This window comes from Salvia splendens, chromosome 20 (genome assembly GCF_004379255.2).
Source record: "Salvia splendens isolate huo1 chromosome 20, SspV2, whole genome shotgun sequence".
Lineage (NCBI taxonomy): Eukaryota > Viridiplantae > Streptophyta > Magnoliopsida > Lamiales > Lamiaceae > Salvia > Salvia splendens.
In genome coordinates, this window is record NC_056051.1 from 1,352,521 (window position 1) to 1,415,223 (window position 62,703).

General features: G+C 39.2%; 3 protein-coding genes across 10 annotated transcripts; all 3 read left to right on the forward strand.

The window, feature by feature from the left end:
• Nucleotides 1-913: 913 nt before the first annotated feature.
• On the forward strand, nucleotides 914-20,066 carry LOC121782321 (ABC transporter C family member 13-like). Of its 5 annotated transcripts, none has more exons than XM_042180117.1 (36): nucleotides 914-1,019; nucleotides 1,305-1,345; nucleotides 1,463-1,550; nucleotides 1,896-2,051; nucleotides 2,132-2,263; nucleotides 2,656-2,756; nucleotides 2,931-3,012; nucleotides 3,280-3,531; nucleotides 4,157-4,226; nucleotides 4,466-4,526; nucleotides 5,401-5,488; nucleotides 5,787-5,905; nucleotides 11,566-11,663; nucleotides 12,911-12,977; nucleotides 13,565-13,682; nucleotides 13,760-13,876; nucleotides 13,959-14,039; nucleotides 14,116-14,352; nucleotides 15,094-15,195; nucleotides 15,274-15,341; nucleotides 15,440-15,571; nucleotides 15,656-15,803; nucleotides 15,933-16,210; nucleotides 16,288-16,444; nucleotides 16,756-16,931; nucleotides 17,004-17,115; nucleotides 17,226-17,279; nucleotides 17,574-17,696; nucleotides 18,100-18,198; nucleotides 18,266-18,358; nucleotides 18,432-18,542; nucleotides 18,617-18,778; nucleotides 19,068-19,255; nucleotides 19,330-19,519; nucleotides 19,583-19,750; nucleotides 19,842-20,066. In XM_042180117.1, exons 1-36 carry the CDS (start codon nucleotides 978-980, stop codon nucleotides 19,920-19,922), a joined length of 4,392 nt encoding a protein of 1,463 aa, XP_042036051.1. In that variant the 5' UTR covers nucleotides 914-977; the 3' UTR covers nucleotides 19,923-20,066. The 5 variants fall into 5 exon arrangements, with proteins under 5 accessions (XP_042036051.1, XP_042036052.1, XP_042036055.1 ...); XM_042180118.1 differs by having other exon boundaries at nucleotides 2,949-3,012; XM_042180121.1 differs by lacking the exons at nucleotides 914-1,019; nucleotides 1,305-1,345; nucleotides 1,463-1,550; nucleotides 1,896-2,051; nucleotides 2,132-2,263 and having other exon boundaries at nucleotides 2,949-3,012; nucleotides 3,417-3,531.
• Nucleotides 20,067-22,044: 1,978 nt separating this feature from the next.
• Nucleotides 22,045-29,028, forward strand: LOC121782322 (putative E3 ubiquitin-protein ligase LIN-1). 3 transcript variants are annotated; one of them, XM_042180123.1, is made up of 17 exons: nucleotides 22,045-22,126; nucleotides 22,260-23,247; nucleotides 23,328-23,385; nucleotides 23,466-23,804; nucleotides 23,884-23,942; nucleotides 24,039-25,280; nucleotides 25,353-25,497; nucleotides 25,578-25,832; nucleotides 25,905-26,214; nucleotides 26,292-26,416; nucleotides 26,487-26,606; nucleotides 26,680-26,811; nucleotides 26,896-27,018; nucleotides 27,194-27,304; nucleotides 27,772-27,915; nucleotides 27,996-28,244; nucleotides 28,904-29,028. In XM_042180123.1, exons 2-17 carry the CDS (start codon nucleotides 22,328-22,330, stop codon nucleotides 28,919-28,921), a joined length of 4,350 nt encoding a protein of 1,449 aa, XP_042036057.1. In that variant the 5' UTR covers nucleotides 22,045-22,126; nucleotides 22,260-22,327; the 3' UTR covers nucleotides 28,922-29,028. The 3 variants fall into 3 exon arrangements, with proteins under 3 accessions (XP_042036057.1, XP_042036059.1, XP_042036058.1); XM_042180125.1 differs by having other exon boundaries at nucleotides 22,053-22,126; nucleotides 22,345-23,247; XM_042180124.1 differs by lacking the exon at nucleotides 22,045-22,126 and having other exon boundaries at nucleotides 22,192-23,247.
• A 7,074-nt stretch (nucleotides 29,029-36,102) lies between these two features.
• Nucleotides 36,103-41,214, forward strand: LOC121781244 (BRISC and BRCA1-A complex member 2-like). Of its 2 annotated transcripts, XM_042178968.1 has the most exons (13): nucleotides 36,106-36,315; nucleotides 36,456-36,543; nucleotides 36,646-36,820; nucleotides 36,928-37,018; nucleotides 38,143-38,178; nucleotides 38,309-38,407; nucleotides 38,943-39,073; nucleotides 39,233-39,281; nucleotides 39,371-39,460; nucleotides 39,573-39,626; nucleotides 40,492-40,557; nucleotides 40,749-40,846; nucleotides 40,945-41,214. In XM_042178968.1, the coding sequence occupies exons 1-13, from the start codon at nucleotides 36,238-36,240 to the stop codon at nucleotides 41,006-41,008; spliced, it is 1,119 nt and encodes a 372-aa protein (XP_042034902.1). In that variant the 5' UTR covers nucleotides 36,106-36,237; the 3' UTR covers nucleotides 41,009-41,214. The 2 variants fall into 2 exon arrangements, with proteins under 2 accessions (XP_042034903.1, XP_042034902.1); XM_042178969.1 differs by lacking the exon at nucleotides 40,945-41,214 and having other exon boundaries at nucleotides 36,103-36,315; nucleotides 40,680-40,767.
• The last annotated feature ends 21,489 nt before the right edge of the window (nucleotides 41,215-62,703 follow it).

Sequence of the window (62,703 nt, forward strand, 5' to 3'; positions counted from 1 at the left end):
ACCACCATACCGTATACCTTACCGTAAATACGGTATGCGAAAAAATCATACCTTTACCTTACCAAAGTTTTCGGTATACCGAACTTCGGTATACCTTATTTTCGGTATGATGAATTTCCATACAGATACCGTACTTCATTTTCTGTATACCATACCGAAGTTCGGTATACCTGACTTTCAACATCAATTAAAATAGAAAATTAGAGTTTTTAGAATATTATTTATATTTTATAATTTTAAAAATAAATTAAATATAATTTATTTATAATTATATTTATATTTCATAATAGATTTTATAATTTAAAAATATATAAAATATATTTTATATATAATTTTGTTTATATTTTTGTGGTATATACCTTAGTTTACGGTATATACCTTAATTTACGGTATATACCGAATTTCGGTATGCAGCGGTATACTGCGGTATTTGAAAATCCATACCGTTACCTTACCGAAATTTTTTGGTAAGGTATCATACCGTACCGAAAGTCACGGTATACCAAAAATTCGGTATTTTCGATATTTTTTCGGTACGATAAGTCCGGTATTTCGGTATTTTTCCCCAGCCCTAGTCACAGGCAAAGACGCATAAGCGTCATGCGTCTTTCACTTTTTTATTTTTATTTTTTTTTTAATAAAATAAAATAAAAAATAAAAAAAGTGAAAGACGCATGACGCTTATGCGTCTTTGCCTGTGACGCATAACGCTCATGCGTCTTTAAAAAAATAAAGAAAAAAAATTAAAAATTTAACGACGCATGTCCATCATGCGTCGCTATGAAAGACGCGTCTCCGTAATGCGTTTCATTAAAAGAAGACGCATGAGAGTCATGCGTCTCTCCCAAACACGGAATAAAAAAAAGTTCAGTAAAAACACGGAATCTAAGTTTCATTCTAGAAAAAAAAAAAGAAAAAACCCCATATAATTCAGAGTGATTTCCGCCTTTCAACTAATTTCTTCACACTTCACTTCAATGGCGGACTTGCCGAGCTTCATCTGTCCCGATTCTCCATATGTAAGCTACGAAACTGTTCATTTTCGTGTTCGCAACAAACATTGATCGATTTCACACTGTTTTTTCTCAAATGCGACAAATATGTTTGAGTAAATGTTTCATCGAGATTTTTGTTATCAATTTTCATTTTGTTTGGCTTCAAACTCCCTAATTCACCGAGCGTGTTTCGCTTTCAAGCGTTAATCTAGTCAGAGAACGTAGAGGAAACAGAGATGGCTTTTTGTCTTCAAAATGTGGAGAAAATGCTAATAATGAGAAATCAATTCAATTGTTTTTTGTGTACAGGTGTGGAATCGCAATGGAGTTTCAGAGTGTTTCGACAATTTATATCCTTCAATTATATGTTTCTGATTTCATTCATCATTCATCAACTTAATGAAACCAGAAATTTTAAAAATTAAAGAAATTCTTCTTGTTATCTGTTTCCCCTTAATATTATTCACAGTACTTGGCTTTGGAGCAAACATGCTTACTGTGGTTATGATTCTTGTTCTTTGGATCATCCATAGGCGTGGGAGGCAATTGAGGAGGGTATGCCATCAACCATGTTTGCTTGGGAGTTTATATTAGTTTTTTTCGTTCTACTTCTTTTTTAAGAACATGTTATTCTGATGAGACATAGGAAGAGGTCAGTCATTCTCGATATATGTTTCACGAGGTTTTGGTGATTTGGGGTTCTAATTTTTGGTGATTTGGGGTTCTAATTATGAATTGCTTAATTGCTTAAGGTTTAAAACTTTTTGAATGCTTCCTTGAACGATATTTTCACTGCCGTTGGGGATTTTCAGAACTAGAGGACTTTATGTTGAATTGCTTAATCTGTATTTCTATTATTAGTTGTTGTTCATCACTCTAATTCTTCATGAATGACCTCAGGTGCATCTTTCAGCATACAATGCATTCCCTGTTCTGGCTGCTTTGGGTTTGTGTTTTGCGTTGTTTGATGTGGTTATGCTTTTTTGGGCAAGCATGAGTGCTCGAACCATTCTGTATCATGAATGGCTGTATGCATGCTCAGAGTTCTTGGTTTGGGTAAGCCTACAGGTTCTAGGAAACATAACTTCCTTCTTATTTTCACAGTGATATTTGAAATTCTCAATTTTTACTTTCAGATGGCTGTTATGGTCGTGTCAAGATGTGACACTCAAATGGATTTCTTATGCCATGACGTCCTGTGTGTTTGGTGGATTATAAAACTCCTCTTGTTGATGCCACGACTACAGATAGTTTTTACTTCACCTCAGGTGATCTCTCCTAAGAATATATGGAAATATAGAAATATTAATATTGTGCATCCCATTTTTTCTTAAAATATGAGTACAAATGCAAAGGTTAAGGCAGCTTGAGTGATTGAAATATTAATCAATAAAAGTTGGTCTTTTCATAAACATCACCTTTCTTCCATCAGTTCTTTGTTGTCTACCTTTTTTGCTTTCCTAAGTTTTTTGGAATGAATAAAAATTGATAAAATGAAAGATATTATGCATTCTATGGCTAATCCACTTGTATGAGGTTGGTACAAAAAATAAGATGCATATGGAAACTCATGGTTTTGAGTAAAAGTAGCAGTTTTGAGTCTTGTCTTTTTAGTCCTCAATTCAGTGCTTACTTGTGTTCACATTATCATTTGTCACAGGTTATAAGATGGTTTAGGGAAATCTTTGGGGCTATTCTCGATATCACATTCGCAACATTAATTAACATTATCAGAGTAAGGATTGTGTCCTATAGAAACAGGTAACATAAACTACATTTGTTTTTCTTGAAGTCGTTCTTCATTTTTTCCTTATTCGATTTGGTTTTTTCATATTGCAGTTTTGGGATTTATTCTACTATAATGTACTTGTCAAATTAGCCAAACATCACAGAATTTGTAACTGGGCCTTTGTTCTTTTATTTGTCTTTCTAAAGTTATCTGCAATTATGTAGCTCAGTAGTCGACCCGCTCCTCCCCTACCAAAGGCAAGATAAAGATGGTCCTCTTACGGATGTGGTAAGTGCACAATGCATGCATTGGTAACTTCGTTATTAGTTTTAACTTATTGGTTAAACCTTTATCTAGTTGAGTATAAAACTTTAGTGAGCTGTTGGCAATTTCCACTTTTATCTTTTCCAAACTCTTACAGTTTAACAAGGCTTAACATGTGTTGGTTTGTGTTATGGGTCAATATAATGAAACTATTTCGGTTCATCCTATTCACTGTTTCATTTCTTCACTTTTACATATAGATAAGTTGACAACTGTTTTCAATTGTTGAAGGGAATTGTATGGAAAGTTTGGAATCTGCTAACATTCAAAATAATTGATCCTGTGATACGACATGGTTCAATCAAACAACTTGATTTTGAAGATTTGCTTCAGCTACCTATTGATATGGATCCTTCGTCTTGCCATAGTTTGCTATTGAGAATGTGGGATGCTCAATATAGAAACAATCATAGACACCCTTCTTTATTCAAGGCGATATGCTCAGCATATGGGTGGCCGTATTTCTGCATAGGTTTATTGAAGGTAATACTTATATTTGTGTTAGTATTGCAACAGGTTTGTGAGTTGTGCTTCCAGTCATGATTATTACAAAAATAAAATTAAATAGATCTAATTAGAGAAAGATCTTTCGAATAAGGGACAGAATTTCATACATCGAATGATGATCAACATAATATATGAGAAAATAAAGCGTACTAGTTTGCTGTGGTGATTGTCACGAGCTAAACAAATCGAGCTATCCCAACCAATTTCTTATTAAATGCTTAATGACATTGGTCTAGTTGCTCCTACCAGCCTTTAAAGTGTAGAATCTATTGCTTGTTATATATTCTGCCAAGGTTGCTTCAGCTTCATAGATTCTTGAAGGTGTATCAACATACTTGATGTATGTATATCTAGGAAAATGATCGGTGAGAACGATAAATATTGGTGAGAAATGAATAATTTACTTATAATGATCGACTTGATCATATTTGACAAAATCCAGTTCCAGTGAACTATAGAGGATTAAAATGGCAGTTCGGCAAACTTCTTCAGTTTTTGGATCTGAACTGATTCCTTTTAGATTGGATTGGAATAAGGCTCATATAGAATTACACTATTACTCCTTAAATTCATATTAACTTGCTTACAACCTTCCTTGCAGGTGCTTAATGACTGCCTGGGTTTTGCAGGACCTCTACTGCTCAATATGCTAATTCGTTTTCTCCAGAAAGGTAAGCGTGTAGGGTAAAACAAAAAGACAGACAATTTTCAAGAAGTAAAATGTTATCTGATACTCTAGAGTATTAGTTATTTATCCAGTTAACTCAAGTTGTGAGCATAAAAGTTTAGTATATTGTAGAGGTTTATATCAATTAGGAACTAAAGTTCTGAAGATTCTCACCCATTTGAACTGCTAATGATTTGATTGATGAGGTGCAAAATATTAACAGATTTATGTTTCATTTGACAGGTGCCAGAAAAGTTGATGGTTATGTTCTTGCAATATCCTTGGGTTTGGTATCGATTGTAAAGTAATTTTCCTTCTCAAGCATGTCCATGAAATATATTCTTCTCTACCTCTTACACCAAAATTCCTCACACTTCTATAGTTCTATTTGTATTTATCATTCTTTTACTTTGTAGCCCATTGTAGTCTTCTACCATAAGTCAAAATATTGATGGTTAATATGATGAAAGAGATTATGGCAATTTCTTTGCATGTTATTTGCTTTCATAACCTCTTCAAGTAGAAAGCAATTGAAGAACTTATGCCCAGGGCCTTTACAATTTTGGTTGATTTTAAAATTAACTCTACCCACACAAAAGAAAGGAAAAAAGAGAAGAATGGCTCTGTCATTCATGGATATTTTATTACGAGTGGAATACATACTAATGTCCCTTGTCCCATTCAGATTTTTCTAGGTTACGATTGGTTGAAAATAGGCAGCAGCCTTGATTTCTGATTGAGTTGTCAGTGAGAGCAAACATGAACTCAAAACAGTAACTGGGAAATTTTCTCGTTTGTCAATGAAACAGCATCACACAGATAACTATACATTGTGTATACAATGACATGGAATTATCTTGATGGTGTAGTCTAACTGGTCAGGAGTTTATACTCAAGCTTGGTGTATTCAGAGTGTCAGCCCACATCCTTTCTCCTTTACGTTTTATTTCCTTTTATGTAGAACTATCAATTCGCTGGCTTTGTATTAGACAGCGGACCATGCACACATGCATGTTCTTGTCTTCAACACGATTGTGCCCCATTACTTGATTGATTGATTCGTATGTGATTTTATGTTAATAATGTAAATTTTTGCATTCATGTATACTGACTGTAGCAAAAGTTAATTCTTTTTGTTTGAGTAAAGAATTTCTTAGTATTATACCTCAATGGTGCAGATCATTTCTTGACACACAATATTCATTTCGTCTTGCACAACTCAGACTGAAGTTGAGATCTGGTATTATGACGATTATCTATCGGAAGGTATTTTTCGCAGAGTAGCTGCACTAAAAATGCAATTCATAGCATTCATGTAATGGTGTGTGCATGCATGAGTATATTTATTTCCTTGTACAGTCATCAGTTGTATCGTATTCCATGCAAATTTTGTTTATTTGTCCAGTGAGGATTCACATATGTGCCCCACAGAATGTTAAATTTGCTCCCTCTGCAGTTTGGACCCTTTTTATTGTCATATAATGTGCAGTCTTCTGTAACTATATGATTCAAACACAAGATCATGTTATACAGTTTACGGAATGTCTCTCTCTATCTCTCTCAGTGTCTTCATGTAAGCTTAGCAGAGAGATCTAAATTTTCTGAAGGAGAAATTCAGACATTCATGTCGGTGGATGCAGATCGAATTGTAAACCTGAGCAACAGTGTTCATGATATGTGGAGGTTATAATTCTTAACATTTTTAAATCGCTCGAATGAAATGATTTGTCTGTACTAGATCGAATACTTTGGGGTCAGTTTCATTTCATAATTGCAGTGAATGGAAACTTCTTTCATGAAAGAACATTTAAACTAGTTGTTTCGCAGTTCTAGTGATATCACATCTACTGGCACTATAACTGATAGGAGTGAAAGGCGAGAGGAAGGGAGGGAGCACGAGTTATGCTCTGTTTTATGATATGTATATTGTAAGGATAGTAATGCTAGGAATCCGATCACTTGTATTGCCAGACGAATAAAGAAGAACACTCCTCCGCAGAGGCCTACGACTCAAGTCGTCCAATTACAATGATCTATTCAAGATGATTTCCACTCCCTAGCTTACATTTATTTATACTCGAAAGTCAATAACTAAAAGCATAAAAATAGGAACTGGACTGCCGCTTCTTCCTTTTTCCTTCCAGCTACTTCTCTGCTGCCTCCTTATTCTTCTCCACCGGTTTCTGCTTCAGTTTGGCCTGTCCCCTTATTCTTCTCCAACGGCCAAACAACTCTCCTATTTCCTCGGTGGTAGACCTTCCAAGATCGGTCCGTATCAACTGCCCCATCCGTCGTAACAGCCTTGTCCACAAGGCTGAAGAAAGGGAATTGGCCCTGAACATCCGCCACGTCCATCCACGTGGCTTCATCCTCGTCCATCCCGAGCCACTTGATGAGGACTTGGTCGACTGCCCCACCCTCGCGCTGGCCAATTCGAGTCGCCAATACCTTTTCAGGTAGGAAGGAAAGAGCAGCTCCTCCGAGCTCGTCGAGAAGAGTGGCCTCCGATGTGGCCTCGCCTATGGCCCGTTTTAGAAGCGAAACGTGGAACACCGGGTGGATCCGGGTGGATGCGGGGAGCTGTAGACGATAAGCCGTTGCGCCAATGCGAGCCTCTATCCGAAACGGGCCGAAGAAACGTGGGGCCATCTTCCTGTTGCGGGAGGAAAACAGGGTGGATTGCCGATGGGGTCGAAACTTCACATAAACCATGTCCCCCACGGCAAACTCCACCTCTCGTCGTTTCTTGTTGGCCGAGGCCGCCATCCGGTCCTGCGCACGTTGGAGGTGGTGGCGCAGCAACTCCAGCACCTCATCGCGAGAACGCAGCGTGTCGATGACCGCTTGGGCTCGAATTTCCCCCGGGAGAAACGCGTGCAAGGTAGGAGGGGGGCGACCGTAGACCACTTCGAAGGGAGTCATCCCCGAGGCGGAGTGAATGCTGGTGTTGTAGCAGTACTCCGCCCAAGCCAGCCACTTATGCCATTGTTTTGGGCGGTCCGACGAGAAGCAACGCAGATAGGTTTGCAAACAACGGTTCAAAACCTCCGTCTGGCCGTCCGTTTCTGGATGATAAGCCGAGCTCATCTTCAGCTTAGTTCCCGTGGCACGAAAAAGCTCTTTCCAGAACGAGCTTAGGAATATAGGGTCGCGATCGGACACAATTGATCGAGGTATACCGTGGAGGCGAACCACCTCGTTGGTAAATAAATCAGCCACTTGTCGAGCTGTGAAGGGGTGGCGTAATCCAATGAAATGTCCATACTTGGATAGGCGATCTATGACAACGAAAATGCAGTCGAATCCTCCGGCTCGGGGTAAGCCGGAAATGAAGTCCATGCTAATGTCCTCCCAAACCCGGGATGGAATTGGAAGTGGCTGCAAGAGGCCGGCTGGAGATTTGGTGTCGGCCTTGTGTTTCTGGCATGTCGCGCAAGCTGCGACGAATTGGGAGACCCGCCGCATCATCCCTGGCCAGTAGACATTGGAAGCTAACCGGCGATAGGTGCGGTATGCGCCTGAGTGACCCCCCGTGGGTGTGACGTGGAACTCAGCGAGGAGCTTGGGTATCCACGGGGAGTGGGGAGGGACGACGATCCTCCCTTTGTAGAAGAGGATGCCGTGCACCATCTCGTAATGTGGGGCGGTTGGCTGGCCTGCCTCCAGAGCTGACTTGATTTTTAGCAGCGCCGGGTCCGACGGTAATTCGGTCTGAATGGTCGACCACTCTGGCCAAGCTGGAAGGGATATGGCCGAAAACTCTATTGGTTCCTCATCTCGGCGGGAAAGGGCATCAGCTGCCTTATTTAGCTTCCCTTCCTTGTAGACGATGGTGAAGTCGTAGCCCAACAACTTTGCTGCCCAATTTTGTTGTGCCGGGGTCGCCAGAGGGTGAGCCAAAAGCTGACGCAAGCTGCGTTGGTCGGTATGGACCACAAACCGGCGGCCCAGCAAGTATGGCCGCCAGTGATGGATGGCGAGGACGAGGGCCATGAGCTCTTTCTCGTAAGCGGACTTGGCCAACCAACGCGCTGCCAGGTTCTTGCTAAAGTATGCAATCGGTTGGCGTTCTTGCATTAGTACCGCTCCTAGCCCTCGGCCTGAGGCGTCACACTCAATTACAAACTCCTTGGCGAAATCCGGCATTTTGAGGAGGGGAGCCGAAGTTAAAGCCGCCTTGAGTGCGTCAAACGCCGAGGCTGCTGCAGGAGGCCAGACCCACGGTTGTTTAGGAGAATTGGGCAGTGACTTCTTCAAGAGTTCCGTGAGTGGCGCCGCTATTTTGCCGTAGTTGCGGATGAAACGGCGGTAGTAACCGGTCAGGCCCAGGAACCCGCGCACTCCCTTCAATGAGGATGGAGTAGGCCAACGGAGGACTGCTGATATCTTGGCCGGGTCCATTTTAACTCCCTCAAAAGATACGATGTGGCCCAAATATTCGACGTTGTCCCGCCCTAGGAAGCATTTCTTGGAGTTGACGACGAGGGAATGAGCGCGCAACGCCTCAAAGACTTGGTGAAGGTGGCGTAGATGGTCGGGCCAGGATGTACTGTAGACCAGTATATCGTCGAAAAACACCAAAACGAACTTCCGCAACGCCGGTCGGAAAATGTCGTTCATGAGGCTCTGGAAGGTAGCTGGGGCGTTGGTGAGACCAAAAGGCATCACTAAGAACTCGTAATGACCGGAGTGGGTTCGGAACGCGGTCTTTGGCACGTCCTCGGCTGCCACGCGGATTTGATGGTAACCGGCCTTCAGATCAATCTTGCTAAACCACTTTGCTCCGTGTAGTTCATCCAACAGTTCTTGTATCACCGGAATTGGGTATTTGTCAGGAACCGTCCTCTTGTTTAATTCCCGGTAGTCCACGCAGAACCTCCAAGAGCCATCTTTCTTGCGAACTAGGAGTACCGGGCTGGAGAACGGGCTCGTGCTAGGCTGGATCACGCCCGAACCCAGCATCTCTGCTACGAGCTTTTCCATTTCGTCCTTCTGTAGATGATTATATCGATACGGACGAACGGAGACAGGTTCCGTACCTGGTAGCAGCGGAATGCGGTGGTCAATTTGCCGGCGGGGGGTAGCCCGGTTGCGGATTCCATGAGGGAGGGAAATCCCCCGATCAGTTGCAGTAGCTGGTTCTTGGCGTCGGGCGAGAGGGCCGGATCGATGCCGAAAGGAGCCGTTACTGCTTCTGTGTCCATTGAATGAAGGATCCACCCGCAGTCGCCCTCCTCAAGGCGACGGAGGTCCCGGGTAGAGCAGGCCCGACGCATGAGGGTCGGGTTCCCCTTGAGTGCTACCGGTCTGCCGTCAATGGAGAAATCCATGGATGAATGTTGCCAATTGACCATTACATAACCAAGGGAGGCGAGCCACGAGACCCTAAAATTATGTCGATGTTTCGGAGGGGAAACACATAGCAAGATATTGTGAAGTCTTCGTTGGCCATTGTGACAGTGACCCCCTTGCAGATTCCAGACGCCCGTCGCGTGGACCCGTCACCGAGGACGACCGAATAGGGTGATGTGGGGGTAATCGGCAGTTTCAGCTGCTGTGCGCACTGCTCGGAGATGAAGCAATAGTTCGCACCGCTGTCCACCATTATCTTGACCTGCTGTGTTCCTACATGTCCAAACAACTTCATGGTATTTGCCGTATCCAGCCCATTTAAGGATAAAACGGAGAGCTCCGGCTTGCTCATGTCGTCCAGCTCCATGGTCTCTTCGAGGTCAGAGTCATCCCCTGGTACATCGTCTTCCTCGCAGATGAGGACATTTAAGAGTCTTGGGAGGGCACTTGTGAGTCGGGCTGAACTTGAGGCCGCACTTGACGCAGGTGCCAGCCGCGATGTGCCTCCTGTACTCCTCCGGGGAAATATTCCGGAATCGTTTGGACCCTGGCCGGGACGATCCCGTGGACGAGAATTGAGAGGGGGGGTTCGAGTACCCTGTGGACGACGGGCGTCGCTGCTGCCCTGTGTAGGTCTGCGACACGCTGTGGGAGGGGGCAGGGGCTATCCGCGGGGGTTGCTGGGATGCGAGCATGTTGATGTCCAAGGCTAATTCGACGGCATCTTCATAGGTGGTGATTTTGGAGGCCTTCATCTGCATGCGGACCTCCGGACGGAGGGCAGACATAAAAAATCCTAAATATTGCTGGCACGGGATGTCTGGAACTTGGGCGAGGCGTGCCTCAAAAGCCGCCACGAATTCAGTGAGGGAGCCCGTGTGGCGGACAGCTGCGAACGCTTCATACTCGTTCAGTGCCCCAGTGCCTCCAAAGCATTTCATCAACTCTCTCGCGAAGCGAGCCCACGTCAGATCCGGGACTCGAAGTCGCAGCAACTGGTACCAAGGGAGGGCCGTTCCTGCCAAAGCCACCATTGCGACGCCCACCCGGTCCTCGGGGGCGGTTCCCGAGATCAAGAAGTATTGTTCTGCCCGTGCAAGCCAAGCGAGGGCGTCCGAGCCATCGAATGTGGGCATGGGCGACGCCGAGGCACCCCCGGTGGCTGGTTGTTTTGCGATGTGATTCGCTGAAGTGGATCCATCGTCTTGGTTGGTCGTGTCTTTGAGTTTCAGCGATGCGAAGCCCTCGCGCATCTCCTGAAGCATGGCTGCGACCTGCTCCTCCGTGTGGCGGAACTGAGCATTTAGTTCTTTTACAGCCGCGTCCAACGAGAGGTTGCTCTGGTGCAAATCACCCGTCGCCTTCTCCAAATCATCCAGTCGCGTGTCCGCCCTAGAGCTCACCATTGTTCACCGCACCAATTGATAGGAGTGAAAGGCGAGAGGAAGGGAGGGAGCACGAGTTATGCTCTGTTTTATGATATGTATATTGTAAGGATAGTAATGCTAGGAATCCGATCACTTGTATTGCCAGACGAATAAAGAAGAACACTCCTCCGCAGAGGCCTACGACTCAAGTCGTCCAATTACAATGATCTATTCAAGATGATTTCCACTCCCTAGCTTACATTTATTTATACTCGAAAGTCAATAACTAAAAGCATAAAAATAGGAACTGGACTGCCGCTTCTTCCTTTTTCCTTCCAGCTACTTCTCTGCTGCCTCCTTATTCTTCTCCACCGGTTTCTGCTTCAGTTTGGCCTGTCCCCTTATTCTTCTCCAACGGCCAAACAACTCTCCTATTTCCTCGGTGGTAGACCTTCCAAGATCGGTCCGTATCAATAACATTTGACATAAAAAAAACCTCTTAGAACAATCTTTCTACAATCAGCTTAGAAACATATGATGGGAAAAATATGCTTAAGATTATGACAAGTAATCCATCATTTACTAATAAATTCATGGATCTTTTTTCTTGTGTTATTGTGTCAGCTTGCCTTTGCAAATAGGGATCGCTCTCTACCTGTTATACATACAAGTGAAATTTGCCTTTGTTTCTGGGATAGCTATAACTATTTTGCTCATACCAGGTATGTAAGGTTGATTGTCATGCATTCACATTAAACCATTCTTAAATATGTTGGCATGAAACTTCATGCAAGCAACATAAACTCTTCTATTTAAAGTTACCATTCTACGTATCATTATGCAGTCAAGTTGCTCTTTGCTGAGGTTGATGCTACCTTCACCTTGCTTTTGTTTGGCTTATTTGAGCATTATATTGGCAGACACAGATGTCCTTTTGATATATGTCGTCGCCTTTGATTTTTTTGTTGCTATGACATTTTTGGGTTTAATCTTAGGAATTTTCTGAGTGTGAATTTTTTTTTTGGCATTTTCCTTGGACAATTATCAAGCCAAAGTTAGTCAAGTAAACCTGCCTTTGTGTTTTCTTCATGAGTGATTTTAAAAGGATTGTACCTCTGGGATCAAGTATAATCTTGTCCTTGATTTCCTCTTTTATCACTTCAGCAGAGAACTCTTCAATATGAGGTAGTGTTGGATTCCATCTACCACGACCTTATCTAGCCGTTCCAGAAAATCATTTCTAAACACCGAGCATACTGTCATTTGACTTAAAAAGATCCAACTTGTTGTGCTTTATCCTGGTAAGGCTTGTAAACTGCTTTGAGACGTCCGTACTCCTACACTGAGGCAACTTCCACCTCGTTTCAAATGTCTTTGTAGTGAAGTGGACAAGGTATTAATGCACCCATGAGTTCTTCCAAATGATTTTTGACGAGCCATGATATCAACAAGGGGATGTGTCCCATGTGTATGTAAGATTTGGTGACCTACCCTCGAACTGAAATTTGTTGCAAGAAACATAATGTCATTACTGATTCTTTTATGATATTTTCTGAACTACATACACACAAACTTTGTTACTACAATATCTATCCACAAACCACATGTTCTAAATTGCCTTGTTAGTATGCCTTGAATCTGTATTGTTTGCCTCTAGCCAAACGGGGGTCCTAATTGTTATATTCGGCCTAGCCCGTTTCGTTTGCCTATTTATATAAAAGTAGGACACATAACTCTGCAATCTGAATACAATATGTTGTCCTTTCCTACCCATGGACGTAGCCAACACAACGTTGGTGAATCACATAAATATGTGTCTCTTTACGTTCTGTTTGTCTCGATTACACAATTACTCTATTTTGTTACAACATGCCTTTTAAACAAAAACAGGAGATATTACTATATAACTTCAGTTGCAGGGTTTTACATTGATATGTTTTTAATTGGGTAATGATAATTAAATATACAGTTAACAAATGGATTGCAAATCTGATTGCACATGCAACAAAAAATATGATGGAGCAGAAGGATGAAAGGTATCTATTCTTTCCTTTTGAGAGGCTACTAGGCATTCATAGAATTTTTTGTACTAATGTTTCAAAAGATTTTAAGATTATCTTATTATCATACTGAAATTACTATAGTTGTCCCATCATCATATGACGACGAAAAATCCAAATTCTATTTCATCATGTACTTGGTTGACTTCAGAGGTTTCAAAAGCCATGAAATGGCTGTGGGCATTGGCCCCCAAAGCTTTTGTGTGTGCTCTCATGCACAGACACATGTGCTGAACAACATATGCAACAACATATGCATATACATAATCGTCATCTTCAAGATCTCTTATTTTTTTATATTTCTGCTTTCCTTCGACTTATCAGATCCAGTCTTTATTCAGGAAATTCCAAAAGCTTAGGAAGACAAACATAACAAGATATATTCTCAAATAAGGTTAAACTCAATAAGTTTCTAAAATTATGTGATAGTAAGTATACTACAAGCATGAGATGTCGAAGAATGCTACTGAGTCTACCATGTGGATAGCCTGACATTATGAGACTCAGTTGTACGAGTTATATATGTATAGAATATCAAAAATATGATATGTCCCATTTTCCAGGATTAGAAAGACGGCGGAGTTACTAACATATATACGCACATTAAAAATGTATGGTTGGGAGCTTCTGTTCGCGAGCTGGTTGATGAAGACAAGATCCTCTGAAGTCCAACATTTATCGGTAAAAATGCAGACATTTTATTGCAGACTTCAAAAAGGCTACCCATTCTTCATCTGATACAGAATTTCATGTCTTAGACTAGGAAATATTTGGATGCATGGTGTGTGTTCTTTTGGGCGACAACACCCACACTTTTCTCTTTGTTCACCTTTGGACTCTACTCTTTGATGGGTCACCATCTTGATGCTGCAACGGTATTGCAACTATTTAAACACTTTTTGATGAAATATGTTGATAATTCTAAATTCCTTACTTGCACTTGTGTTAACTTTTCAGGTTTTCACCTGCCTAGCTCTGTTTAATAATTTGATCTCTCCTCTAAATTCATTCCCATGGGTCATCAATGGTCTGATAGACGTAAGTTTCTTTTCCGTAGCTCCGCACTTTATTCATTCGTGTGTCAAAATATATGAGTTATTTATGATTTTCACAGGCACTTATATCACTTAGACGATTGAACAAGTATCTCTCTTGTAAAGAAATTGATACCAGACTGAATAAATCGTCCCCTACCTTCTGTGATGAGAAATTTGATTCGAAAGAGCTGGCTGTTGCTGTTGATGAGGCATCTTGTACATGGTCAAGCTATGATGAGAAGGAATTTGACCTGGTTCTGGAAAATGTAAATCTTCGTGTCCCAAAGGGTTTCATGGTTGCGATTATTGGTGAGGTAAATCGTCGATGTATTAGCGTTTGCTTATATGCTAAGTAAATTGTTAGATGCTTCAAATATTTGACAAAGTTACAAAATAAATATCTTGGATTATACATGGTGAAAAAGAAGCTAACCTGATGTTTTGGCTAGTGTCTACTTTTATGTTTCTTCGCATATCACAAATACTGTTAGAGAAGTTTTTCGTCTAAAAGTTTATTATTCTATTGTTTCAGTTCCACTGATTTCATCAAATCTGTAAGTTTGACAAAGTTTTACCGTGGTAGCAAGCTTTTAATTAGTTAAGTGAAGGATATTCCATAACAAGTTGAGAGTAAGCTAGCTGAATTTGTTCTACAGCTATTAGAATTTAACAATTCGAAACTTTAGTTTTTCTCTAGAAGTATCTTATATCCTTTTTCTTCTTATTTTTTCTTAGCCTTTCTATATTGCTGTCGAACTTGGTGATATAGGGTATTAGTTAGCAATTTTCTTTTTGAAGCAGTTTACGTTAGCATTATAAAGCGTTTTTCTTGAAATTCCAGGTAACTGAACGGCTTGGTGTACTTTTTATGATTATATTTTAATTGGATGGCTATAGATAAAGTTAGGATTGTAAGAGATGAACAAATTTCAGAACATCAATCTTTGTATTCTGGTAAAACAAGTTAAGTGAATTAAGTGATGATCTGCAGTTGCATACCACTTTAATAATATCGCATGCCTTAATTTAAGTGTTTGATTTCCACTGGGTTACAGGTTGGATCAGGTAAATCATCCCTTTTGAACTTGATTCTGGGTGAAACTAGACTCATCAATGGAACGATATATCTAGTTGGATCAAAAGCATACGTACCACAGGTCAATTATCTTTCCTATTACCATCTAAGTGCAAATCAGAAATTAAAAACTAAATAATCTTACTTGTATACCTTTCAGATCCCATGGATAATGTCTGGAACAATCCGCGATAATATTTTGCTTGGAAAGGACTATGATCAGAACAGGTATTACTTTTGTCAGTTTTGTGAATGGCAGAATAGCAAAGATGAATATTATGGTAAAGGTTGTAATAAAAACATCCTTATCCCTTGTAATTAAGCAGATATTCAGAAGTGTTAGAGGCTTGCACCCTGGATCTTGATATTTCTCTAATGAATGGAGGTGATATGGCTCGTATTGGTGAGAAAGGTCTTAATTTGTCTGGAGGTCAAAGAGCCCGCCTTGCCCTTGCTAGGTAGTACTTTGTTTCGACAATAATTCATGATCGAACATGCTTATGTTCTCTAATAACTTTTTTTTTCCTCATCGGCATGGTCAGGGCCATTTATCATGGGTCTGACACATACATGCTTGATGACGTTCTGAGTGCAGTTGACGCTCATGTTGCTCGGTCCATAATACAACATGCAATTATGGGTCCTCTTATGAGCAAGGAAACATGCATTCTCTGTACACATAATATTCAGGTTCGTCTTTTTCTATGGGTTTTAAGTTCAATAGGTTGTGTGGTGATGCAGCATCGGGCTCATTTATTATTTATGTCCACTTCTATCGTTGTATATTGTTCAACATTTATACGCCAGTAATGATTGCAGGCAATTCATCTGGCAGATATGATAGTTGTGATGGATAATGGGCATGTGAAATGGATAGGAAGTCCAACTGACTCTTCTGTCACTTCCTACATATCATTTCTATCACTAAATGAGTTTGACACATTTACTGAGGTGCAAAGGAACGAAAAGTTGCCAAATCTTGATGGTAAAATGGAGAAACCCCGTGAACTTGACTCAATAAGCACTATAAATGAAGCCCAAGACATCATTGAGGTTGAGGCAAGAAAAGAAGGGAGGGTTGAATCAGAAGTATACAAGTGAGTTAACCGATGTTTAAATTCATTGCATAACACATGATATCAATACCGTTAACCTAACTTATTATCTTCTGCAGAAACTATGCTGCATTTTCTGGTTGGTCCATTGCTGTTATATCATGTCTCTCAGCAATCTTAATGCAAGCTTCGCGTAATGGAAATGATCTCTGGCTGTCATTTTGGGTCGACACAACGGGTGCCAACCAAAGCAAGTTTTCCACCACCTTTTATCTGGTTAGCACTTTCTCCTGTAAATGATCAGATGTATGGTTGGTGTCTTTGGCTTCATTCAGCTTGTTATTAAAATTACTAAAAAATCACTAGTAAGAGAACTCAATAATCAATATGGTTGGATTATGTTTTTGGAACTCGCAGAAAATGTCAGCCAATACTATGTACAAAAGTCCACTAGGAAGTATATAATTTTTAGTTAAAAGATATTTGAGATTGTGCAGTGGATGGAATTTGAATATTCTTTGCAAAAGAAATGTATGGCTTCAGTTGCCGGATACATTAAACTGGGTTGGTATCATTTGCTCTTGCAGGTCATTCTCTGCTTGTTTTGTTTGGTTAATTCACTCTTGACGTTAGTGAGGGCATTTTCATTTGCATATGGTGGTTTACGAGCTGCTATTAAAGTGCATGACCAATTGCTCCACAAAATAATTGATTCACCCGTTAGTTTCTTTGATCGAACACCAAGTGGAAGAATATTAAACAGGTAGCATGCTCTGCGCCTTTTATGATGGATAATTTTCCAGTTTTACTTTTCTATGCTAACCGGATTCTACAGATTTTCTTCAGATCTCTACACAATTGATGACTCACTTCCATTTATTCTCAACATTCTCCTTGCCAATTTTGTTGGCCTCCTTGGGATTGCCGTTGTTTTATCGATTGTGCAGGTATCTATACCCTCGTTCTAGTTGAGCTTGTATGATATTCTCTAACGATTGAAATAATTTGTATATGCTGAATGTATTCATAACTGAATGTTTTATCATTTACTATGCAGGTCACATTTTTGTTATTACTAATACCATTTTGGTTTATCTACAAAAAGTTGCAGGTTTGTACCACATCTTTATCCAACTTTGGAAACTTTGTCAAGTGGTGTAAAAGAAACATATGTTAATTATATCAAAACAATTCTCCGGTATTCGGTGAACTAAACATTGATCTTGCTAGACTGTCCTATAAAAGCAAATTCTGCAAGTTTCATAATAGATACATAGAAAACAATATTGATCTTTGTCAATCATTATGTTTAATATAGTATATTGTTTAAGTAAATTATAATGGTTAGTGAGTTTTCAATATGATGAAGTTTATTGATCAAGTTACTAAAAGTGAGAAGCTATAGTTCTACTACAGATCAACATCACGGGAATTGCGGAGACTGGACAGTGTCTCCCGTTCACCCATTTATGCATCATTTACGGAGATCTTGGAAGGTTCCTCAACTATTAGAGCTTTCAACTGTGAGGTAAGATTCCACAGCTGTTAATGACAGAACCTTGCAAATTGTTTCTGCATCACTTATAATGGTAACTAAATTCCAAAACTATACAGGGTTATATGAACTTAACTTGTATATAATCATGAGTTGATAAAGAAGGTTGATTATCTTACTTTCTGTTTTTACAAGCTTCTGATCAACATTATCAGGGCATATTGGCTGTACAAAAAAGTTTATTTCTGATGCATGATAGTAGATGAGTTCACCAGACATTATTTGATTAGATCTGTGAAGCTTAAAAATTCTTATTCTTTGCTGAAGATAATTACTTAGTTTTTGTCTTGCTTTGTGCTTTTATGGCCTTCTTTACTTACTATTCTTGTCACAAATATTCTTTTCGACAAATAAATCTCGAAATGGTCTTGTGCAGGACTTTCTCCTTATCAGATTCATGCAGCACGTGCAAATGTACCAGCGGACTTCCTACACAGAAGTCATCGCAAGTTTATGGCTCTCCCTTCGCCTTCAGGTGATGTTGGTTTAACTGCATCTCTTTATTCAATCATGTGTGATACTCATTTCAAACTTGATACCAGTTGTTGGCAGCCTTTGTGGTGTCATTTGTGGCTGTTATGGCAATTGTTGGAACCGATGAACATCTTCCTATCAGTTTGGGTACACCAGGACTGGTAAAAAATTATCCTCAAGCATTTGCTAAATAAATTAGCCTAGCGTGACCTAAGATGCATTTCATTTCTGCAGGTTGGACTGGCTCTTTCGTATGCTTCCCCGATTGTATCATTGCTGGGAAGCTTCTTGACAAGCTTCACTGAAACAGAGAAGGAGATGGTTTCTGTTGAGAGGGTACTTCAGGTGAGACAACTGAACTCAGACGTGCAATATAGCATCTTCGGAAAGTGGTCTTAACTCATTAACTTCCACTCCAGTACATGGATATTTCTCCTGAAAAACTGACTGGAGAAAGTCTACTTGATACAAACTGGCCTTCAAAAGGAAAAATACAGTTTCAAAATGTGACCCTTCGTTATATGCCCTCGCTGCCTCCCGCACTCGTGGATGTTTCTCTTATTATCCCTGAAGGATCTCGCGTGAGTTAATTATATGCCTCCTCTATCTCTCTCTCGGCCTTGTTTATTTTGAATTTTTTGTGTGACTAATGTATATTATTTTCATCCTAGACAATGACTATGTTATTATACATGGAGTTTCCCTATACAAGTTTCAATGTCCATTATCAGATTTCAATGCAAATGTTGATAAATATTTTATAATTCATTTACTCATACTATCATGTCTTAGTGTGAGCTTTTACCATCTTCATTCTTTTCAAAATACATCTAGAAAAATTTATTACATGATGTTTGTTCATATGGCTAGGTTGGAATTGTTGGAAGAACGGGTGCTGGAAAATCGAGCATCTTGAATGTGTTATTCCGTCTCAACCCAATTTGCAGTGGATGTGTTTTAGTGGACGACTTAGATATTGCTTTGCTTCCTGTTAGAGATCTCCGCTCTAGAATTGCTATTGTTCCTCAGAGTCCCTTTCTGTTTGAAGGATCATTGAGGTAATTTGAGGCGACTTTTGCTGATTGATCATTGATTTTCGATTTCATGTGTCTTACCTTCCTCGGTTTCACAGAGACAATTTAGATCCATACGAGATGATTAGTGACAGAAAAATATGGGATACTCTTGAAAAGTGCTGTCTCAAGGAGGAAATAGAAACAGCAGGAGGACTAGATATCCACGTAAAGGAGGCTGGAACGACGTTCTCAGTAGGACAACGACAGCTTTTGTGCCTTGCGCGCGCACTTCTCAAGGCTTCTAAGGTACGAGAAAGTTACTTGTTATGACGGATGGATCAATTCATGACATCCATACGAATGATTCAGGTGCTCTGCTTAGACGAGTGCACAGCCAACGTTGATACTCAAACTGCTTCAAAGCTGCAGAAGGCGATTTGGAGTGAATGTGAAGGCAGAACTATTGTCACAATCGCTCATCGCATTTCTACTGTTCTGGCCATGGACAATATCTTCATTTTGGATCAAGGGATACTGGTAAGGAAAATGTTCTTTAAGAATTTGCTTTAGCCAATCTAGAAAATTAAATAATTTTGCCATGATTGTTGGTTGTTGCTGTCATTTGCAGATTGAGGAGGGGAATCCGCAAGCACTCATGCATGACGAAGCGTCCAGATTCTCGAGTTTTGTCAGAGCTTCAACGATGTGACTTTCTAGAACGTTCGACATTGCTTGGAGATGGCAGGGAAACAATGGTTTGTATCATGTGATTATCTTTAGACAGATCAGTATTATGTAAACCTTGTTTAACTACTGAGATGCTCTCATTTGATCACCAAGTAGTTTGCATTTATCTGATTGCATAGTAGTTCGATGAATGAAGCCATGCGCTTGCGTGTTAGCGTGGTGGCTCAGTGTCGTGCCTTGGCGTTGAGCATGCGTTCGCACGGCCAAAACTCAACACAATGAAAACTAGCATAAACATAAAATTGTTTCAAAAACTTCAACCATTAGGTCGTTAGTTTGACGCCTTCACTCTCTCAGTTGAGACGGAAACGGTTAATAGAGCACCAAATATTATAAAAATGACTAGAAAACTAATAATCAAGCTAGGCATATTAATCAACTCTAATCTACAAAATACGAGTTAATCAGAAATATTGTGTTTGTAATATTGAAGAATTGGGATATTTAGGTATGACACTGAAAAGTTCAGGATATTTAGGTGTGATATGGATGAATTTATCAGTTTTGTGGAACAATTTAGAATTTTGGATATTGTTGTAAATGTTAGAATATTGGTATATTTGGTATATCTTGAACATTGTTGGTATTTTGTCACAGTTTATTTTATGATGGGATGGGAGTTCATCGGCAAAATTCTCGAACTAGGCGTATATGTAAAATCGCGTTTCCTTAATAGGACACTTTTTTTTAATTCTGAATATGGTTGTTACGCATTCTAAGAATGTGTAACTAAACGCAACATATTTAGACACACGTTCTCAGAATATGTAACTAAGTACTCCCCCGTTCCATTTAAGATTACCATATTTCCTTTTTTGTTTGTCCCAATTAAGATAATCACTTTCCAATTTTAGAAATAACCTCATCTCTTCTATCTCCTTATTAAAATATTCAACTAACTTTTTTCTTTCTACTTTATTTCATCTAACAACACTTCCTAAAATCTCGTGCCACTCAAGAATGTGGTCATCTTGTGTGGGACGGATGGAGTATTCTACAATATGGTTAGGAGGAAATATCTAACAAAACAAAATAATAGAGTATATAAAAAAGATTTTAGAGATTTGTATATAGAACATTCTATATATAAGTAGTGGAATTAGGAAATTGTAAAAGAGAGTGGAGGGAAAAAGTAGTGAAATTAATATTGGTGGATTGTGGAATTATTTTTTGAAATGGAGAGTTTCTATTTTTAGGAAATGGACTAAAAAGGAAATAATTTCTATTTTAGGAAATTGGAGAGTATCTTTTTATTTTTTATCTTGATTCTTTTATAGTATGTAATAGTATTATAAATATGTAAAAATGTGCATAGTCAAATTTATTGTTAGCGTGCTGAGAATAGTTATTTATTTATGAAAATATTGATTTGTAAAACTTCCTCCAAAAGGAAATATTATAACTAGTTGAAAATTATAACACTGCTAAAGGAAACAAAATAAATTATGACTCATTCTTGAATGTTGATGAATTTGAAAATTTTGAGTGTGCCAACGTAATGATTTGATAAAGAAAAGTAGAGAAAATAAAACTATTTAAATGCAAAATAGAGAGAGAGAAAAGAATTGAAGTGTGCCGACATAAATGAGTACAATAAAAAAAAGTACTAAAAATAATTTAAAAAAACGTGCAAATATCAAACTGTAGACAACATAATTCACTCTTCATTTTATATGAGTTTGCCTCTACTCTATAATCTAAATTCCAACTAATTTGAACTTTTTCTTACTTAATTGCTTACTTAATCAATTAAATTAACCAAGTATCAGCGAACTCCATTAATCTATTGTTTGATCACTTGATGTGACAATATCAATTAACTATTATGAATCTCAAGGCTAATTCAAACGCCGACGGAAGCCGGCTTTCATTATGAACTATATTTGTCAATACATGACAATAATTTTATTTTTTCTACAGTCATGATCACTAAGTCCTTTTTGCTTTTGATACATGGGACAAAACTATTGAGCTCTTAGTCTCAATATGAAATTAGAAAATCATAAATTAAGTGATCAAATTATTGTCACCACAATTTTGTCCTTATTTCCAAAGAATCCATTTTTAGAAGATGCTTTTACTAATTCAACACTTGAGTGTGTAAATCAATGCTTCTATTGTCACAGTTGTGCCTATTTTCACACACAACACACAGTTGCAAGAGAGGTAAGTAACATGCTAACTTCTAAATTGTCACTTTTCAAAGATTATATTTCTAGTGAAATTAACAGAATGCTTGTTAGATCATTGTGCATTTTGATATTGATTATAGTATGTTGTTGCTATATCTATTTTGTAGGAACTATAGCAATGAAGTTTTGATCTTTTTTTGCCAAAGGAAAAGAGATAAGAGACTTTATAGGAGTAATGGTTGGTAACTACAGGTTTAAAATGGAAGAAAATGACATTGTTGGATCACTCATCACCAGTGTTGGGAGTTTCATCCAAGACAGGCTGATAGACAGGGAGCAGAGGCTCCGGCACAAGGAGCAATGCGCGGAGAGGTTAGCAGCTGAGAACGCGAGCCCCCACAACGACACAGAGGTTCGTTACTCTGACCAGGCAGTTCTAGCCAATCTCGACTGGGGGATCGATGCCCTTGAAGAGGCGATAAGTACCTCCAACACCGAAACCAAGATGGCTCGTCTCGACTATGCAGAGAAGATGCTTCAAGTGTGCGCGTTGCTGAATTCGTCCCAGAAAACAGCCGGAGTCCCTAACTCATACCTCTCAGCTTGGGCTCATTTGAACCTTTCTTACTTGTTCAAGTTGAGGAATGAGGGCCACAGTGCAGTTCTTCATGTCCTTGAAATGTTCGTCGTGGAGCCCTTTTTCTCGCGCATTGATTTTGCTCCCGAGCTATGGAAGTCCATTTTTCTCCCTCATATGAACTCCATTCTTGGGTGGTACACTGAGGAGAGGAAAAGGATGGTGATGGATGTGATCCCGGATGCCTCGGACCTGTCATTCACCGTTGATTTTGATCACTGTTTCGACGAGTCCTTACTATTATCCGTGAGGCCTGAGCAAGCAGAGAGAATTCAAGAACTGGAACAGCTCTATGGCCAATCTTTGGATGAGAATACAAGGCTATATGCAAAGCATTATAAGGAATGCATGAACTATGATGCTGCCACGAGCAGGAGGGCGATCCCAATGTTGCCAATCGCTGAGCCTCCCGTGACTCCTCTGCGCGACTTCAGCATCCGTTCAATTCCAGACTATGTGAAATTTGGTCCAATCTTGCCCAAGAGTGCTGGTTTTGCTACCACTTCTCTTCCAATTAGGTATTCATACTCTTGGAAAGTTGTGTGTGACTAAAAACACTGTGTAGGTAGCTAAACTGATGCTTCGTTTTTTCAATCAGAACGATGGCTGTTTCGACCTTAGGAAATGCAGAAGAGTCTGCCGGCTGGGATGTTGTTGTAAGGCTATCCTACTTGTGCACTTGTCTTCTGTCAATCAATGGATATGATTTTCACCTCGAAACATTCTCGTTTCTCAGGATGAAAATCCGGAGGAGTGTGAAGATTCTGGTGAAGACTCGGATGGATGTTTAGGAGGCATGGAAAGATCAAAAGAAAAGGATGATGACACTGTGTCAGTTTTGAGCAGCAGAAGCAACAGATCGTCGAGCAAGGAGGTGGAGAGGCAAAGCCTAATGGATACAAGTCGAAGGCAATCTCCTCATAATAGCTCTCCAGCAGGTTCTCCTTGCTCAAGGACTTCATCTCCGAAATCAGCCAGAAGCACAGGAACGATGCAAACATCTATGCTTCGCCTCCTCTCAACCCGTGCAATGGACTCAAACATTAGCCCATCCGACACGGATGAAGAAACGACAGTACGTTTTAAACCTCACCTTACTTCAAAGTAGTTTTTGTATTTTGAGGACTTACACTGAACGTGGAATAGACGAGCAGGAACAGTTTAGATCTCCGAGGAAAAGCACTCATCACGTGCCATACGCGCTTCCAAAGAGGTTCATCTTTCTCTGTACTCAACTGCAGTGCTTACACAATATAAGAAAGTCGAAATACTGATTCATGTTTTGTGTTTTGCATTTCTTGAATTTCAGTTCACTTAATCAAGGCGAAGATTGCAGCCTGAGCTACATATCGTCGCCCTTGACTCCTAAGTCGAGGCCACCAAAGGACTTTGTTTGTCCCATCACTGGCCAGATTTTCAATGATCCTGTCACACTGGAGACGGGCCAGACATACGAAAGAAAAGCCATTCAAGAATGGATGAGTCGAGGAAACACAACGTGTCCCATTACACGACAGCCTCTGTCCGCAGCCTCTCTCCCCAAAACCAACTATGTCCTCAAGAGGCTGATCACCTCTTGGAAAGACCAGCACCCTGAGCTCGCTCGGGAGTTTTCTTCCCTTGAAACACCGCAAAATTTTTACACAAGCAGCACGTTCCATAACGACATCCCATCAACACTTCCAACCAGTGGAGCTGAGTATAAGCCTCAAAGATTCACAACAGCAGCTGCTGCTACACTATCAACGTCGCCCAACAGTGTAATATCTCAAACTTCCAACGAGGCAGTGATCACCGCGTTGAAACCTTACATTCTATGCATTTGTAACTCTGAGGACTTGCAAGAATGTGAAGCTGCTGTTTTGGAAATAGTCAAGATTTGGTCAGAATCCAATGTAGGCTCAGGAATCAACTCATACCTATCTTCACCAACTATAGTGAATGGATTTCTCGAAATACTGTCTGCATCTACGAACAAGGATGTGCTCAAAACAACCATATATATTCTGTCACAGCTGATATGTGCAGATGATCATGTTGGTGACCTGCTCACGAGCATAGACTCCGACTTCTACTGCTTGGCTGATCTGCTGAGGAAAGGACTCTCCGAGGCAGCAGCACTTGTGTACCTGCTCAGGCCGTCGTTTTCGCAGCTTTCTTCACATAACTTGGTAACAACTCTACTCCATATTGTTTCCAAGAAGAGTGAAGATCATGTTGGTTTTCGATATGCGGTAGCGCCCAAAGATGCTGCAGTGGCATTGCTTGAACAAATCGTTGCCGGTGGAGACGAGAGTGAGAGATCACACAATGCAATGATTGTTATAAAGGAGAATGGGATTCCTGCTTTGTTGAGCTGCCTTAATCGGTTGGATGGAAGAGAGTCGATTGTTTCGATTCTTTTATGCTGCATCAGAATTGATTCAGTATGCAAGAGCATTGTAGCAAGCAAGATTGAGTTGTCTCCAATTCTTGAATTATTCCATGGTGGAAATGATAGTGTGAGAGGGATTTGCATAGAGTTTCTTTGTGAGTTAGTTCAGATGGGAAGGTACATCACAATTCTCAACTCAACTTCAAAAAATCTAAGAATTTTTGATACATTATCCTTCCAAATTTGCAGGAGAACATTCAGCAACCAGATTTTGCAGATAATAAAGGATGAAGGAACATTCAGCACAATGCACACTCTCTTGGTTTACTTGCAAATGTCTCCGATGGTGCAGAAGCCTGCCATCGCTACGCTTCTTCTTCAGCTTGATCTGTTGGTTTGTTCTCCTTCCTTTCATGTAAAGTCGAGGCTAACTGCTCCTGCGGTTCTTATTTACCGTACCCTTTTGTATCTTAGGCTGCTCCGAGAAAGATGAGCATCTACAGAGAAGAAGCGATGGAAGCGTTACTAGAAGCTCTTCAAAGAAAAGATTTCCCATCTTCTCAAGTCATGGCTCTTGGCACATTGTCGTCTCTCTCCGGCCATTTTGGTGGCTCTAGGAAGGCGTATATGGAGTGTTGGCTGCTTAAAGTAGCGGGATTCGACCAGCCTTACAATGCTATGATGAGAGGGGAAGAAAAAAATACTGATGAAGCAGAATTTGCTGAAATGGTAAGAAATGGTCTTGTTTATGGCTTATTAGATTTCATTCTCTATTGAATTTGCTATGGAAATTTGTGTTAGAAAGAGGAAGAGAAAGCAGCGAGGAACTGGGAGAAGAGGATTGCGTTTGTTCTGGCAAACCACGAGAAAGGGTTGATTTTCAAAGCTTTGGAGGAATGCTTAGTAAGTAACTCGATTGAGATCGCCAAGTCTAGCCTTGTGGTGGCTACGTGGCTCATGTACATGCTCTACACCTTTCCTGATTGTGGCATAAGAGACGTTGCACGCAAATGTTTGCTCGAGAAGTTCATCAGCGTGCTGCAATCATCGAAGAATCTTGAGGAGAAGATACTGGCTGCCCTCGCCCTGAGAGGATTTGTCACTGAACCAAGTATGATCATTATCTTTTTAGTACTTATCAAGCATGAAAAATCATAATCTAAAATTTAATTTAATTTCGTGCATAAGGAGGGCAGAATGAGATGGGGGCGTACGCGAAAAGTATGTGGAAGACGTTGAGGCGGCTCAAGAAGAGTTGCACGGTGGTTCATGATATAATGAAAGCACTGATGAACTTGCCCTATATGGATGCTGTGAGTAGTGTTTAAAAATGTGTTGTCGTTGCGAATTTCCACATATACTTAAAAGGTAAATTTGGTGCAGGCGGAGCTGTGGTGTTGCGTTGAAGGTCCTGAGTTGGATATGTCGATGAATGGGGAAATCTTGTCGATGCTTCATATCAGAAACCGGCTAATAAGCAGCCACTCGGATGGGACTATAAAGGTAAAAACAAATGTGTTTTTAGATTAGCATTGTTGATAGTTTGTGCAATCTCCACATTCATAGTTCCCCTCAGGTATGGGACACTGGAAAGAGAGCTCCGCGGCTGATTCAGGAGGCGCGTGAGCACGCCAAGGCTGTGACGTGCCTTTATGTTCCTCCTTCGTGCGACAAGTTATACAGCGGATCATTGGACAAAACCATCAGAGTAAGGCCTTGTACAAGAGTTGTTTGTTTTGTTATGATTGAGAATTTACCAAGATTGTTGTGTCATTTTTTGCTATTACAATAGATTTGGACAATCAGACAGGAAGAGATTCATTGCATCCAAGTGCATGATGTGAAGGAGGGAGTGGTGGCTCTAGCAGCCAATGCTAGTGTGGCATGCTTCTCTTCTCAAGGAAATGGGGTTAAGGTTTGGAAACTCTACCATTTATGTAAAGCTTAATTGCCTTAAATACATTAATTGCCTCCAAATTAAATCAGACTTATGGGTTTAGTACCAAATCAAAGTTGCGAGACGTACCAGAATTTGAATAAATTTCATGACCTATAATATATGATTAAACAAAAGCTGTAACATTGTACAGGTTTATAACTGGTCAGGCATTCCCAAAAACATTAGCTTCAACAACAAAGTGAAGTGCATGAAACTAGAGGGAGACAAACTCTACTGTGGTTGTTCTGGTTACTCTGTCCAGGTAATATGCATGCATGATACAATTACGGCTAAAGTTCAAAATTGGTCTCGTATATTTGTTCAAAAAAAAACTTTTTAGTCCTACACATTAATTGTGTTATCTTCTGATCATAAACAATATGTTTTGGTCTACATTTAACAATTCCATCCAAAATTAACCATCAACTGCATCTTGAAGTTCAAATCCGATCTCTAACATTTGCATAAAAAACTTTTTTGGTCCTCTACACATTTTAAGTGGGTTACTTTTTGTCGTAGACAATATATTTTGGTCAATATTTAACTCATCAATTAGGTCAAAATGCAGTTGACCGTTAATTTTTTACAGAACCATAAAGACGGATTGAAAGTCTGAAACATATTGTTCAGGCCATAAAGTTTTTTTGGACGAATGGCACGAGACTAATTTTGAACTTTAGTCTATAATTATTCATCTTTATAGAATTAATGTGGAAGGGGTGATAACAGGAGGTAGATTTAAAGACATACACATCATCATCATTCTACTCCGGCACCAAAAAATTATTAGGTAAACAAACAATCTACTCCTTGCAAATCCAAGACGGCCTTCTATACGCCAGCGGCACCCCTGTCGATGGTATAGCCGGAAAGGTACGATACAAGCTCCTTCGTTGTCTGAAGCGATGAGTACATGTTCGTTTCCCACTTATAAAAATGTGAGATTGGATTAGGTGTTCAAACTGTCTAACAAGGCGGTTGTGGGATCTTTGGCAACCGGTGTGGAGGTGCAACAATGCAGTGTTAACAATGACTTCATATTCACAGCCACAAAATGTGGGATCATAGAAGTGTGGCTCAAAGAAAGAATCGCCAAGATTGCGTATATCAAAATGGACGTGGCGCATGCAAGAATCACGTCGATTGTATCGGACGCCCATGGTCAAAAGCTTTTCGCAGGAACATCCGATGGCAGGCTACAGGTAACATATTCTACATATTTTAAACCTAGGATTTTTAGATACAACTTCGGTCATCGTATCTCAGCATTCGTAGTTTTAAGTGGTTAGATGTTTTGTCAACGTAAAATTTCTATCAACAGATATTTCACTCAAATTAAACCTCTTGGGATAGACTAAAATTCAACCAAATTTCATAATTTTTGTTCCTTTTGACATAATGATAATGTTTTAAACAAACTAAGGACCCAACATAAACCATACCTAATCATAAAAAAGCAAATTTTCCGGAAAAACATGTTGTTTGGTCTAACTTTACCATGTTCAAAATTTTTGAAATCAATAAAAAAAACATTTTGTTTTGTTTAATTTTGTTTAGCAATTTATCTCACATTGAAATTTTTTTGGTTACATATGTATAATTATTGTAGGTGAATTTAAACAAACAGCATTGTTCTTTGTATGAATGGACCAACATAGTTTAACTCAACATATGATCTTCACTACTGTTTCAGTTTGACCAAAAAATGTCATAGCATAGCTACATAGTTTTAAAACAAATCCAAATTTCACATTGTTTAGGAAAAAATTGAACTAAATTCCATAATTTTTTCTAACAATTTACAATAAAAACAGTCTGTTCACCATTTGGCATCTGACCCTATTTGACTGGATTATTGCAGATTTGGAGTTTGGAATAATAAAATTTCTGAACCAGCACTTGAGCCAAGCAGATGTCAACAAATTACATGTCAATGTAAGTAAGTGCTGATTATATTTGACTAAAGAAATAATGAATTGATATCCCATTAATAGTACTAATATGCAGCTAATTTTTCGCATTTAATTTTATTAATTATCATGATTTGTATAGTTGAATTGGAAAATTTATTTAAGGTAGATGTTTTCCTCATGAAAAATTGAGATGGGATCAGAGAAAAAACCCAACCAAAATAGATCCAAAGGGGAAGAATTGATATAGGGTGCTGCATTCATCCCAAAGGCATTGGATTGTACGCCCAAGAGTCAAACTTCAGCCCCATTTAATTACCAATCTAAAACACATCCAATTTCTGTTCAAAACATGGATGATTGAAATTTGAAATGAAACTTTGGTAAAATGTGAAAAAAAGAAGGTAGAGATTGATTGAGAATGTAGAAATCCATCAGGAAATTGGAGTATGATAGCATCAAAGAGATCAGACGACCGTCGTGAGATTGACATCCAACTTCATCATTTGGTTCCAGAAATTGAAATCAAGAACAAAAAACTAGCAAATATGAGTATTCATTTTGAAGATTAAGAAAAAGAAACATTGGGATCGATTTTTAGGAGCGATAGACGACGACTATATAAGGGAGAGTGACGAGTGGCAGTGAGAAAGTTGAGAGGCGCGTCGGTGGATTAGGGTTTTTTCATTTGCTTGTGAAAATTCTTTTTTGCCCTCCATTTCCTTTTTAAATCAGGATTTTTGATAAATAATACTCCCCCGTCCCACATAATTTGGGACACTTTGACCGGGCACGAGTTTTAAGAAATGTAATGAAAAATGAGTTGAAAAAGTTAGTGGAATGTAGGTCGTACTTTTATATATTAGTTTTATAATTAAATGTGAGTAAGAATGAGTTAGTAGAATGTGGGGTCCACTACCAAAAATGGTAAAAGTGAAATGAGTCAAATTATGTGGGACGGTCCAAAATGGAAAACTGAGTTAAATTATGTGGGACGGAGGGAGTAGTACACTTGTGTGAATCTTCAGAAACTAAAAATTCACTCAATCTATATGCCACTCGGGTCAAATTTCAATCATTCCAGCATTACAAAGTCATGTAGATTTTCAGTTTTAAGTTGCAGGAAAAGCTATTCCATTCGTCCATAATTACAAAGTCTATGGTAGAGTTTTAAGAATTACTCCCTCCGCGCTTCTTCGCAAAATAATACTCCCCTTGTTTCATAATAGGAAGACGAAGAATTACTTCCCTTGTTCCATAGTAGAAGAATAAAGTAAAAAAAATGTGTTCCCTTCTATTAAAAAAAGAAAATGACTCCATTATTATAAAATGATAAAAAAGACAAAATGAGTCAATGAAACTCAAAGAGTCTCGTACCGAAAAACAAACATTCTATATTTGATTAGATAGAAAAAAGTACTTATTAAACTAATAATAGTATCTTACAAATGTGTCATACAAAAGTCCAAAGCCATAACATTACCAAATTGTTACACATGCCAACTCAGAGTTTGTGATTAAATTTAGAAAGAGATTTTTTTTTCTTTTACTTTGTTTTTCTCTACAATTTAATTATTTATTATTTCTATCATCTTTTTAAAACACACTAATATTAATATCCACAGGACTTAAAAGTTTTAAATAATAGATACAAAATATGTGTAAGTAAAAATGTTTATTGACAATGTTATGGTAGTCATTAATCCAAATAAAAGGTAAATTAATATATAAATTTAATATCTTAATTATAAAAAATTAATTTGAAAAATATATGGAATATTAAACATATCCACATTAAATATATGAATAATTTAAATCATAAAAATTTTAAACTTCATTGAGAAGTCAAGATAGTAAATTTGTATTATCCAATAATCCCATTTTAGTTGACTATTTATTTCTTCTGTTTAATTTCAGACCATAACATAATTTGATATACATGGACAAAGACTAAATTATTTTTTAATATTGGAAAAAATAAATTTCTTCCTTCCTGCCACATATACGTATAAAAAGTAAATTATCACTTAAAATAACGATAATACTTTATGCATCTTGGTTGTTTTGAATAATGTGACAATTTGCACTACTCTTTATATTAAAAAGTTATACAAACTTTATAAGTTAGATTTAGTTTAAAATATATATAATTTCATCCTATTCCGTAATTTAATCTAAAAACTTAGTAGTATTGTTTAATTAATTAGAGGAGAATAAAAATATAAGAATAAAAAACTTTAATTGAGTAAATATAATGAAAATTGTAAACATTACATATTTGTGTTGTCGTTTGACTTGTGAATTAATTCGAGAAAAAGTATTGCAATAAATGATTAAATCTCAATTTTAACCTAAATAAATGGAAAACAAACTAAACTCTCTATCACAATTTCAATTTAAACCCAAATACAAGGCTAATCAATATATAAATTTAATAATTTAATTTAAAAAATGGTAGTGCACTATTTATTTAAATGTGTTTTAAAATTTATTCAAGAAGCTAGCATGTTATTGACTTCAAAAACTAATTAATTAATTAATTTTATTTTAAAAATATATTGGAAGACTCAAAACAAAGTAAAGAAATCTATACTAATAAAAAATGTCAGTTGGATAAAATTAGTATGATATCTTTTTTGAAGGAAAAGTTGTCCATTGGCTAAAAATTAGTATGAAATCCTAAAATTACAATTTACAAGTGACAAGATCCTAAATCCTAAAATCGAAGGCTTTGTGGAGAATGAGAATGTGTTAGAGACAAATAAGTTAAACATGCTCCATCTGTCCCTTAAATTTTGTCACATTTTGATTGGTCACGTGTTTTAAGAATTGTAATGGAAAGTGAGTTTAAAAGTTAGTGGAGAGTGGGTCCTACTTTTATATATTAGTTTTATAATAAAATGTGAGTTGGAACGAATAAGTGGAATATGAGGTCCACTGCCAAAAATGATAAAAAGTGAAATGTGACAAATTTTGTGGGACGGACGGAAATAGAAAAATGTGACAAAATTTAAGGGACGAAGGGAATAGTTTTTTGTGTAAAAAAATGTGATGAATGAGATATTTATAGATGATCTTGGGTTGTATTGGATGATTAAAACAGGAAAAAAATGGTTAGTCACACATTGTAACATCCCAGAATTTTGTGACTTTTATTTAATAAGTTGATTTGAAATTTCAATTATGAAATTGATTGCTTCTATGAGATTAAGTGAATTATGTGACATAAATATCGTGGGTGATATGGAATGAAGTATTTGATACTTTTATATTTATATTCTAATTTGGGGAAAATCAATTTAAATAAGATCATGCATCTTGTTCTAGCCAAATAAAGTGGTTATTGTCGGCCCCTCCAATTATTGGAAGATTTATTCTTTCTTGGATTTAATTAATTGTTTTGGGATATTCATCCAAATTAAATCCAAATCAAATTATCCCTAAATTGTGCTACATGAGATTCGAACTCTAACCTATTATTTTTTGTGAGTTTCGAATATTCTCTATTTTAATTAGGAGGATGAATTAGTTTCTTTGATTTAATTGGTACCTTGTTGATTTCCTTTAGCTATTTTAAATCCAATTAAATCTTGCCACATTTTATTCCCTCACCCAATTAAATTAAGAGTTGAATTATTTCCTTGCGGCGAATTAAGCAAATTTTCGCCCCTCCCTCAGTATTTCCTACTTGGAGATTTAATTTATTTTGTTCCCTTGTTTATGGAATGTTCATTGTTTATTTCCTAAATTGTGAATCTATTCCTCTCCAAGTAAATACCAAATAAATTCCTTATTGAATTTCTAGCCATAATTTTCGAAACCTTGCCTTTCTTTTATTTGTGGGATTTTATTTATTGGTATTGATTTGTAGAAGTATATGAGAGAAGGGAGACTTTCTTGTTTGATAGGAAAATATGGCTCCTCTTATTCCACACACCATGAAACTACATGTTACATACATATATATAGTGGTTAATGGATAAGGTAATCCTTATCTCTAATTCCAAGCTTATCTATAATTAAATTCATCCCTATCTCTAAAGTCATCCCTATCTCTAATATAAACCCTAGCCCCCATTCTCCCTCACTCCACACGTTTTTTCCCCCCTCCCTCTCTACAATCTCTCCAAAAATCCTCCATTCAATTCTTGTTTCTTGCATCAATTGGAGTGGATTTTCAAGAGTTCCCGACGAATCGTGCCAACGCTTGTTTCTACCGTTCGTTTTTCTTGATTCGAAAAGGTATAACTAAGATTTTCTTCTCATCTCCTTCATTGAACCATGTTCTTGATCCCTACATGCATATAGTAGTGTAGGAATCATATATCGCAAAATTAATCGGTAGGAATTTGTGTTTGCATGAGAACTTGGATGAATATGCGATTTTAAATGAGTTTATGTGGAGTTTGATTTGAATCCTTGGTGAATAATGTAAGTTTATGTGTAAACATGTTTATGAGAGTCTTATCAAGAATGATTGCGTGTTATAAGCATGAGAATTTGTATTTGGATGTTTGAGGAAGAAACCCGAATTTCGAATTTGTGAGTCTGAAATCTGTGACGTTCGAACAGTAGTTTCTAATATGTAATTGACCTATCAAACGATCGAATTTTGGTATGAAAATTTTACTGAGTTAATTACAAGGTGTTTTCTATGTCTCGTGTAAATTTCAGCCCTTTTTGCGAAAAATGAATTTTTGAAAAATGTTTGAAGTTGACTGCGCAATGCTGCCAGAAACTTGTGTTCTCGCCTAGAAAGTTTCGTATTCTGTTTGACCGACTAAATGACCTCCGTTTGATGTTATTCTTGAACTAGATGAAAATCTGAAGTGTCTTCTGAGTCTTGTAAAAATTTCAGCCTTATTAGACATCGGATGAATGTTTGGCGAATTTTTCAAATAAACTGCGCAGTGCTGCCAGAATTTTTATGTTCCGATCAGAGAGTTGCATAAATGTTTTGACTGATCAAATGATATGATTTCGGTGTGAAATTTTAACTGGGTGAACTTAGATGTGTCTACTGTGTTGTGACCAAATTTTAGCATCATATGAGGACAGATGGATTTTTGGTGATTTTACAAACCAACTGCGCAGTTCTGCCATATTCGTTGTTATGTGGAAATATCACTTGTTGCCAAGTTGAGTGAATTATACGATGCATGTATGTTTTAGGAATGTATCCTATGACGTGATGCATGTGTGATTTGAGAAAAGTACTATGACATGTCTTTCTTGTGTTGGTGAATGTTGGGATGGTAAGAGAACGATAAAAAAGGGGAACAATAGGACATGCATGATAATATAATGTTATGAAAGACTGATTGTGTTGTCGTTGGCAAGGGTGATTGAGTATACGTGAGCTCGAGGAACGAGGGTTGCCTTAAATGGATATTGAATGGTTTAAGTAAACGAGGTGGGCTTTCTTTTACTAAACTCTTTTACGCTTTCAAAAGTATGATTATGGAGAAATAAGGGTGGTTTAAAGTGTTATGTCATGCCATAATGTTTTGTTTATGAGATTGTTGCCTGATGCGTAGTTCGTCTGAGCTTGCTCTGTTAGGCTATATGGCTGTAATGAATGAATGAAACGAATTCGGGTCTGAGTAGGGCCGCAAACCCTATCAGGCTGTGTACACAAGTGAGATCGTGAGCCGTCCTTGCTAGTCGGCCGGTCTCGTGGGCGAATAGTGTGGCCACACTTTCGTCGCACTATGGAAAGAGAATGTGATTGAATGATTGATGAGAAAGTGGGGAGATTGATTGTCTGGCCAGACTTGGAAATATTTTTGTGTTCTCGTGATATTTCTTAACTACACATAAAACTCGAGATCACTGGTATGGATGACATAACTGTTTTTATTAAAATGTTTTCGGCATGAGCCCATTGAGTACAACAAGTACTCAACCCTGCATGTGTTTTCCCTATGTGCAAGTTGAGCGGGATGTTGCGGTGGATGTTGAGTCGGCATAGGGAATTTGGATGCGTTGTGTCTTCATACATAGGCGTCATCCTTGACTCTCTTTGAAACCTTATTTTCGCTACTATATTTTTGAACTAAAATATTATTCTTTTAAGCTAATTGAGTCTTTCTTATGAACTGTTATCCTTAAATGCTATTCTTAATGTTTGTCCCTTGGTCACAATCGTCTCGTTTGTAACACCCCTAGTATGGGCGGTCGTGACACACATTTTCCTTTGTTTGTTATACTACCTCCATCCAAAGATAAGATAAACGTTTCTTTTGGGCCCGAGATTTAAGGATTTGATATTTAAAGAGTAGTATATCTCATTCTAACTAACACATGCTGTTTGATCTTTATTCACACATCTCCCCTTTGTCATTTGTTGTATTTTATTTTATTTCACTCATATCATAAATTAAAGCCTTATAAAATCGTTTGCCAAATGCGAAATATTTCATTTATAATGGGCTGGGAGGAGTACATTTCTCTTTTTGATAATATTGTTTATAATGTTATTAGGTGTTTATAATGTTGTGAATACTTATTGTAATTAACAAATATTCTTAACTATCTACGTCATTATATTCTTATTATCCTCAATTTTTTATTTACTTATTTTATAATTTATATTCATTATTTAAAAATCTTATATCCCCACGGATGATAACACTACTGGAGTAAAAGACACTCTATCTTTCCATTTCCTTTTAAAAAGTGCATAAAAGTCTTTTCATCTAACTTACACTTTAGATTATGTTAGATGATAGATGCCTAAAAAAAACTACTCCATATCTCATAACTGGGAGTATGGGACGAGGAACATCGTCACCGCTAATAACACTTAAAACAAATTTCCAATAACTAAAACAATCTTGTTATACTTTAATAACACATACTTTTTCACTGATTCTATAAAACAAAAGACGAAAAATAATTACCATAAAAGAATGAGACCAGCAGAAGCCATAAAAGATTCAAACTTTGCAATTGACTAAAATATACAGCAAACAAAAATTCTGATATCATCTCACTCAGATGACATCATGACACCATATATCATCACACATGACATGAGTGCTGAGATATCAGAATTGGGGGTGAAAATATTGATCAATTCATAACTGTGAGGGAAATAATAAGAAAAAATAAAGAGAAAAATAGCAAAAAAATCGAAAATCGAAAATCGAAAAATAATTCTAATACCATACCATATTATGAAAAGACATCAAATTTAACCACCAATTTCAAAACCCTTCTTCTTCATCATCTTCCACTGGTTTGAACCTCAGCTTCTAAGCTTTTCCGCTTTACCACCGGAGCCATGGCGATAGATACCGTGCCGCCGCTCATCTCCGCCCAAATCAATTACCTCCTCAGTCACTGCCCTTTCTCCGTCAAGGTACGCACCTTGTTGCTCTGAAAAACATAAATGTAAAGCACTTTTCTCCATGTGTAGCTTTACCGTTTTTATCAGACGAATTTGATCACATTTGAATAAGTGAAGCATTAATTCAGCTAGAAGATGAAATGACGTTGCAGGTTGAGCAAATGTGGTCGGGATGCAAAAACCCTAACTTCCTTGATCGCTTCACTCTAGCTATCCCGTACTGCCTTGACCACATAAAATGTGAGTGAGACCATTTTGATTCTATATTCTTTTGAATTTTGCGTTTTCTGTGGCCTAATTTTGTTCACATTTGGAATTCTGAAATTTGATTGTTGAAATTAGGGGATGTTACATTCAATGCTATGTATCCGTTGGCCGCACCTGATGTGATATTTGGTCCTGAAGATGAAGGTTTCCAGCCGTATGCCGGTGGCACTGGAAAATCTAGTAAAAATAGTTTGGCCAATTGGAATAGTAGGGATCCATCTCAGCTACATTCTCTTATTGTTGAGCTAAGGTGATTTTTTGTTGTTGTTTACATCTGACTGAAATTCAAGGGAGGAAGACGAATTTCTTGTATTCTACTTATGAGGTGTTTGTCTCCTTTCTGAATTAATGTTGCAGGGATGCATATATGGAATACCAAAGGAGACGGATTGGTGAGGTTGATGATGAGAGAGTGAAATTCGAAATCAGTACGATGCTTTCGAGAGAGGTTAGTTCGTTTTTGAAAGAAACGACTTACCATATGCAATATTGCTATCTGTTTTTCAGATTTACAAGTAGTGTCTGGTCTGGTCTGGTCTTTCTGACCTTCTGGTGCATTTAGTTTCTCCTGTCTTCATTTGCATGTGATTTTGTGTTCTTCTAATGTAGCTCAAATTTATGTTATATTCTTCTGCCCTTCAATTTTCAGTTAGGGATTTGCATTAGGATGATTCTGTAGTTACAATCCCAGTATCTCAGGGCACATGCAATCATTATTCCTTGTTATTAAGGACTACAATGAATTAATAATGCTTTAATGTTTTTTCCATGTGTACACACATCATGTTGCTTAATCATGTCTGTATCCTCAGAGTTTAGGCTTTTCCAATGCCTTGTCAACTTTATTAAGCTGCAGCTTGTTGTTCTGTAAATGCTAGATGCACAGTTGTGTTACTAAATGTCTTATTTAAGATCAATAAAGTACCATTTTTAAAATTTGCTTGCACTTTTTTTGAGTTCAACTCACACACCCCCACTCACGCACACTGGGTGACCCCAACCCCAGACCTACTGGTTGGACTTTGGAGGGGAAACTTCTTATCAACCCTCTGCACAACATTTTCTGCAAAAATATCTTGTGTTGCAATTACAACAAAGCATTTGGCTTTTTTTGATTCCGAAATGTGGTATAATTTTTTACCTGCAAATGTCTCTAATTCTTTCTTCCCTGATGTGTACTTACTTTAAACAATGGCTGGAACTTTGCTGTCGGAGGGCATTAGGTATTTAGGTGTCAGATTGGAAGTTACTAATCATGTCAGGTGAACAATTTTGTGAATAACTAATTTAAACCAACACTGCATAATTTTCTTTTAAATTTCCTGTGAAATTTGGATGCCTGTAAGCATTAGTTCTTATGGCTCATGTTCTATTTCTATAAATGTACTGATATATCCATTTGTGTATATTGGATATTTAGGATCTTATGGAGCTCTCCATGAGTTGCTGATCTGTTTTAGAAACTGCTTCCGAATTGGTTTTTCATTAGAAGTTTAGAACATATCTCTCTTTTTTGTTTCTTGCAGAAGTTTCATGTCTCAATAAGTTCTCATAATCTGCATTCTTTTACAGGGAATTGAGATGCTTATGAGTTTAGGGACCGACAAGGTAACTGAATATGATAACTGTGTTTAGGTCCTATCATAACCTTTTCCCTTTCTTGTATTGTTTGAGAATCTTACTGATATATTTCCTCTAACTTGGCTGGTGGCATTTTTGCCATTTGATTGTAGCGTAGCCAGAGGAGGTTAAGTTTGCAGTGCCTTTACTGGATATGGATTTAAATAGATTGGTTGCAGGATCCACCTGGAGACATCCACAGAAAGTATACTTACAGGTTGGTATTGCAAAGTCGGTTGTCCTTAAGCCTCTTATAAGTAGAAGAAATGATTCGGTGCTTTAAATTAATATCAGTTTCTTAATAACCTAAATGACATTGGCATGATTAAGCAAAAAACGGACGAGAATCGACGTTGGCATCTTCATTTTTGCCTTACTTAATGATGTTAAAGAAATCAGGGCAGAAAGAAAAGGAGAATCCAGATAAGCACTCCACTGTTGTTGGTGGAAAGAGTAGGGTAGATAATAGTTAAACATGGTTTGTCCTAAGGTACACAGCGGCTACGAATCAGCAATCAATGAAACTGTTAGAGCCTTTGAGCCATACTTCTAATTGACCCAGACCCACCCACTATACCTTCTTTAATTGTTTGACTGCTTATTACAATGATCTTTACTAACATAGTTTCAGGATACAGAGTAGACTATGCAATTTACAATATTCACTTTGTTGTTTTCCTTATACTAACTATATTCAGTCATCTGACTCATCTTCCATTTATTGACCAAGATTTATTCTGTAATGTTGATAGGTTATATTTCCTGTTGGTAAAAAGTATTCTTCTGTACCACCACCTCCACGTCTAAAGTTGATTTCTTCTCCGGAATTGAAAGCCTTGTTTTCTACTGAAGATTTGAAACTTCCTACTTGGATGGACGGGATGTAAGTTTATGTTTCATTTGAGTATATGTTCTTTTTAGTTAGATTCTTAGATTGGGTTTTGTATAAATGTCGTGTATGAAACACCGACATTTCCTTATTATACGTGTGTGACCTTTGTGGTGTCCTTTTTATCTATATGATCTATGCATACCGTTCCAGGTGCACAGCTGAATATCTTCCAAATTTGGAACAAATGCTGAACTCACAGGTTTGCTACAACTTTTCTATTTGTAATGTTTGACAACATAATTTAGTGCAAGCTAATATTAATAAATACTTCCCTTCTCTCACTGACAGATTAAAGATGCAGTCTCATCCATTGAAATAAGAAGGAAGTTTATCCAGTCATTGGCACCTCATCTTGGAAGGCCAATTGAAGCTGATCCGGTTTGACTCTTTTACCTTGACCAAGTAAACTTATATTGTTGGAATTTGTTTATAAGCGGCTGATTCATGTTAATATAAAACTGATCAGCTCTGCTTTCATAATTCATACCAGGTCTTTTGCAGGAAAGCAACGTTCTTATGTTCATCTGGAGTGTTCACATTTCAGGTAGGATATTCTAGCTGACTCTATACTTCCTGTTTTGTGTTGCTTCTTCGACAATCCTAGTTCAATTCTCTGAGACTAAGTTTCTACTGGTAACTACTACCAATCAAAATCTTCCATGTGCATTTTCAGTGATTATTTATATGCACTGAAGTCACGGTTCACATTTCTTTGGGGTAAATTGAACATATTTGGCTTTTATCTCTCCCTTGCCTGATCTTTCCAAGATACATGGATTGAAAACTTCACATCCTCAAAGGAATACCAGGAAGTGACGAGTCCTGTTTGATTAAAGTTGATGTAAAAACAATGTCTCTTTCTTCTCTAAATGACTTTACCATCTACGGAATGTCAGATGAAAACTTCTTGTTTTTCCTCATATTTTTTGTGTTCGGGTTTTTCTCCCATTTTATGAGCCTTTTATCCATGCAATTTTTTCCTTAACTTTTAGATGGATCTATCTTGATACTTGTATTGATACTATATTAATTGTCATGATGAGTCTAGAGGAACAAGGGCAATAATAACGACGTTTTCTAGCTTCTGCGACTCTCATTACCATGTGGTCATTTTCTAACTGATTTTTTCTAAAGGTTTGTACACTATTGTTTCAACTTTTCCTGCTGTTCGGCTTCTCTACTCCACCCACGGTTCTAACCTAGTTTACTTCAATGAACATGAAAAGGATTGGCCTCACTGCCCTGAACATTTTTGTACATTTAATATGATTGTGGATGTTATACCGCTAGTTATGTTGGTCTGATAAGTGATAAACCGTTATGATTTTGCTCGCTGTTTGCTTGAAAACAGCCACACCAATTTACTATACAGTGATGGACTTTGAATTCTTTGAACCTTTTCTTGTCAGGTTCATTTCACTCTCTCTCTTCAGTTCCCGAAGCAGCAGCCAGCTTTAGTACTTCAGAGTTCTCAGGCAAGAACTCTTTCCAAACACAGCAAATCCTATTTTAGAGTATTTCCTTAGTTTAGCGTGGCTGATTTGCCCGAGTTATGGAATCTACCTTAACCTTCTATGCATTTGTCATTTGGTAGCAGTTCCAGTATTTGCCTATGCCATCTCTCACCCGTACTATAAATTGATGAAGTTAGCTTATGCATCTGCAGCATTTCAATTCACACGGGGCACCTGTCAAGTCACCTACTCTATCAGAATATCCATGGAGTCCTAGATGGAATTCATCAGAGAAGGCGGATCGGATCTTGTAAGTAGTGTTTTTGAAGAGGCGAAGAAAAGAATTAGTAACTTTTTAACATATCCTTGAGTGTTCTTGATAACATTCCGGTGTATTTGTTGTGGCAGTGACTTTCTGGCTGATGAGGCCTTGAATTTCAAAAAGTATTGCAATCAGTTGAATCAACAATGAGGGGTGATACTCCCTTCGCCTCTAGTTTTGAGCCCGTTGAGGAGGCTTGTACCACACACGAACGCTCTTCCCTCGTCTCTATTGCTTCAACTGGTGATCCGATTGTATTGTTCGTAATTATGTATCCTTGCTATAAGTATGTTTCCTATGTGCTTCAAGAGAAACAAGACCGTTTTGAAGAAAAAAGAAAACCAATTATCAGATCAGCTTCAGTAAGCAGCAGTCTTGAAGCTTTTTACGTTTTGAGAAATTGACTTAGCCATAGAAGCTAGTTTTGAGAAAGTAATCTAGGCAATTGCCATATTCTATAAAAAAAAACTGCAAATTAAAATTTACAGCAATTACAAATTTTATGAATTTAAATTTTCCATATGGATAAAGAAACATTACAGAACTTTGGGGTCCAAACTAAAAGATGATGACTGCTGAGTGCTGTTTTTTATAATTCACTCTATTTTATACTCCTTCCTCCGCCATGTCTCATTTTTCACTGGCTTGAATTTAAAAAAATATTTGAATTTATAAAAGAAAGTGGTAGAAAAAGTTAATAGAATGTAAGTTTCAATTATGTACAAAATATGAGTGGAGTGAATTAGTGGAATATAGATCCCCTTGCCAAATATAATAAAAGTGAAATGAGACATTTATTGACCAATGGAAAAAAAGGAGAAATGAGACATTACTTATAAAATTCTAGAAAAGTTTTTACTATAGCTGAGATTTCGATTTAGTTTTTTATGGGTTGAACTTTGGAAAAAAATCTATTCTACCCAGAAACTTTTAAAAAATGTTTTTAACTATAGACACCAACAATAATAATGTCAAATTTGCAGTTATTTTTCAGCTTGTTTTCATAATTATAATGGCTTGATTTATGCACAATGATGCATGCAGTTTACTAGAAAGGACCGGAAAAGACTATTGTCACAGTTTCCCTAAATCTTGATCAAGGCTCAATTCGAAATAATTGAGTAATATATATGTCAAAACTTTGTATTTACATCACTGACAATGTTATCAATTGAACGAAGTTTATTATAAACGATAAAAAAATTACTACACATTGTTATTCATTTGTTATTGATATTGTTGAATTTAATTAACAATCTCTCTAGTTCAGGTGATAATGAAAACATTTTTCGCGGTTTATGCTACATATAAAACTATATCTGTAATATCCGAAAAAAAAAATGTTGAATATTGTTTTTTTTAAGGAACCCACCGCCAGTCACCACCAAAAACATACTCAACATAAACACATAGCCACAAATCCTATTCAGCATCTAAAACACTCGAATTCGTCCTAAATGGGGAGAACAGGAATATTTGACCCAAAAACATTTATTAAAAAGAAGTTCACTTCAAACATTGTACTAAGAAGACATTACTAAAGTTAATGTAAACAGAGTTAAATAAAAACAATGTATCGGATTACAAAGCAGCGGAAAAGACCAAAAGACAGATGATGCCGGGTATGACGACACGACACCATCCAAAAGACCAAGTAAAACACTCATTTGGCTTTCACTGCTCAACATCCGTCATCCCCATCGCCGCTCAACCTGCACATTAAGAAAACAACATGCAGGGCTGAGTACTTATTGCACTCAGTGGACACACGCCAAAATCATAGTTTGTCAAGCCACATCAGTGTAACCTTGGGGTTTTAAGTGTAAGAAAATAACCCAAGTACACAAAATATATTTCATAAATTCGACTGCGCAGTCATTTTCAGATATTGCCACCCTTATTCCCACAATCATACACTATCTGTTCCAACGGTGACAAGGGGCGTGGCCACACCCCAGGTCAACTAGACCGGCCAACTTGCTCTCAGATGGCTCCCAGTCTCGTGTACACTAGCCTGAGGGTTCGCAGCCCAACAGACCCGAATTCGATTAAACATATGTGGTAAACCACTTCAGATAGGTTTCAAATCAAAACAATTGGCAAGACAAACAGTTCACCTCCATAAACATTTCCGGAACAAAGTCCGTATTTAAAGATAACCCACATAAAAGTAGGGTAGAAAAGCCCACCTCGATTGCTTAGCTTTTAAAATAGTTCCCTTCAACCACACTTTCCTCGTAAAAGATCACCCTTTTGAAAGATAAATAAATCATGATTAGAGTCAGGGTAGACGATGTTTAACGACAATGCATGATTCCTACATAGACGACTTCAACATCTAGCACGTTACACGTACACACACTTAACAACATCTTATAAGTCAAACACACAAAGTCACACGTTCGAAACACACCCCGCACGCACCCGATACGCAAACGACGTACCCAAAACGCGCACACGTCACGCACACACAGCACTCAAACTCCTGGCACACCCACACTGCACAAACGGCTCACCTGGCTCGGAACAGGTTCGGGAAAAAGGCTCGGCGTCTCGGCCTGGCTCGGTACCTCGGCCGGCTGTCTCGGCCGCCTGTGTCTCGGCACCTCGGCCGACCATCTCGGCCGCCTGCTCGGCACCTCGGCCGACCGTCTCGGCCGTCCGGCTCGGCACCTCGGCCGACCATCTCGGCCGTCCGGCTCGGCACCTCGGCCGACCGTCTCGGCCGCCTGTTCGGCACCTCGGCCGACCATCTCGGCCGTCCGGCTCGGCACCTCGGCCGACCACCTCGGCCGCCTGCTCGGCACCTCGGCCGACCATCTCGGCCGCCTGCTCGGCACCTCGGCCGACCATCTCGGCCGCCTGCTCGGCACCTCGGCCGACCATCTCGGCCGTCTGCTCGGCACCTAGTTTACACCCCTTTTCCTCTGACCCCCGATTCTCAAACCCTATACGACAAACACACCACGCATTCTACATCCCAAAACACACCCAAACACCTAGGATCATCCCTTCCAGACTCTCCACAAATCTGCCCTAGGCTGAACCCTACAACTCTCGGCCAACACACACGAAAACTCTCGAACCAAACACTGATTTTCCCGAGCCATCTCTTGGCCAAACACACCCACATACTTCACAAAACACAACACTCCGAAACACACCCAAAGCACATGAAAACATCTCCCAAAAACATACAACTCGCGAATCTGCGCAGTCTACTTGCAAAAATCATAATAAAATCATACGACATCCAATGAAGCTGAAATTTACACACCACACCGAAGACACATCCAAGTTTATACGGTTAAAAATTTCGTACCAAAAGGAGATCGTTTGCTCAGTCAAAACGGGGTCGGAACCCACTGTCAGTTACTATCAAAACATGATCGACAACAACACATAATCACAAAATCTACTCAGCATCTAAACCTTCCCAAAAACGTCCTACATGCATGTTTTTCGAATTTAACAAGGGTTAGGGTTTGGGTTACCTTTCCCGGATAGTTCAAACGTAATTCGAGCGGTTTACTTCTTCCTCCGACTCCGATTCACAACGAGCGAGCATAACACCTTGAAGAATTCAAGATGATGATGAGGGGGAATGAATGGGGAAAGGTAAACCGAGAGGGAGGAGGGCGAGAGAGCTTACCGGTGAGAGCACACTTCGAGAGAGATGAGCGCTTGAGAGAGAGACCGAGAAGAGAAAAAGTATGGAAAAGAGGGGGGGTATCGGTTATGAGGGAGTGGGGGAGGTTGAGAGATTTGTGGGGAGAGGGGGAGGGGTTTCGAAAAAGAGAGAGGGAGAGGGAGAGAAAAACCGAGAGAGAGGGGGGGTTTAATTTATTAATTAAAATATTAATTTGCTTTTCAAATAACCATAAAACTAAATATTCACACCCATAAATAATATAAAACAAATAAAACATACCACACCATATCTTAAACAAGATATTCACAAAAACCAAACACCCCTTAAATAAAAAAAAAACGGACATTACATTAGTACTGCCTTCCACCCACAAACCGATGGGCAGTCAGAGAGAACGATACAGACCTTAGAAGATATGCTGCGGGCCGTGGTGCTAGATCGAGGCTGGGGTTGGGAAGAAGTATTGCCATTGGTTGAGTTCGCTTACAATAATAGTTACCAAGCGACTATCAAGATGGCTCCATATGAGGCATTGTATGGAAAGAAGTGTAGATCGCCACTTTATTGGGATGAAGTGGGTGAGAGAAGAATTCTCGGACCAGACTCTGTAGAAGAGATGATAGAGATTGTTTGACAAATCCGTGGGAGGATCAAGGAGGCGCAGGATCGACAGAAATCATACGCCGATGCTCGGAGGACCGATCTACAATTCGAATCTGGAGAGAAAGTTTTTCTGAAGGTTGCCCCTTCTAAAGGAATAACTCGTTTTGGAGTGAAAGGAAAGCTGAGACCCCGATTTATCGGACCGTATGAGATTTTGGATAGAGTCGGTGCGGTAGCCTATAGATTGGCTCTACCACCAAGCGTGGGAAATGTGCACAATGTCTTCCATGTGTCACAATTGAGGAAGTATGTGTTTGACCCCACACACATAGTTCACCAAGAAGAGATGATGATCCTAAATCCCGATCTAAGCTATGAGGAGAAGCCCGAGGCCATTTTGGATCGAAGGGTGCAAGAATTGAGGAATAAGTCAATTGTTTCGGTGAAAGTACGATGGAGGAATCATGGAGTCGAAGAAGCAACGTGGGAATTAGAGGATAAGATGAAAGATAAGTACCCAGGTTTGTTTGAGTGATCTAGGAAAATTTCGGGACGAAATTTTTTTTTAAGGTGGGAGGAATGTAATATCCGAAAAAAATTGTTGAATATTGTTTTTTTTAAGGAATGAATTTTGTGAATATCTTGTTTAAGATATGGTATGGTAAGTCTTAATTGATTTATATTATTTTTGGGGATATGAGTATTTACCTAAGCAAAATGTTTTTGGGATAATTAATTAAGCTATGAATTAAATACCCTAATTAGCTAATTTTCTCTCTCTCTCTCTTTCGAAATCTCTCCCCCTCTCCCCACTACTTTCTCAACCTCTCCCCACTCCCACTTAACCGATACACTTCCTCTCATTCTCTCCCTCACATCGGTTTCTCTCATTCTCTCCCTCAATCACTCTCAACATCACGGTAAGGTTTCTCTCTTTCTCCCTCTCGGTTCTCACTTTTCCTCATTCACTCCCTCTCATCGATTTCTTGGATTCATCAAGGTGTTACTCTCTCTCGTATTGAATCGGAGTCGGAGAAGGGAAAGCTTTCGAACTACAATTGAACTCTCCGAGAAAGGTAGCCCAAAACCCTATTTTCATACCAATTCCGAACCACATGCATTTAGGACGAATTCGAGTGTTTTAGATGCTGAATAGGATTTGTGGCTATGTGTTTATGTTGAGTATGTTTTTGGTGGTGACTGGCGGTGGGTTCCGACCCCTTTTTGACTGATCCATCTAAAATCTTCAGTTTTTGTTTTCAGTACGATCTGCTCTTGAGAACAACGTTTGACCTCCTTTCTTTTAATGAGAATTTGGATTTTGATATATATATCCTATGTGTTGCATCTTATACTACATGAAGATTTTATAAGAAAATTTTGAGAAAGTGGTAATTTTGGATGAGAATTGTAGTAACACTTTTTGGATATTGAATCAGAATGCCGCCAAGACGTGCACGCCAACCACGACAAGGACCCAACGTGGAGGCACCACCTCCACCACCACCGCCACCACCACCTCCACCCCCGCCTCAACAAGAAAGATTCATAGTTATGTTCTCCAGGCAGAATCCTCCTAAATTCGATGGACAAGGAGATCCATCAAAAGCGGAAGAGTGGATACGCGGCCTCGAGCGTATCTTCAGGGTCATGGAGTGCACAGATAGGGAGCGCATTGCTGGCGCTACCTTTCAATTATCAGGTGCTGCCGATTACTGGTGGGAGACTCGGCAGAGAACTATGGATCCTGCACGCCTGGAAGCGCTAACATGGGAGGAGTTTAAAGTAGAGATCGATAACAAGTATGTTCCAAAGACGTACAGACGAGCCAAGGTGGTAGAATTCCACACGCTAAGCCAAGGTCGAATGACTGTAACCGAGTATGACCGAGCCCTCGCGCAGATGGCACGATATGCGCCCGAGTTGATGGACACCGATGAGAAATGGGCGGTGAAGTTCCGGGCCGGGCTCAGAGATGAGATAAAGGCCGCATTGGCCTGTCGAGGAGAACTCTCCTACTCGGAGATCTTGACTTGTGCACTGGACGTGGAAGATGCACTCCCTAAGCCAAGAGTTGTGGCAACAACAAACGCGACACCCCTACAAGCTCAGTCAGGCCACCAAGAGAAGAGGAGGTGGGATGGTGACCAGGCTCAGTATGGTGGTAAGAGGCCACAACACATGAGGAACCCACCCTACAATGGCGGGAGACAGAATACTTTCCAACCGAGGGCAAACTTTCCGCCGAGGAACCCTCAATGTGGAAGGTGCTTCAAGTACCATGCCGGGGAGTGTCGAGACCCTAGGTGCTTCAACTGTGGTGGAAGTGGCCATTACTTCCGAAGCTGCCCAAATAAGAACATGGGAACGGGAACGAGACAGAACCAGCTAGGTTTCCGTCCACAATCCCAGGCACTACCTGCACCTCCACCGCAACAACGCCGCCAAGGATTACCATCGCAAGCAAGGGCCTACGCCTTGAAGGGGAAGCAGCCGGCAAACGGGAAAGAAACCTTTGGGCAAGGAAACTTGGCAGGTATGGGCACACTTCTCAATATGCCTATAGTTGTCTTGTTTGATACGGGTGCGTCGCATTCCTTTATATCAACGTCTTGTGTGGATACTTTGGAATTACCTACTGTTAAGACCGAACCCACTATGAGTGTGACCTCACCGGTAGGCGGGACTATAGATATATCCCGATCTTGTGCATGTGTGAACTTTGGAATAGGTGAACTCAGTTTAGTGGCTCATAATTTGCAAATAATGACGATGGGTAGCGTAGACATAATCTTGGGTATGGATTGGTTAGCGGAGAACCACGTTACCCTTCATTGTAGAGAAAGGGAAATCTCGTTTGAAACCCCCGGAAAGGAGCCGACGAAGTTTCACGGAATCCCATTGAGCCGACGCAAGTCCATTGTCTCTGCGCTGCAAGCCACTACAATGATGAGGAAGGGATGTCCAGCGTACCTTGTCTATTTGAACGGGGAGGAGAAGAAAGACAGGAAGATAGAAGATGTGGCGATAGTAAGGGAATATCCCGATGTCTTCCCCGATGCATTGCCGGGACCCCCACCCGACAGGCAGGTAGAATTCACGATCGATCTGGAGCCCGGATCGGCACCAATATCCAAAGCACCTTATAGGATGGCGCCAAAAGAGTTGGAGGAGCTTAAGGTGCAACTGCAAGAGCTGCTGGAATTGGGATTTATTAGACCTAGCGTGTCGCCATGGGGAGCACCAGTGTTGTTTGTCAAGAAGAAGGATGGAACGATGAGGATGTGCATCGACTATCGGGAGCTAAACAAACTGACGCTGAAGAACAAGTATCCACTACCAAGGATAGACGACTTGTTTGACCAACTTCGAGGGGCAGGAGTCTTCTCTAAGATGGATTTGAGGTCTGGGTACCATCAGCTGAGGGTTCGGCGAGAAGATGTACCCAAGACAGCCTTTCGAACAAGGTATGGTCATTATGAGTTCGTCGTGATGCCTTTTGGACTGACGAACGCCCCGGCAGTGTTCATGGACCTTATGAACCGCGTGTTCCATCCATTTCTGGATCGGTTTGTCCTAGTTTTCATCGATGATGTGCTTGTTTACTCAAAGAACGAGGAGGAGCACAAAGAGCACTTGAGAACCGTCCTAGCAACTCTAAGGGACGAGAAACTATATGCCAAGTTCAGTAAATGCGAGTTTTTGCTCAAGGAAGTGAATTTTCTGGGACATGTAGTAACCTCAGATGGAATTCGTGTGGGCCCGGCCAAGGTGGAAGCGGTGCAGGAGTGGAAGTCACCTTCTACACAAAACGAAATCCGAAGCTTTTTAGGACTGGCGGGCTATTATCGAAGATTCATCGAGGGATTCTCGAAGATAGCAAGGCCAATGACGCAACAACTGAAAAAGGGAGTCAAGATGATTTGGACACCAGAATGTGAGGCGAGCTTTCAGTTGTTGAAGGAGAAATTGACCACCGCACCAATCCTAGCCGTGCCAGAGCCAGAGACTGACTATGCAGTGTATACGGATGCGTCGAAGGTGGGACTTGGATGTGTGCTTATGCAGAAGGGGAAAGTGATTGCATATGCATCGAGACAATTGAAGCCCCATGAGCTGAACTATCCGACACATGACCTGGAACTGGCAGCCGTGGTACATGCTTTGAAGATCTGGAGACATCATCTTTATGGAGTCCGTTGTGAGATATACACGGACCATAAGAGTCTAAAGTACTTCTTTGAGCAAAAGGAGTTGAACATGCGCCAACGTAGGTGGCTCGAGTTGGTAAAGGACTACGATTGTGGTATAAATTACCATCCGGGAAAAGCAAACGTAGTGGCCGATGCTCTTAGTAGGAAGTCTCAATCTCAGCTGGCCACCTTTCTTACTATCGAGGAGAGTTTAATCCAAGAGTTCAGTAAGATGTGGTTGGAAGTAGTGAGAATACCCGAGACTGTGGAAGGAATAGTAGCCACGTTGGTAATGGAACCCGACTTAAGAGCCAGAATTGTAGAAGCTCAACGGCGAGATACGTTACTAGAAAAGATTCGCTCAGAAGTGAGGACGGGTGAACCCGGAAGTTTCCGTGAGGCAGCGGATAACGGTCTCACCTACAAGGGAAGGTTGTGTGTGCCTAAGGATGAAGGCCTGAGGATGGAAATCATGAGAGAAGCACATGAAACCCCATACGCTGCTCATCCAGGGAGCACCAAAATGTATCAAGACTTGAAAAGACAGTTTTGGTGGAACGGTATGAAAAAGCATGTTGCGGCATTTGTGGAGAGATGCCTGGCATGTCAACAAGTAAAGGCGCTACACCAACGGCCCTATGGGAAATTGCAACCCCTCGAGATTCCGGAATGGAAGTGGGAACATATTGCAATGGACTTTGTGGTAGGACTGCCAAAATCCCAGCGAGGGAACACGGTGATTTGGGTGATTATAGATCGCCTCACCAAATCTGCCCATTTTGTGCCGGTTCGTGCCACTTATGGATCCGATCAGTTGGCTAAGATATATGTGCGGGAAATTATACGCTTGCATGGAGTTCCAGCGACAATCACATCTGATCGTGATGCTAAATTCACTTCTAGATTTTGGACAAGCCTGCAGCGCGAGTTGGGGACTAAGTTGAATTTCAGTACAGCTTTCCACCCACAAACCGACGGGCAGTCGGAGAGAACAATACAAGCCTTAGAGGATATGCTACGAGCCGTGGTGCTTGATCGAGGCTGGGGTTGGGAAGAAGTGTTGCCATTGGTTGAGTTTGCGTACAATAATAGTTACCAGGCGACGATCAAGATGGCTCCATACGAGGCATTGTATGGAAGGAAGTGTAGATCGCCACTTTATTGGGATGAAGTGGGTGAGAGAAGAATTCTCGGACCAGACTCTGTAGAAGAGATGATAGAGATTGTCCGACAAATCCGTGGGAGGATCAAGGAGGCACAGGATCGGCAGAAATCTTATGCGGATGTTCGAAGGACCGATTTACAATTCGAGGTCGGAGAAAAGGTCTTTCTGAAAGTTTCCCCTTCTAAGGGAATAACTCGTTTTGGTGTGAAAGGAAAGCTGAGACCTCGATTTATCGGACCGTATGAGATTTTGGATAGAGTCGGCGTGGTAGCATACAGATTGGCCTTACCACCAAGCTTTGGAAATGTGCACAACGTCTTCCATGTGTCACAATTGAGGAAGTACGTGTTTGACCCCACACACATAGTTCACCAAGAAGAGATGATGGTCCTAAATCCCGATCTAAGTTATGAGGAGAAGCCCGAGGCTATTTTGGATCGAAGGGTGCAAGAATTGAGGAATAAGTCAATTGTTTCGGTGAAGGTACGGTGGAGGAATCATGGAGTCGAGGAAGCAACATGGGAATTAGAAGATAAGATGAGAGAGAAGTTTCCGGAGCTGTTTGAATGATCTTGGACGAAATTTCGGGACGAAATTTTTTTTAAGGTGGGAGGAATGTAATGTCCGTTTTTTTTTATTTAAGGGGTGTTTGCTTTTTGTGAATATCTTGTTTAAGATATGGTGTGGTATGTTTTATTTGTTTTATATTATTTATGGGTGTGAATATTTAGTTTTATGGTTATTTGAAAAGCAAATTAATATCTTAATTAATAAATTAAACCCCCCCTCTCTCTCGGTTTTTCTCTCCCTCTCCCTCTCTCTTTTTCGAAACCCCTCCCCCTCTCCCCACAAATCTCTCAACCTCCCCCACTCCCTCATAACCGATACCCCCCCTCTTTTCCATACTTTTTCTCTTCTCGGTCTCTCTCTCAAGCGCTCATCTCTCTCGAAGTGTGCTCTCACCGGTAAGCTCTCTCGCCCTCCTCCCTCTCGGTTTACCTTTCCCCATTCATTCCCCCTCATCATCATCTTGAATTCTTCAAGGTGTTACGCTCGCTCGTTGTGAATCGGAGTCGGAGGAAGAAGTAAACCGCTCGAATTACGTTTGAACTATCCGGGAAAGGTAACCCAAACCCTAACCCTTGTTAAATTCGAAAAAACATGCATGTAGGACGTTTTTGGGAAGGTTTAGATGCTGAATAGGTTTTGTGATTATGTGTTGTTGTCAAGCATGTTTTGATAGTAACTGACAGTGGGTTCCGACCCCGTTTTGACTGAGCAAACGATCTCCTTTTGGTACGAAATTTTAACCGTATAAACTTGGATGTGTCTTCGGTGTGGTGTGTAAATTTCAGCTTCATTGGATGTCGTATGATTTTATTATGATTTTTGCAAGTAAACTGCGCAGTTTCGCGAGTTGTATGTTTTTGGGAGATGTTTTCATGTGCAATTGGCGTGATTCTGAGTGCTATGTTTTTGTGATGAATGTGGGTGTGTTTGACCAAGAGATGGCTCGGGAAAATCAGTGTTTGGTTCGAGAGTTTTCATGTGTGTTGGCCGAGAGTTGTAGGGTTCAGCCTAGGGCAGATTTGTGGAGAGTCTGGAAGGGATGATCCTAGGTGTTTGGGTGTGTTTTGGGATGTAGAATGCGTGGTGTGTTTGTCGTATAGGGTTTGAGAATCGGGGGTCAGAGGAAAAGGGGTGTAAACTAGGTGCCGAGCAGACGGCCGAGATGGTCGGCCGAGGTGCCGAGCAGGCGGCCGAGATGGTCGGCCGAGGTGCCGAGCAGGCGGCCGAGATGGTCGGCCGAGGTGCCGAGCAGGCGGCCGAGGTGGTCGGCCGAGGTGCCGAGCCGGACGGCCGAGATGGTCGGCCGAGGTGCCGAACAGGCGGCCGAGACGGTCGGCCGAGGTGCCGAGCCGGACGGCCGAGACGGTCGGCCGAGGTGCCGAGCCGGACGGCCGAGACGGTCGGCCGAGGTGCCGAGCAGGCGGCCGAGATGGTCGGCCGAGGTGCCGAGACACAGGCGGCCGAGACAGCCGGCCGAGGTACCGAGCCAGGCCGAGACGCCGAGCCTTTTTCCCGAACCTGTTCCGAGCCAGGTGAGCCGTTTGTGCAGTGTGGGTGTGCCAGGAGTTTGAGTGCTGTGTGTGCGTGACGTGTGCGCGTTTTGGGTACGTCGTTTGCGTATCGGGTGCGTGCGGGGTGTGTTTCGAACGTGTGACTTTGTGTGTTTGACTTATAAGATGTTGTTAAGTGTGTGTACGTGTAACGTGCTAGATGTTGAAGTCGTCCATGTAGGAATCATGCATTGTCGTTAAACATCGTCTACCCTGACTCTAATCATGATTTATTTATCTTTCAAAAGGGTGATCTTTTACGAGGAAAGTGTGGTTGAAGGGAACTATTTTAAAAGCTAAGCAATCGAGGTGGGCTTTTCTACCCTACTTTTATGTGGGTTATCTTTAAATACGGACTTTGTTCCGGAAATGTTTATGGAGGTGAACTGTTTGTCTTGCCAATTGTTTTGATTTGAAACCTATCTGAAGTGGTTTACCACATATGTTTAATCGAATTCGGGTCTGTTGGGCTGCGAACCCTGAGGCTAGTGTACACGAGACTGGGAGCCATCTGAGAGCAAGTTGGCCGGTCTAGTTGACCTGGGGTGTGGCCACGCCCCTTGTCACCGTTGGAACAGATAGTGTATGATGGTGGGAATAAGGGTGGCAATATCTGAAAATGACTGCGCAGTCGAATTTATGAAATATATTTTGTGTACTTGGGTTATTTTCCTTACACTTAAAACCCCAAGGTTACACTGATGTGGCTTGACAAACTATGATTTTGGCGTGTGTCCACTGAGTGCAATAAGTACTCAGCCCTGCATGTTGTTTTCTTAATGTGCAGGTTGAGCGGCGATGGGGATGACGGATGTTGAGCAGTGAAAGCCAAATGAGTGTTTTACTTGGTCTTTTGGATGGTGTCGTGTCGTCATACCCGGCATCATCTGTCTTTTGGTCTTTTCCGCTGCTTTGTAATCCGATACATTGTTTTTATTTAACTCTGTTTACATTAACTTTAGTAATGTCTTCTTAGTACAATGTTTGAAGTGAACTTCTTTTTAATAAATGTTTTTGGGTCAAATATTCCTGTTCTCCCCTTTCTTCCCCGCTTCTTTATTCCTCCCCTAGTCGCGGTCCACCGTACTTCCTATCCTTAGGAAATGCGGGCGTGACAACTAAAATTCAACTTAGTCCCCAACTCGCGCTGCAGGCTCGTCCAAAATCTAGAAGTAAATTTAGCATCGCGATCGGATGTAATTGTCGCTGGTACTCCATGCAGACGTATAACCTCCCGCACATATATCTTAGCCAACTGGTTGGATCCATAGGTAGCACGAACCGGTACAAAATGAGCAGATTTGGTGAGGCGATCTATAATCACCCAAATCACAGTGTTTCCTCGCTGGGATTTTGGCAGTCCTGTCACAAAGTCCATTGCAATATGTTCCCACTTCCATTCTGGAATCTCGAGGGGTTGCAATCTCCCATAGGGCCGTTGGTGTAGCGCCTTTACTTGTTGACATGCTAGGCATCTCTCCACAAATGCTGCAACATGCTTTTTCATACCGTTCCACCAAAATTGCCTCTTCATGTCTTGATACATCTTGGTGCTTCCTGGATGAGCAGCGTATGGGGTTTCATGTGCTTCTCTCATGATTTCGTTCCTCAGGCCTTCGTCCTTAGGCACACACAACCTTCCCTTGTATGTGAGACCATTATCCGCTGCCTCACGAAAATTTCCGAGTTCACCCGTCCCCACTTCCGAGCGAATCTTCTCTAGTAACGTATCTCGCCGTTGAGCTTCCACAATTCTAGCTCTTAAGTCGGGTTCCATCACCAACGTGGCTACTATTCCTTCCACAGTCTCGGGCATTCTCACTACTTCCAACCGCATCTTACTGAACTCTTGGATTAGACTCTCCTCGGTAGTAAGAAAGGTAGCCAGCTGAGATTGAGACTTCCTACTAAGAGCATCGGCCACTACGTTTGCTTTTCCCGGATGGTAGTTTATACCACAATCGTAGTCCTTCACCAACTCGAGCCATCTACGTTGGCGCATGTTCAACTCCTTTTGCTCAAAGAAGTACTTTAGACTCTTATGGTCCGTATATATCTCACAACGGACTCCATAGAGATGATGTCTCTAGATCTTCAGTGCGTGTACCACGGCTGCCAGTTCTAAGTCATGTGTCGGATAGTTCAGCTCATGGGGCTTCAATTGTCTCGATGCATATGCAATCACTTTCCCCTTCTGCATAAGCACACATCCAAGTCCCACCTTCGACGCATCTGTATACACCGCATAGTCAGTCTCTGACTCCGGCACAGCTAGAATTGGTGCGGTGGTCAATTTCTCCTTCAACAACTGAAAGCTCGCCTCACACTCTGGTGTCCAATTCATTTTGACTCCCTTTTTCAGTTGTTGAGTCATTGGCCTTGCTATCTTCGAGAATCCCTCAATGAACCTTCGATAATAGCCCGCCAGTCCTAAAAAGCTTCGAATTTCATTTTGTGTAGAAGGTGACTTCCATTCCTGCACAGCTTCCACCTTGGCCGGGTCTACACGAATTCCATCTGAGGTTACTATATGTCCAAGAAAGTTCACTTCCTTGAGCCAAAACTCGCATTTACTGAACTTGGCATATAGTTTCTCGTCCCTTAGAGTTGCTAGGACGGTTCTCAGGTGCTCTTTGTGCTCCTCCGCGTTCTTTGAGTAAATGAGCACATCATCGATGAAAACTAGAACAAACCGATCCAAATATGGATGGAACACGCGGTTCATAAGGTCCATGAACACCGCCGGGGCGTTCGTCAGTCCAAAAGGCATCACAACGAACTCATAATGACCATATCTTGTTCGGAAAGCCGTCTTGGGTACATCTTCTCGCCGAACCCTCAGCTGATGGTACCCAGACCTCAAATCCATCTTAGAGAAGACTCCTGCCCCTCGAAGTTGGTCAAACAAGTCGTCTATCCTTGGTAGTGGATACTTGTTCTTCAGCGTCAGTTTGTTTAGCTCTCGATAGTCGATGCACATCCTCATCGATCCATCCTTCTTCTTTACAAACAAAACTGGTGCTCCCCATGGCGACACGCTAGGTCTAATAAATCCCAACTCCAGTAGCTCTTGCAGTTGCACCTTAAGCTCCTCCAACTCTTTTGGCGCCATCCTATAAGGTGCTTTGGATATTGGTGCCGATCCGGGCTCCAGATCGATCGTGAATTCTACTTGCCTGTCGGGTGGGGGTCCCGGCAATGCATCGGGGAAGACATCGGGATATTCACTCACTATCGCCACATCTTCTTTCTTCCCCGCTTCTTTATTCCTCCCCTAGTCGCGATCCACCGTGCTTCCTATCCTTAGGAAATGCGGGCGTGACAGAGTGGTATCAGAGCGCAGTTTTCTTTCTGCACTGGATCCAAGAGTCTTTTTCTGTCTTGATCTAGTTTGTATCCCTGGATCAAAATAAAAAAAATTGAGTAAGTTTTCAAAAGTGTCACTGGCTCAACATCCGACTCGTCGCACTCAACCTGAAATGAGGTAATGAAAAATTTTGGATTTTTGGAAGTAGTACGAAATTTTAACTGTATAAACCTTGGTGTGTCTTCTGTGTGGTGTTAAAATTTCAGCTTCATTGGAGGTCGGGTGATTTTATAATGATTTTTGTAAGTAAACTGCTCAGTTCTGCGGGATGTACGTTTCTGGGTGAGGTATTTATGTGCAATGGGTGTGAATCTGGGTGTTTTGATATTGTGATGTATGTGGGTGTGTTTGGCCAAGGGATGGCTCGGAGGAATCAGCGTTTGGTTCGAGTGGTTTGTGTGTGTTGGCCGAGAGATTTAGGGTTTGGCCTAGGGTGGTGTTGTGGAGAGTTTTGGAGGGTTGATCTCATGTTTTCGGGTGTGTTTTGGGATGTAGAATGTGTGTTGTGAATGTCGTATAAGGTTTGAGAATCGTTGGTTGGGGGAAAGTAGGTGTGTGCACGTGACCGAGCCAGGTGCCGAGTCAGTGCCGAGACAGGTGCCGAGCCAGGGCCGAGTCAGACGCCGAGACATGTGCCGAGCCAGGTGCCGAGACATGTGCTCGGCCAGGTGCCGAGACAGGCGGCCGAGGTACCGAGCCAGACGGCCGGACATCCGGACGAGGTGCCGAGCCAGGACCGAGCCAGGCGGCCGAGACAGCCGGCCGAGGTACCGAGCCAGGCGGCCGAGACAGTCGGCCGAGACACCGAGCCAGGCCGAGACGCCGAGACAGCAACCGAGCCAGGCTCGGCCAGGACCGAGACAGCCGGCCGAGGTACCGAGCCAGGCCGAGACGCCGAGCCTTTTTCCGAACCTTTTCCGAGCCAAGTGAGCCGTTTGTGCAGTAAGGGTATGCCGGGGGTGTGAGAGTTGTGTGTGTGTCGTGTGCGAGTCGTGTGCGAGTCTTGGGTACGTGGTATGCGTGTCGGGTGCGTGCATGGTGTGTCTCGGACGCGTGTTTCTGTGTGCTTGACTTATAGGATGTTGTTAAGTGTGTGTATGTGTAACATGCTAGATATTGAAGTCATCCACGTAGAAAACATGCATTGTTGACTAAGTCTCGTCTTCCCTGAGTCTAATCATGATTCTCACTTATCTTTCAAAAAGGGTGAACTTTTGCGAGGCAATTGTGGTTGAAGAAGGAAACTGTTTAAAAGCTAAGCAATTGAGGTGGGCTTTCCTATCCTACTATACTGTGGGATCTCTTTATTACGGACTTTGTTCCGGAAATGTTTTTATGGAGGTGAACTGTTTGTCTTGCCAACTGTTTTACTTTGAAACCTATCTGAAGTGGTTTACCACATATGTTTAATCGAATTCGGGTCTGTAGGGCTGCGAACCCTCAGGCTAGTGTACACGAGACCGGGAGCCATCTGAGAGCAAGTTGGCCGGTCAAGTTGACCTGGGGTGTGGCCACGCCCCTTGTCACCCGTTGAATCAGATAGTGTAGGATGGTGGAAATAAGGGTGGAAATATCTGAAAATGACTGCGCAGTCGAATTTGTGAAATATATTTTAGTGTACTTGGGTTATTTTCTTTACACTTAAAACCCCAAGGTTACACTGTTATGGCATGACAAACTAGGATTTTGGCGTGTGTCCACTGAGTGCATCAAGTACTCAGCCCTGCATGTTGTTTTCTTAATGTGCAGGTTGAGCGGCGATGGGGATGACGGATGTTGAGTAGTTAAGGTCAAAAGGTGTCTCACTTGGTTTCCGGATGGTGTTGTGTCGTCATACTCGACATTATCTACCTCTTGGTCTTTCCGCTGCTTTGTAATCCGATACAATGTTTTTATTTAACTCTGATTACTTTAATTACAGTAATGTCGTCACAGTACAATGTTTTGAAGTGAACTTCCTTCTATTAAATGTTTTGGGTCAAGTATTCTTGTCCTCCCCCTTTCTTCCCCGCTTCTTTATTCCTCCCCTAGTCGCGATCCACCGTGCTTCCTATCCTTAGGAAATGCGGGCGTGACAATATCAAAGTTCGAATTATAACTAAACTTGTTTTCAAAATTTAGACTATAAAATAAATCAAAATAAAATTGAGATTATAAATGAATTTTTCTCGAAGTTCAAGTTATGGATTACAATTAACCATTCCAAAATTACACATAGGATCTAAAGAAGTAATATCAAAGTAGCAGCGATTAAAATTTAATTTCTATCTGAGGTATAATTTTTGTCATATCTTGCGGCTAAAGATCAGTTGAATATTCATAGAATAAAAAATATTCATTATTTTAGTTAATTTTGTACACTAAATTTATTCTTATTGAAGTTAAATATGATTTCCACTCGATGTAATGAACGTATATATACAACAAATAAAATATAGAATGCTGAGTTAACTTGCCAAGAATATTGGGTGTCTGGAAGGCGACCAAAACAGTAGACTTAATTATCTATTTCTTTTAGATTTTAATATACGACTGGGGCCCACTTTATTATCTAATCACTATACGTACTTTAGTTGAATATTTGCGATCGAATTATAATACAATATTCAATTGTCAAATGAACAACTTTTTCCTATCCCTAATTAGAGGCATGCACACGGGCCGGAACCGCCGGTTCCAGTGGCGAGCCGGTTCATGAACCGGAACCGGCGGTTCCGACCCGTGTGCATGCTTTGGCTGGCCGGTTCCGGTTCAAAAAACCGCCGGTTCACGAGGCGGTTCAAAACCGCCAGTTTTTTGCCTGAATCGCCGGTTCCAGGCCGGTTCGTAATTTTTTTTTTGCATATCTTGTTTTAGTGTTTCAACAAGACTACAAGTTACAACTTATACTTAATGTTGGACTTGAGCTTTTGGGTTGAAAGAGAGTGTATTGGATGATTCTCTTTTATAGCTACATGTTCTTGGATGTGTTGCTCTTTCTTTCAATGTGGGATAAAACTCCTTATTTATAACTATATGATACATCTCCATCATCTTTTTTATATTAGTTTATATCTTAACTATCTTCTATTATTATAACTTAACAACAAATATAATTACATAAAGTATTATTCTTTAATTCTTTATCATTATCGATTTGTTTGTGTATAATTTTATGTGTATATTAACTAATAAATACCATTATAATTTATACACATTTTATTATACAAATTGTATTAATCTAGTGATAACTATAATATGAATAATTATTTATCTATATACAAATCATATTACTCAATAATTGTTTATTCTTATCTATCAAGAATATATTCAGAAATAATAATTTTATTTATATAAATTATACTACATCTATTAGAATAACAACTATTATACAAAATCATACTATTAGTCTACTACTAATATATAAACTATATTATACCACTAAACAAATCATTCTTTAGTTATCTATTTTTATCATTATTATACCAATTATATTAATTGCTATTTTTTCACATTTTAATCAATATATTGAGAAAAATTAACAACATACTTACATTTAAATCCAATTATTTGAACACGTTCACATTCTATAAATATACAAATTATTAGCAACATGCAACATTCAAATTTAATTAAACTATTCTAGTTGATGCTATTATTATCTATAAATTTGTCTTAGAAAAAGAATCATAACAAAAATAAAGATAAAGTTAGTGAATAATAAAATGTAGTAAAAAATAAAGAAAAGTAGAAAATAATAAAAGTTTTGTATCCCACATTGGAAAAAAATGAATGAATGATCTAAACATATAGTTATAAAAGAAAATACTTCAACATATTTTGTCCCATATTAAAAGTGAAACAAAAAATATTCAAGGATGTCTCTATAAAAGATAAACAACCAAGAATGATTTCTTAAAATTCTTAAAAGTGAGCACATTTAAATCCAATTATTATTATTATTTGAACACATCCACATTCTATAAATATAGAATTTATGAGCTACATGCAACATACAAATTTAATTGAACTATTCTATTTGATTCTATTATTATCTATAAATTTGTCTTAGAAAATGAATCATAACAAAAATAAAGAAAAAGTTAGTGAATGATAAAATGTAGTAAAAAAATAAAGAAAAGTAGAAAACAAATGAAGTTTTGTATCCCATATTGGAAAAAGATAAATGAATGATCTAAACATGTACTTATAAGAGAAAATAATTCAACATATTTTGTCTCACATCGAAAGTGAAACACAAAATATGAAGGATGTCTCTATAAAAGAGAAACAACCAAGAATGGTTTCTTAGAATCATAGGCCCAACAAATAAATATAGGCTATTATGAAATTATTGTATTTATTTATTTGTGAAAATTGATTTTTATATATAAAAATTGATTTTAAAAATAATATTTTTTTAAAAATTTTATTGAACCGCCGGTTCCGGTTCATGAACCGGCGATTCCGAACCACCGATTAACCGGCGGTCCGATTCGATTTGTGCATGCCTACGTAATTACTGATTCAAAGTTGAATAAAATAACTTCATGTTAGTAAACATCATGATTTGATATTTGTTGGATTATTTAATAAAATTTCCCCTTCTCAAAATCTTGATCTAAGATTTTTAATTTTGAAAAACTAAGTATAAAATACAACTGAAATTTAGTAAGTAGGGAGTATTATTTAGGGACAGTCAAAACTTGAATAATATTTTGAAGGAAAATGATTTAGAGACACAATGGCAATGCCATAATGGGGTTAAATGGTAATTTTATATTATATTTCATTTCTTATTAAATTTATGGTTTGTATATGTACATTAACCGTTACATCTTCGAATCAAAGTGAATAAGATTAGCTATCCCTATAATTATGACATATTTCTAATATTCCCTCAATTAAATAATTAGTTACAATAAATCTAAATTTATTTAAAAGTTAATAGTGATTCACATAGGATTCGAAAATGATGATAACTTAAATTAACTGATTTTTGGTTTTAATATTATTAATAAAACCTATACTAATGTTAAAAATATAAATACAAAATAGTCAAACATTTAATAATAAATTAATTGAAGATATACATGAAAAATGAGACAAATTAAAAATTACATGCTGCTCATGATTTTTTTTTCATCAAAACAATTGAACATCGATATTACATGTTCTTAAATCATTAGTTAATTTTATGGTTTTTGTTTTATGAATTTCATAAATTTTTTTCAATTCTTTAATTCTTTAATATTATAATCGGTTATCGATAAATAAAATAGACTTCTTGGCTCCACTCACTATGCTTTAATTCTTTAATTCTTTAATTCTTTAATATTAGTAATATTATAATATTACTAATTAAGTTTAGTGCTTTTATTTTAAGAATTTTATAAGTTTAGTTCTTTACTTTTAAAACTTTTAATTTCTTTTAAAATCTTAATTTTTGAAACATTGCATCCAATCTCAATAAAAAATAATCACATATTCTTAACTCATTTATTTAATATTACGAAGATAGGGGAGTGATAAATTGCTAACTCACTCTCTAGTTGCCAACTACAACTAATTTAAGACCATATGATTTTAGAAATCCAGTGGTCTAAAATTTGTCGTGTGTAATTTTCGTTTTTATTAATTAAATCGAAAAAGATAAAAAAAACTACCAAATTAGGGTTTTGGATGAAAATGTCAATATAGTGTTTTGAAAATATCAACACAATGTTTTAAGAATGTTAACACATTGCTTATGTCAACACATTGTTTTAAGAATGACATTCTACATGTATTATGTTGACATATTTTATATACTATGTTGACATTTGTTGCTGTACGAAAAAATTGAATTTTTTTTTTCAAATTTTGACATCGGAACATATGCAAGTGAGATCTCGTTAGAATCCTTATGAAATTATCTTTAATTTGATATATGTTGTGCCAAACAATAATTTAAATCGAGAAAACTATATGCGTTTTAAAGTTATGTGATACTTTTCAAAAGTTAGTTACAACTAATTTGTTATAAATTGACCTTAATACCCTTATTGACGTTTTCTGTTAATCGTATTGACATTTTGAAACTGATGATATATGCACTTAATTTGAATATCTAAGGACTATTATTTAATTGTAGTTAGCAATAAAATATTGAGTTAGCAATATAACACTCGAAGATATATACTTACAGTTTTCTCTTCTTATTTTACAAAATATTAGAGTTATTGGCTCATTCACTATATTATGCAACAAATTAAAATTTGATAATCATACCGATTGAGTTTGCAGATTTGATTCTAATACTTCATGTTCTAAAATTTTAATTTATTTAAATTCTTAATTTTTAGAATGCTACAATCGGACATCGATAAAAAATAATCACATGTTCTTTTGAAAGTCTATTTAATATTTTTAAGTTATATAGTTAATACTTTCTCTTTTCTAGTATAAATATGTAGTATAATTCTTAGCTGAGTTCGCTATATCATGTAACAAATTAAAATTGATCGTATATGATATGGAGTATTAATACTTGTTGAGTTTGCGGTTTTGAATTAAAAATTTTCATAATTTTAATTTTAATTTTTCACGTTTCAAAAATTTTGATTTCTTTAAATTCTTGAATTTTTAATTTTACAACTCAGATCATATAATCATATGTTGTTAAAATTTTAAAGCTATTTTAGTATTTTCTTCCTAACTCTTTAAATATAGATAATATTAATAAAATGAGTTTATGATTATTTATATTCTTAATTTTAAATCGCAA

Bases quoted from the DNA above. Each gene is read 5' to 3' on its own strand.
- LOC121782321 (XM_042180117.1), top strand. From the start codon at position 978: ATGGCGGACTTGCCGAGCTTCATCTGTCCCGATTCTCCATAT. The intron at 3,013-3,279 runs GTAAGTGCACAA...CAATTGTTGAAG, and splicing joins ATGGTCCTCTTACGGATGTG to GGAATTGTATGGAAAGTTTG. The intron at 15,804-15,932 runs GTTCGTCTTTTT...TAATGATTGCAG, and splicing joins TCTGTACACATAATATTCAG to GCAATTCATCTGGCAGATAT.
- LOC121781244 (XM_042178968.1), top strand. From the start codon at position 36,238: ATGGCGATAGATACCGTGCCGCCGCTCATCTCCGCCCAAATCAATTAC. The intron at 38,179-38,308 runs GTAACTGAATAT...ATTGTAGCGTAG, and splicing joins TGAGTTTAGGGACCGACAAG to CCAGAGGAGGTTAAGTTTGC. The intron at 39,627-40,491 runs GTAGGATATTCT...TTTTCTTGTCAG, and splicing joins CTGGAGTGTTCACATTTCAG to GTTCATTTCACTCTCTCTCT.
- LOC121782322 (XM_042180123.1), top strand. From the start codon at position 22,328: ATGGTTGGTAACTACAGGTTTAAAATGGAAGAAAATGACATTGTTGGA. The intron at 25,833-25,904 runs GTAAGAAATGGT...AATTTGTGTTAG, and splicing joins AAGCAGAATTTGCTGAAATG to AAAGAGGAAGAGAAAGCAGC. The intron at 26,417-26,486 runs GTGAGTAGTGTT...AATTTGGTGCAG, and splicing joins ACTTGCCCTATATGGATGCT to GCGGAGCTGTGGTGTTGCGT.